A 72089-nucleotide genomic window follows, 5' to 3' on the forward strand; every position below is an offset into this window, starting at 1 on the left:
TCTGCAAGATGGGTCCAGTAAGGTTCCCAGGTTCTGATATGCTCAATCAGTGCAGCTTGGGTGGGAGGAAGGTTCTCAAGGGACCTGGTACTATTTGACCAACATCAGCCTTCCCTGACTATGGGAAAAGGAGTGCAGGTATCTCAAAGAAACTCTGGTCACCCTTACTTTGGAGCCTGAAAAGATGGATTTTCCAAAGATTGGAGTACTGTATATGGTTATCATCATCATATATTGTACGCCGGCAAGAGCCGTGGTTTCCACAGCAGAGTAGATGAATCCTGACAGTGGCTAGTGACTAGTACTGTATGATATCATACTAGTCAATGGTGTATAGAATAGTATACTATATAGTATTACACTTTATGCTGAGCATTGTTGAACATACTGTATTAGCTGTAGCTGTATGCCTATCATCATAGGAATTAGTTCTACTGTTAAATCATTCTTGTTTCAATAAAATTACATCGTAAGATACATTGGTTGTTTCATAACATAGTAGCCATATTTGTGATAATCAAATTAGTGTCCTCTAGATAGATTAAATCATAAAAATAAGCATTCAAACATGTTTCTAATTGTCAAAAAACAGGATTTAGACACCAAGTTTGCATTCATAGCTCAAAATGTGGTTCAAACGTATAGTGCACCGGTTATGGTCATTTAAAAAGAGGGCGAGGTCATTTTCGGGTATTTCATCCCGGATAGAGAATTAGTCACAGTTCCTAAGTTGTTCCCAGGGGTCATATTAGCCAAGAACAGTTGAGATATTCTCTCCTAAATTAAGTGCATACAATTAAGAATACATCACATGGATGCACCTGGGATGTATCATCAGTGTTGTAGCCTGGGGTCATAGGGTGTTTCGGGTCTCGCAACATACACCCTCGCCCAGGTGACCCAGCCGGGGTTGATCAAGCCCCAACTTACATCCCAGGTAGCTACCCACGGTCAGTCCTATAGGTAAAGACAGGGCCACTCAGTCCGCTTCTCCGGAACTACTCTGCCTGAACACGGGGAGGCTCTGGCACGTGGAGGGACTAGGCTCTGTGGGTGGCCTCCTGGCCGGGCTCCTCCTTCATCTCACCAGGTCCATGACCTGAGAGTCATAGGGGCTGAAACCTGGTCCAGTCGGGCAAATGACCATCACCAAGTCATCGAAGACAAGAACTTTAGAAGGATGAATTAGGTATGTAAATATGTACTACTGTTTTAGTACTACTGTACTCTAAAATGATAAACACTAACAAATATTATTATTGTGATATTGAAATTATAATGTCCCAATGTTATTACATGTTGAGTTATTAAGTATAAAACATGTGGAGTATACCAACTAGTGTCACTCATCTGTGTTACAGAATGACACTCTACAGTACAAGGCTCTTGCTGGACCTCTCCATGACCTTTCGGTGCTCAAGGTTGAAGAGGCATACAAGAACTTTGACCCCCCTGTCCAGGCCATTAGTCTGCACCATGGGAATGTCTGCATAAACCCTTGGTTGACTCCCGCTTTGGACCTGTCCAGGCTGGAAGTGTTCTGTCCTACCAAAAGCCCCCAGTGAAAGCACTGCACATACAGTACTGCATCACAAAGATGCTCCATCGTTCCCTCCACTCCCCCTGGATGATTACAGACTTGACTAGACCAGACCATACTTTGCCCTAAGTGAACAGGGCAAACTTCACATTAAGTCTCTTCAGGTCACATTTTCTACAGCTCAGAACATTTAAGAAGATACAACAGAGTGTCAGTTATGGTTGGAAATCGAATGTTTATTCAACATTTCAAACACCTAGCACTTTCTATTTAGCCCTCCGGATTCGAATCCTGCTGTGGAGAATTTATTTTTCTCTGATGAAACGCACATTTTTGTGAGGTTAGCTGAACACAGGGTTAGGCAACCTTAGGCACGGGTGCCAACATTGGCACAGGGGAGGCCAGGGTGATCACCGCTGGCACACTGGCATAAGTGTGACAGAGAGGTTTTTCTTTTAAAATAAAAAAGATGTTTAGTCTGTTAAATTAAGTTCCCTCACATATACAAATGACATCCTGACATCAGTCCCGACTTTAGTGACCTATTCGATCACAGCCTTCCCAAATGGAGATACCCATAGATGGAGACAACAAAAAGTCTGACATCTGATGGCAAATGATATCCTTTTAAAGCTTTAGTTATTACTAATTTGTATTATAATAAGAATATGCGATTGCTTGAATTACTATTGTTTAATTGCTGTCCTAATGAAAAAATCAAAACTGTCAGATGGGCCGGCAGTTGGAGTGATGAGAGGTCATCTGTCTGTAAATGTGTTTGCATTTGTGGTTTCTGTTCATTATGTCCTTCCCTAATCTTAGAAAGATGCAGGTTGGAGAGAAATGCTTGATTAATAAATACATTTAATTTGAACTTGTCTTGTCTTGTCTGCTCTTAATTTCACCGACACACGACAAATTATTTCATTGCACAATTTGTCTGTTGTTTAAATAACTTAGATGTCAGGGCCGCTTTGCGGCCCTCACATCTAGTTTAACAAATAAAAAATCACACCCAGTGTGAAGTGGGCGGTGTGGTCACAGTGGTCATCACAGTGATGGAAGTGATTCACTTAAAAAAAAACATAAAAGTGTTTTTTTTAAGTCCATACTGCTATTCATAGGGCTGCACATGCGTCATGTGTTTCGCTATCCAATCACAGTCCTGAATTTGCAAAGTCAGCCAAACACATTACAGCTAGTGGTGATGACACAAGATGTAATGTGATTGGCTAACTTTGCAAAAGTATTGATTTGCATTGACTGTGGAAGGGTTAGGGTTGTAGACTGCGTTGTAGACTATTGGCCAATCACGGTGCAGGATTGGTCAGTGTCCAAACCTCACTTATAGGGGGCGGTTACACCGCCCCAAAAACACATCATTACGAAACAATATAATAATAATAATAACTAGAAAAAGTGCTCCTCGGAGCACAAGTCTCCGCCAGCAGACTTGTGTTGGGAATGTTGGGAATGTTCTAATTCTTATGTTCTAATTCTTTCAAAAAAATAGAACATGTTACTGTGTCAAAGTAACATGACACAAGTGTCCTATCCGTCTGTATAACTGTCCTATCCGTCCTGTCTGTATAAGTGTCCTATCCGTCCTGTCTGTATAAGTGTCCTATCCGTCCTGTCTATGTAAGTGTTCTATCTGTCCTGTCTGTGTAAGTGTCCTATCCAATTGTTACAGTATCCGCCATTTCGTGATTATTCCTGTCTTACCTCACTTTGAAAGAGGCTAAGACTCTTTCAAAGTGACACATGTATTTATAGGCCGCTATACGTCACTAGCCAATCAGATCACACTATTTCACCGTATTGTCACGTGTCACGTGAGGCTTGACCAATGTTAGCTTGACATGTGGAAATTGAAAACAATGTCTCCTGGCGGAGACAATAATGACATGTGACGTGGCTCTGTAAGATGCTCTGTAAGAGATATTTATGAACCATGACGGCTAATTATAGCTCTGCACACACGTCATGCGAAGTCCGTCTCCCCTCGGCTCCCCGCTTTGCTTTGCTTTGCGGCCCTAACCTCTAGCCATGTCTGCACACACGTCAGACCTGGCCTATATGGCCTATGACCCCCTAGATCCGAGGTCCAAAACTCATCAGATGTCAGGGCCGCTTCAAACTCTCCAAACATTTCCTCTGTCATCCCTTCTAAATAGTCAATTTCCTCCTCATCCTTCAATGGTGTGGCTAACAGTCTGATACAATCATCATAGGCCTAATATATAGGCCAGGTCTGCACACACGTCATGCGAAGTCCGGCTTCTCTGGCCTCCCCTCTCCTCCCGGCTCCTCTCCTCCCCTCTCCTCCCTCCCCGATTTGCTTTGCGGCCATAGCCTCTAGTCACATCCTCCCAACCTCCCAACCTCGGTCATGTTATAAAGAGGTCAGACTTCCTGTATCTGGTTGCTATGGCAACCTGCCAGATCAGACTGAGGGTCTGATAGGCAAATCAGATAATCAATCAAACCGAGAGTCCAATCATAGATCGAGGTAGGGTAAGTTGCCTAAAACATAGCCATAGCTCTGATCAACAGTCTGTGGCAAATCTCGGGGCAAATGGAGTGATCCTGTGCTTGCTTACCCCGCACGAACTTTCGGAGCTTTTGTCGATTATATAGTAGAGTAAGATGAAGACAGGTTGAAAATGGGTGAACTCGTCAATCCTGATGTGAAAGAAAAATATTAGTATAGAAGAACAAAAAGATTGTTTGGTTGACAGCACCTCAGTAAAACTATGAAGGTGCTGTGAAGTTGGGAGGCACAAGGGGAAAATGAATGACCCCTGCTGGTGGAGCTTCCTCACCACAAGTATATAATTCTAAGGGGTTAACGGTTTTATGTCCCACAAAGGTTTGATAGTCTTGCAACATACTTTTGTGAGCCGTAGCTTTGATCTAAAAAAAATAAAAAGAAAAGGCATTAAAAACAACATCGTACAGTCATTACATGTGGTGTTAATGACTGTCTGTAGATCCTATTGCTTACATGTTAGACTACAACTTTTACTTTGAAGGACAAAGACCATGTGATTTAACACATAGTCACGTGACTTCTTTGTTTTGATGAAAAATGTAGATTTAAAGATGACTGACATTTTCAAAAACAAAGACAAAAAAAACATGTTTTCCTTTGTCAGTCCCAAATCAAAATACGCCAAAATACTAATCAGAATATTAGAAAAATTGAGCATTTTCCTGATTTTTGGGTAGGCGACAAATTTGGAAAAATGAAGCCATTCTTTGATTTTTGTTCTGGGATAAAAAAATGTCAAAACCCGTTTTTAAGAGCTTTTTTCAGTGTCAGTCCCAAATCAAAAGATGCCAAAAGACTAATCAGAATATCAGAAAAATGGAGCATTTTCCTGATTTTTGGGTAGGCTAGAAATTTGGAAAATTGAAGCCATTCTTTGATTTTTGTTCTGGGATGAAAAAATGGCAAAAGCCGTTTTTAAGAGATTTTTTCAGTGTCAGTCCCAAATCAAAAGAAGCCAAAATACTAAGCAGAATATCAGAAAAATGGAGCATTTTCCTGATTTTTGGGTAGGCTAGAAAATTGGAAAAATGAAGACATTCTTTGATTTTTATTCTGGGATGAAAGATTTGAAAAAAAACCTATTTTGAGCTTTTCTCAGTGTCAGTCCCAAATCAAAACAAGACAAAATACTAAGCAGAATATCAGAAAAATGGAGCATTTTCCTGATTTTTTGGTGGGATAGAAAATTGAAAAAATGAAGCAATGTTTTATCTAGGTTCTGAAACGAAAATCAGTAAAATAGACTTGAGAAGTGAATTCGAATTGAATCTCAGATTATACTAAGATTCCTTCACAGGCTTATGGGATTTTAGTATAATCTGAGCTTCAAATTGGAAGTGAATATTTGAAAAATTGAGCAATATCTAATTTGGGGTCTGAAAGGAAAATCAGTAAAATATTTTTTTTTAAAGTGAATTGGACTGAAATGTAAGATTATACTAAGATCCCCTGACCTTAGTAGCCTGTACTCGTTTCCCTTTAAATGTCCATTGCCGCATTGACAATGCATTGGGCGCTTAAAGTTAAATATCTCCCATTAACTACAGTGAACCCTGGACTTGAACACATAACTTCTGTGCTAAGAGTCTGAGCCTTACACCATCCAGGGCCCCTGACTTGCATGGTCCCCAGGTAGGTCTGAATTCTTCTAATTTGTGCTACATTTTGCCAAGGAGACTTAAAATATAAAGATGAACATTTTCAATTTAAAAAATCAAAGCAATGACAGTCATTATAGATTAATCAAAGTGTCACTTTAAATGTAGGACCACAATGGAAACAAGGCCTCATGTTATCCTTTTAGCATTATTGGTTAACTGTACAAACTATGAATTAGGTATTCAATCAAAAGGTCATCTTGGTTCTGCTGTGTGGTTGAAGATGAACAGAATGGAACTGTATAAGTGCATGCTCCATGGTTAGCAGGCAACTAATAAGCAACATATATTTGGCTTTATGTAGACAAAGCCTCTCAGCCTGGAAGCAAAAACAGGAATTATTGAGTCTCTCACTGTGTTTTTGTGTTGTAAGAGATATATCCCCCCCTCTCTCTCGCACACACACACACACACACACACACACAAAAGCTAAGAATATAGAAATTGATGGGCTGCAAAAACTGTATATTTTATTTAAATTTATTGCACAAAAAGCATTGACAAAAATGTAATTGAATGTTAATATAACAGTGGAAATAACAAAAGGTACATCCATAACATTCAGATTTCAAGTTCCCACAAAGGTTTTGACACAGGTAAAATGCATGAAACTGTGGCGATAATGCCACGAAAGGTGGCAGGTCCCAAACCACTTCCTTCACTAGAGCTTCACTGAGGCAATATCATGAATGAATCAGATGATAGACACTTGGGAAGGAATAGGAGACAAGGAATAAAAACTGCAAGCAGAGAAGGAATGTAGCCATGGCTCTTTTTGGACTCAGAAATATCTTGAATATCAAATAAATTACAGGTTTAATAACCGTCTCAAAGATTCATAACGTAGTCAACAAATGGCTTAATCAATGGTTAATCATAGAAGAATGATTTAAGTCTAGTATCAAACTGCAATGCAGTATTCTTTCCAAAAACATACACAATAGTTACATTTCTTTTTGTGCTGAAAGTTTGCGGAATAACGTCAATTAAAGGCAGAACTGAACGAATGCGTTACAACACCTTGAAAAGTAGTAACAATCTAATAGTTTTATAGAAAGTGTCGGTACACATGTAAGTAACAGTCACAAATATCAATACATTTTACAGATTTAAGGGGGTGTCACTGTTTGCATATGTTGATTTAAAAAAATACAATTTAGCTGTGCATGTATTACTAGAATGTGATGTTTGTACTTATATACAGCATGTACAAACATATATAAACCGTACGTTTGCAAGATCTGTGTATATATAGAGTAATGAATAGGTTCAGCATGGAGTCTTTGGTACAACATGAGCACCAGGATTCAGAGGCATTTGCAGACATGATCATGCTAAAGCATAGATGATCTCAACAGGATGGCTTTGTCCACTAAACTTTCTGGGAAAACCAGACCATGCAAGGTAAAAGCTTTCAGTACAAAACTAAATATACATGTATAATCTCTAGACATACTTTCACTAGTTGGACTGACTTCTTTTTGTCAAGTTTTGGAGGGGAGGAGTTTAGTACACACACGCACACCTAGAATTGTAGGTGTGCGTGTGTGTACTAAACCCCTCCCTCATGTTGAAAAATAATACACACACACCCCCTGTGGTAAGTCAGGTAAACACAAGGCAAGAGGGTACAGAGACATTATAGTTAGGGAGTGCACAGATATATAGGGAAAATAATAGCATGACACCCAAAACAAATGAGGTTCACATACAGTAGTCTCCCTGTACAACACTGGAGTGTGTAAGAGAAGGGAAAGGCAGACGCATAGCTTTAGAAAGGCACAGAGCTTTAGAGAGTGCATTCATCTACAGAACTTACTGCTAAAGTAGTGCCATACACCAAAAGAACAAATGTGATTTACAAAAAAAAATGAAACACAAAAGATAATTAAGTTGGCAAGGATCTTAAGGAACTCTTAACAGTTAAGCGCACATAATATAATCATTTTGCATCATACCCAGTGTGTGAGGCCATAACAAGCACGTTTATACACACATACAGACTTACAGTAAACATTAACGGTGTACGATCCATCAGCACCTTAAGCAACTGACCATATCACCTCAGATGGCAGACTGAAGCCATGATGCAATGGCAAAGACAAGTTTATTTTTATTGTCCTTTTTAAGAATTACACACTGACTGATTGTTAAAGCATGTTATGTGCAACATTATGTAAAAGAAAGTTGTAGGTTATGTTGGGTGAAATAACAAATGGCACCAAATGACTGTTTCATTAACAAATAAATAAAACAAAAATTATATTTATGTCCTATTAACCATTTATAAACCCGATATGCTTCATTGACTGGGGTCCCCCAGGGGTTTGTTCTTTCCCCCTCCTTTTCCCCTCTTAACCAAATCCTTTCACCAAAAATAGCCAATATACAAGGTCCCAATGAATCACATTGCAAAGCTTTGTTTATCTTGTATATCTGCCATTTTCTCAGAATGTTCTCCCCAATATAGGGATGGTAAGGTTCATGTGGTTAATTTCACATTTAGTATCGAGTTAATTCAAATGCACAAAGATTCCTGTTAGAAAAAGGTGAGACAAAGATGAAGGCGATAAGGAACCTTAGAGGAGATTCCTGTTGCCAAAGATATTGTTGGGATCCACGTATTCCTTGACGGACTTCAGCATCCCCAATCCCACATCGGAGATGGTCTCTCTCATCCACTCCTTCCGAAGTTTCCCCACTGAAAGACAGAGAAAAAATAAATAAATAAATATGCACAAGGAAGAAGACAGGAGGGGGGGGGGGGGGGGTAGAGGAATCGGCATGGCTGATTGCTCAGCAGGCTGCTGGGAGCCAATCAATCTTGTGAGAGTGAGTGAATAAACAGAGGGTGATAAATGCTTTTATTCAGAGAGGAGAAATGTTTTGCATGGCATGATTTATGGAGCTCAGCAGACTATCAAACTCATTAGGCTCTGTGTGTTCCCAGAGGAGGGGCCGGCTGGCGGCTGTAGCGGCCGTCCCTCGCTCCCTCGCTCTCTTTTCTCTCACTGAGCGGGCCACCACTCCCCTCCCATTCCCTCCCTCCAAAGCCACAAGGGTGGGAGGGTAGATGTGTGTATGTATGTGTGTTTGTGTAGAACACAGTACAAGAGAGTGTGTTCCTCTGGGGTGCCCTCCAAGGTTGTCGTGCTTGCTTGGCCCAACCACAGTTCTGTACCCCCTGACACAGGCTCGGTTTGCTGACAGCCTGCCATGGCCAAAAATGGCAGAAACACAATGGTCCTCTGTCGCCATGACTTTGGCGTTTGGCCACTCTCTGCTGTGGCTCCTGCTCTGTCCTGAGGAGCGAGCGTGGCCGTGGCACAGGGCCTCGGCGGGGTGCCCGGTGCTCTGCCAGCTGTCCAGGTTCTTAGCAGAGGGTCTGGAGCCAGGGAGAGGCCTCGAGACTGTGGTGAAATTGACAGTGGGACCAAACCGACAGAGAACTTCCACCGCAATGAAAACATACCAACAACTAGAACCATCACCCTTTCTGCCGACTGCCACCTTCGCCAATACCCACAGTATGACTGCTGCACGTAGCTTACCGAGAGGCCCCGCTGACAACGCTCAGATCTATGAGCAAATATCCCTGACAAGGGTTTGTTATCAAGGGTTGGAGGGTGGATGAAAATAATGTAATAAACATTCAAATTAAATAGTCAGTTCATACCCCCAAAAGCAGCACGGAAACTTCTGAATCTTGTGCTCTGCGAAAATGTATTGCTCTTCGAGGTCACATTGACTTCAGACAAAAAAAAACTTGACACTTCTGTACCAAGACTAAAAATAGATCTGAGAATAGAACGATCTAGAACAGGTGCCTGCTGGGTGGGTAAACACACTCGGGTTTGAAAAGCACCACCATAATCACCTGAGATTAGATACAGAGGCGAGTCTGAAAATGAAAAAGTGTGACAAGATGGAAATGTTCACACGCCTTCCCCGTCCCATTTGGATACGCTCGCACCTCTGTAGTGCGTCACCGATGAGGGATTGGGTAGGGGGGCAGCATGTTAATAGGGCATGTTGAGGGCGGGGCAGGCCTAAAGCGTTAGAGCGAGATTGGAAGAACTGTGTGTTATCAGTGACAACAAGCCCCGCCAGGGAACCCAGGTGGGGCTAGTGAGGCCCGTCTCCTGACAACAGACACAGGAGGCCACCAGGGGCCTGCTGCACCACACACACCTCCAGATGGTGACAGAGGGACCGGTCATTCACCCAATCAGCAGTTACCCAATAACTAAGAAAGTAGCCTGCTCTCCTCCTCCCACAACCACCTCCTCCTCCTACCCTCTCCTTACTCCCGTCCCTTGTACCACCTCCATCCCTCCCTCTACTCAGGGATGAGGAGAGAAAACAGAAGGTGCTGGGACTGCATCATTGCCTCCATCACAGTGATAATTTACACATCTATCTTGTCATATTCTCTCTTTTGCGCCTGCTATTGCAATCAATCTCCCCTGGCTTTGGTCTGTGCAGCTGAGACATGCAAAGAAGAGCAGGCAGTTATTTTAGTAGCGACAGAAAATATAACACACACACACACACCTTAAAGTGTCAGATTTCTCATGTGTACAAGACTAGCTGGTCTAATGAGTGGGGGAAATAAAGTCACTGAGTCAAGTCATTTTCTCCTCCGTGCAGTGACCTGAGTGCTGGTGCAGTTGGCTGAGTGTGCTAAAGTGACGCCCTGCAAAGCCACAAGGTCAGGTGGAGCTGCCAGCCGCCCCCGGGGCAGCCCTCATACAGAGGAGGCTATAGAGACCGCGAGCTGAGCCGCCACCCCTTGACACACTCCTCTCTGTCTCTCTCTGGGCTGCCTTGACAAATGGGGGTCAGAACATGAAAGACGGGCTAAGGTAGCGGCCCTGCGCTCCGCTGATACGACAGAGCCAGGGTATTGGCTGAGAGGCTGGGGCGCGGCGTGCACCATCGCAGACCACGGCCGGGACTGATGGATGGATGACTCCCCCCCCCACCACCACCACCAATGATGGATGTTCTCGCAGCTCTCCACTGCTGCAACACTAGTGACCTGGTTAAAGAGGACATTTCTTCCAATGTTCTGGATTTCAAATAACACCCGCGGAATCATCAAGCACACAGTGAAGCTTTTGCCTCTTAAATATTTGTCATCCCTTTGACCCCCACTTTGGCAAGCTTTTAGAATTAAAATCTGTGCCACTTTGGCAAGCTTTTAGAATTAAAATCTGTGCTAAGGTGCCACCCATTTTCAACTCTGCACAACGTGGTGTTTTGTCGGATGGCATGTTGAGTAGCCAAAAATAAGGGCAACGCTTTCCACGCGCCTGGCCACCCTCACCTCACTCCCACACAGCATAAGGCTGACCTGCTATAAACACAGGCTACAAAAATGTATATTTCCTGTGGTGCCCTCCCACCTCGCCTTCCTAGACTACATCTGTTTTCTTTGATACACAAAACCCAGTGAAACTAGCTCCATTTGTCAAGCGCTGATTGTGGGCAGACAAACCGGCCTGTCTGCGCCCAGATAGCAAGCCCCACTGTTATTAATCACAATTACAGAGTGGGCCTTGCACACAGGAGCTGCATCAATATCGGCCCCCCTCCCCCCCCCCCCCCCCGACACCTCCCCGCGTTGCACAGGGTGGCCAGGCCACCGTTTGGAGGTCAGCGTACACCCGGCGATAACGGCAGCATCATTTACCCTGGCCCACCGCCTCCTTTTATTAGCAATCTTTTAATTTTGAACCCTTCCCCGCCTTCAGGAAAAATTGTGATTTAATATCGCAGCTGATTCACTGCATGCTGTTTTTGACAGGCGTGATGAATAGCCTGAAGTGATGTATGAAAACAGCGAGGCGGATGGCAATATAGATAAGGCAGCCATTTCGGTTAGCCCTGATGGGGCTCGGAGAGTGGTTTCACCCCCCCTCCCCATGCCTTACTCACGTTTCATTTGGTCATTGTTGAAATGAACAAATGGCTAACTCAGAGACATTTTCTGTGCAGTGGGAACATATTTTGGACATGTGAAGGAAGTGATGAAAGATCTCCTCGCTTAAATTTATTTTTTACGAGAAGACCACATGTTAGCCCACTCGCTGACATGGCCCAAAACACACTGCCATGCTGCCTTCCATGGCAACTTTGAAGAGCCTTGTCCCGTCATGAATAGTCACAACTTTTGAGAATAAAGCCCAATGCAGCACACATCTATTTTCAACAGTTTTCAACTGTGTTTCAGTAAATATTTGGTAAATGAGACCTAGAAACTAAAAAGGAAAAATAAAATAGTTGCAATGGTGGCTACTGCAACAAAAACAATTGCTAATGAGACATAAAACACTGATATTGGGTTAGTCAGGTTGCTATCATACCTCCATGGTGATGTGACAAGCTTCCTCCATTGGCAAGGATCTCTTCTCTGGCTGCATGCTGTAAATTGAAGATACACTCATTACTCAATCAATATCATACATTCTGTTATTGGAGTGAGAGTGCAACGCCAATGTCAAATTATTATCAGGATACATTGAACTGCTAGGATACAATAGATAAGTACATCATCAGGACAGTTGTATAATGATCTAAATGATGGTGTTTACCTCCACTTGTTCATACACATGCACTGGATCGCTGAGTCCCCTGTAGTTGAAGGCAAAGTAGAAGTACACACAGGCACCAGCATCATACGTCTGAGTCACCCTGAAAAACAGCACAGGTGCAACGCACACAATTTGTTAAAAACAAGCAAAGAAGAACATTACTCCTTCACATGCCCCTCTGAAAATCAATTCTACATGAATCCAATGAATATGGGCTTAGTTGAGGCACTCCATTTTCAAACAATGAACACGATTTTCCCTTTGTAATCAGAGGGCAGAGTGAAGTGGGAGGCTGGGCTTTTCTCCTGAACCCTTTGACCCCAATTCCGTTCATGTTTTCTAGAAAGCGGCGGCAGCATGGTGGCTCTGTCACCTTCAATAACATCATATTATCAGGACATTAAATGGCCATCGCACAATTTTATTGGATCATCTGAGCCACATTTGTAGCTGCTCAGTATGCAAGGGGTTGACTTAGTGCCATGTCCCTCAAAGCAATCAATCAATGACGCCAAATTATTTATTTTTTTCACTCAAAGATATAAAGAGCAAAAAACAAGCAAACTGTTTACATTAATCCAAGATGATACCTTATCACCTACCAGCATATAACAGTTAGCATTGTATCTTCCAAGATGATACCTCATCACCTACCAGCATATAACAGTTAGCATTGTATCTTCCTAGTCCCCATCCCTTTGGAGGAATTGTGTGCAGAGCCCTTGATCATTTGACATGGCCCATCACCTAGCACACTGGCTTTTCTAGAGGTTAAATGGACAAATCAATCTTGTGACAGACTGCAGCCAGGAAATGAATGGCTGAAGCATAATCAGGCAGAGGCCTAATCTGTCCTCAGTGAGGGGGAAGAAGCCTGGTACCCCTCACCCGTTTGTCTGTCTGTCCCAATGGTTGTTTGTCGATCTACTGGCTCTAGATAGCTGACAAAGGGTCAGGGGGTCTTGTCGACAATCATTCATAATCTGACAATGGAGTCTTATTGTAATCTTTCGTGCAGTGCATAAATATATGTTCTGCAGTCTACAAACATTACCTGCATGTGGACAATGGTACAAATGGCACTCCTCTCTCTTTACACTCTCTGGTAATGCGCTCTTTCACGTTCCGGCAAATGTCCAAAACCCTATGAAGAAAAGAAAGCCACGCACACACAAAAGAAGTGGGTTTTAAAGCAGCTAGATGTAAAGAAGATAGAATGGCAGGTTAGAAGGATCTGTCAGTGCAATATGACAAGGCCGGTAGTTCAAGATTTTGAGGAAGCTGCCCTAGCTGGGAGTAGAACAACCTTCACCCAGACACCACATACAATAGAGCAACACCCGATCACACACCCTTAAGACTCTATTCTATGGATAAGAACAGCGATTTCAGTACATCTTGACAAGCATATCGCTTGATGCAGAACTTATGAATTATGTTAACTTATAAGACAAGAGAGAAAAGACCAAAAAGGATGGGGAGAGAGACAGAATAACAGGGGCCATTGTGGAGCGTGAGAGCTGTGCTGTGGTAGATGCATACTGTCTGGGAGATGTTCCCATCGGTGTGGAAATGGCCGCCAGTGCTAGGCATGTGCAGTCGAGTGTGGAGGAGGACGGGTAATGAGCCAGGCACATATGCTCGCCTCAACGCCTGATCTCTTGGTCTCCCCCATCAGGCATTTTACACAGCAAGGAGCTCATACTCTGTGTGCGTGTGTGTAAGCGTGCGGTATTCTTTGCATGGTGAAGGTGATATGGAGAAGGTGGTGCATAGTTTTGCCCATCACACAGAACGTGGATATGAACTGTACTGGTGTGGGGGCGACAGGAATGCGAGCTCCACCGAACGTGCTTGTGGAGCCATCTCCCCCATGTCGCTGTGTTTTTTGGCTGTAGGCTGAAAAGACAGGCTTCCGCCCACGCTGAGACAGTTAATGGGGGAAGGAGGCAGGCATGAAGGTGAATGTCAAAGGCAGAGGGAAGGCAGGAAAAAAAAACATAAGAGAAGGGAAAGGGGGGCGGGGGGTGGTGGCTGAATTACATTTCTTTGGTTCTCTTCACTTCTCGTGACTGCGTGGGAAGAGGGTGATAGAAAATGGCTTGTAGCCATTCAGATTCACTGATAAAGCCCACACAGTAGTGTTTTTTATATTGGTATCTTTACCTGTCCCAAGGCACAGAGGTCTCGAACGACTCCCCCATCACGTAGTAGTCCATCCCCAAGTCCTGTCCAGGAGACAATGCACAGGTTTAGAAAAGGCATATGTCAGGCCGCTCGGGGGGCGCAGTGGTAAAGTGCCTGTCCACCACCGCGGAGGTTGTGTGTTCGAATCCACTGTGGTACATCCGGTTTTGTTGAGCGTCTACACCAGCGGTTCTTAAACTATGGGTCGCGACCCAAAGCGGGGTCGCACACTGGTCGCCAAAATCCCTCATAATATGGGGTTGTGGTATAAAAAAAGTTTGAGAACCCCTGGTCTACACGAACACAATTGGCCTGTGTTCGGGGGAGGGAAGCCAGGCGGGGAGGGTGACAATAGTCACTGCATGTAATCCTATGGGCTGGGGCGGCACCTGTCAGCAGGGAGTGTTGGGCGGGAGGATTAGGACAAAGTCTCTACATCCTCCATGGGGGGCTCCTTAGTGGTATGCGAGTAGTAGGATACAACAGCAGTGACAACACAGAAATGTGTGCGGGGAGGAATCAATTGGCATAATGATTAAATTGGGGTGAAAAAGTGGGTAACAAATTATTGGATACTATAAAAAACTATTACAGGGAAAAAAATAAATGGCAAATGTCTGGCTGTGGGTTCTGCAGCATTGGAATGACTGCTAGGAGGTCTATGATGAGCCTGGTCTAAAAAAAAAAAAAAAAAGAAATGCACGGCATTGTGATTGCGGCAGCAAACGGCGGGCGCTTTTCAAGACGTTAAATACCACATTCTGAGACATTCTGACAACATCAAACTGTGAGGTCACATTCTATGGCCTCTGCGGTGTTGCATGCTATCCTTTCCGCTGTTAGAGGTCTAGTCAGAGTCCCCTACACCCCCAAACCTGCCCATCAGCCAAGGGAAAAATAGGGAGAGGAGTGACCCACCCGGAGGTAAGCGATGACGAAGGTCAGCATGTAGCCTCTCTGACCATTGTCCTCTCCAGCTGCCAGGCCCCTGGAAGCAGATAACAGGGTTAATATTTAACAGCCCTCTTTCCAGTGTCTTTTGCAGCTGCCTGGGAGCTAAGGCACTCTTGTCAATCTAACAATGTACGGATCAATGAAGCAGTGCTCCACGCATCGGCACAGGTCAGCCACACATCTATCACTGGCAGTGGGTAATCAAATTTTCATCCACTACCCAAACTAATCAGGATACGCTCATTAGGAAATCGCTATATTGATTTACTTATTCCCTCCCTTGTTTCATAACACTAAAAAAAGAAAATATTCCTCACAGAACCACCCCAATCCATCACTGGCACTCGATTTGACAAGTGATGACGATTTATTTGAAATAATGCAATAAAGCATCGGATGCTCCTGGTAGGTGACATGTTTCTGATGATTGAACTCCAAGCTATTACATGACAGCCACAATCCAGTGACCTGTAGATTTGGCAACTGAGCCAAATAGCTACACTAAGACACAATCCATAGGGTGATGTTACACAACGAGGAACATGGAGGTTTGTTCACAAGACTAATGTCCTGATTAAATACGTTCTGATTGGTTGGAGAAGCAGGAGCACAGCTTACAATGAATTGGAAACTAAAGTCAATATTCCTGAATTGCCATTTTGACAAACAGCTCTCCTGGACAATCTTTGTAAAATGCAAATGGGTCCACAATTTATCGACAACTATCTTGGAGCATAGTGATCTTAAAGCCTAAAAGCACATTTTAAAATGATCACAATTAAATGATCACATTTGTTTTTAGCTTGACAGCAATTGAACAATGTTTGGAATCCCCTAACAACCATCTCAGAAATGCTGTAGCACTGGATGGACTAATTATCTCAATACCATATATAATTCAGGTGGATTGGGACATGAAGGTTAAAATGTTTGGGACAAGGCCGTGCTGAAGGCTAAAAACAGGGTGAGGATGGAGATAGCATCCCTCTCCAGCTGATAGATAACTTATTTCCACCAAAGTCCTCATTGATCTGTTCCATGATCAATCACAGCAGAGGAGCACTCCCAGACTCCACCCTATCGCCCTGTCCTACAGGGAGCTGTGCCCTGCTATCAACCGCCCACACCCCACCCCCTTCAACACAAAAGCTGGCCTGACAAGAGGACATCCACAGGTGATCCATCACTCTGTACCACCACAGACTACTGAGTGGAGGACCAAATCCCAACAGTTAAACCAACGCGTCTCCAGTCTTTTGACGCTACCGTGAACTGGTTGGTTGAATGGAGTAACATCACAGGCCTCAGGCTGACCCCCCGCCCCCCCCCACCCATCACATTCAAAGTCGTGTCAAAAGGTGCTTTGTCATTGCTGTGCTTTGTATGGACAGTGATCTTTAAGTGATCTTTGCTCAACACATGTCATCATCCTGCCGCTGGCAGATTAATGCCACAGTGAAAGTCATGTGATCGAGCCAGATTAGGGAGAGAAGAGAGAGCGCAGCCACCTACCCAAATTTAGCCGCAATGTCATAAACTTGCTTCTCGTGCTGCAAGACCTTCTCACGATCCCCTTCAAAGAGCAGGGTGGCCACACACAAGCAGTGGGGGTCAAAGCCTTTGAACTGCGAAGAACAGAAAGAAACTCTTCACTGGGGAGGGGAAAAAAATACCTCTCTGGTTCTTTTTTTAAGGATTAGGATTACAAACATTACCTTGGTGATGTAGAATTTCTTCAAGCCATCCAAAAAGGACGTGAAAATTGAGGACACTTGAGGCTTCAGGGCATGACCTGCAGAAAACAAATCTCCATCAGAAAAGTCAACTCCCCTCTTTTCAAAACCAAGTGGCATCTGACACTTTTGAGCAACACCTTTTTTTGCACATTAGTCTCTTTCCCGCTGGTTTCCTCCAGCGTTTTAAGAGGGCAAGTGAGCCTGACTTATTTAGGTTTCAAACAAAAAGGATGAAAAATAAATGGCAACATTTGAATAACTTTGCAGCTGGCCAGTGGCTGCCAGCGACAGGGACAATAAATCAGGGGGGGGGGTTTCCGAAGGGAAGTGGGGTTGACGCGGCGATATCCGTCTTCCTCATGCACACTTTTTGATTTATTCCTGATCGGACGCACAAAAGTGCCTGTGGACAAGTGAAAATGAGGGGCCGGGGCTAGAGGGATGGTTATCAATCACAGCGGGAAAGTCACGGGTGATGTCGTGGAGACTTACCAGTTCATTTACGCCGCTCCCCTCCCCCAATCTCAAGTCTCTTCATCACTTAGTGTCCTAATTATTTCCATTCCAAAATTCATTTACGCCGCTCCCCTCCCCCAATCTCAAGTCTCTTCATCACTTAGTGTCCTAATTATTTCCATTCCAAAAATTTGATTGCAGGTTTTTAGGTCTCCAGCAGCCATCATACTCGTTAATTAAATACTCAACATCCAGAAAGAGAGAACTATGTGATTCTGCCCCTCGAGTTTTAGCTTGCTCACATTTCTGCCGTATCAATAGACACTACACAGAAAAATCTTCAGTGTTAACTCGAATGTAAGAATGGTCACAAATGGACCCTTGAGGGTTCATTTGGGTCCATGTTTACACTTTTCAAGTTGAATTAACACTGCAGATTTTTCAGTGTACCACCTACTCCACTGCACTCATTTTTCATCTTGTGTATCAAGACAGGCAGTGCTAAATTCTACTCGTTGTCCCAATCTGAAAATGAGCCATGAATACATCAACTCTCCTTACTCAACAGCCGACATGATTAAAAGTGAGGACAAGCCACTAATAAGCCCAAGAAGGTATCATAGAGCCATGAGTTTTAGTTATTAGTGAAAAATCTGGTCGCTTCATCTTGCCTACTTAATGCTAGGAAGTGCCTACTCTGTGAAAAGTGGAAATATAGGGGAGCTAATGAGATCCCTGGAGACTGGGGAACTTTACAGAGATCTCTGGCAATGCCTGATGCATTCCACTACACCTCAAGAAACAATATCATAACACTTCAATGTAACAACTACTTAATTTTTGCCAAGGTCATTTTTCATTGTGCCTGAATTCTTCACTTGTGTGTATTTTCAGTTTGTGAAATAATGATCAGTTTAACAATTCAACACTGTACAAGGTACTGTATCAGTGCCATTCACAGTTTTGCGAGGTTTTGTTTCTTCGTTTTTAATGGAACACATTCATAAAACACTGCATACACTGAACCAAATGGCTTTTTATTAACCACACCACAAACCCTGCAGTAGCATCCCTATTCTGGAAGATTTGGTAAAAAGAAATTGGCAAAAATAGCCATCTACAAGCTCAATGCATTGCAGCGGGTGAGCGTGTAGATCGGTTATTTTCAATATTTGACGTACAACAGAGTATATAGGGTTTACATGGTTAAAATAGATTAACATATGTGGCATATATGATCTAAAACGATTATGGTATATTTTCGGTTACTGGTTATGCAATGTGCGACATGCTGTAAAATCTTCTGATCAAAGATAGAGGTTACAGGAGAGGCCTAAGGGAATAGACATTCTCTGAAAATAGATAACCAGGTCAGACGCAGGCATGTTGCACAGTATAGCATGACACTGTACTCAAGGGCTTGTATGCAAGAGTGTGGTTATTTAAGGCCCAATTCTCTTCAGCTTAAACAAACATGTGTGTACAGTATATGGAAAATAATCTCTTCAAAAACTTAAGTGATTCTTTATTTTCATAGGTTATAATTTAGCACTTGGTTCCACCGTTATTATATATACACACACACACAATATTTTCTCTCTGTTAATGGCAATTAGTTTCAATGGGGAGTGATGTTCACCCCACTAGTGGTGCTCGACTTCCAAGAAGGTTCCAAACTGGATTTGGGAACTTTCAGTTTGGAACCCACTGATATACTGTACACAGCACCACATGCACACACTGCAGACCAGTTCTAACCAGAGCAAAAGGATTTGTCATTAAAAAAAAAAAAAAAAAACTTACCAAACTGAAATTGTTCATTGTCCATAAGCCGAATGGATGCTGGTGCACATCTCTAAGGGAGGAAAAAATAAAGTAGCCCCTTTTTTAATATTCATATATTAATTCAAATCAGTCATTGAAAACAAATTGTTTGATCTTATGATTCGACTTCATTGGGTTAGTAAATACTATCCTGTCCCGTTTCTTTTTATGCATTTCTTTCATCAACATTGCCAGATAGATAATATGCATCAGTGCTAATGTTAGGTGCAACTCTTGGTGGCAGTTTGTCCCATGTTATTATTATTATTATCCCACGATTTTGTAACCCACATTTTTTCACCCAGTGCCAATTGCCTATGTAATCCTGGGCACTACCTACCCTCTGCCAGCCTAGGGAGAGCCCAAGCTGAAGCTCATGCCTCCTTCAATGCATGAGGAGCAAGCAGGCCGCTTCTTATCACCCGACAGGGGGGAGTTTCCCTGGTTGGACATAGCGCGTGGAAGGAACACGTTATTCCAACCAGTTCCCTTCTCCTCCATCAGGCGCCCCGGCTGACCAGGGGGAGGCAGTATAGTGACCAGGATTACTACATGTTTTTGTGAGGGTATTAACTACCCTAGGAGACACGGGGAGAACATGCACACTCCACACAGAGTAGGCCCTTTCACCAACCCCACCTAGGGTATGTTTGTCCCATGTTAGATTAATTTCACGCAGCGGCCATTTTGCTCATACGTCATACTCGGGGGTGGGGGGGCGGGGGTATAACCTATGGAATGAACGGTCAATAGCCTTTCACAGTAGCACTGTGGGAGTGGTGGTACAGAGCAGACCCTCATGTCGCCATCAATAATAGCTGCATCAGCACACTTTTAAACAGCCATAGACAGCAGAGCTGGCGGCCTAGTCATCTTGACTGCCTGTAACATTCAGTTTTATTCCTTTTCATCATGGTTCGATATAGTAACCCTGTGCGACCAACACAACAGTATTCAGCCCTACATACTATTTTCCCTAAGCCCGATTCATACTTCACGAAATGTTGCACGAAATTGTCACGTGTAGAAGAAAAGACCTATAAGCTAACAGCGGATGCAACGCGTTGTGAGCTTAGTTGAAGGTCTTCCATTTTCAGCGCAAGACACTGTCGTGCGACAGAGTATAAATTAGGCGTCAGAGTGGTTAAGGTCTGTTAAAATGATGCCGTATTGGTTACAAGGCATTATGTGTAAGATTCTCACATTTAATTTGAATAAAATAATTGCAGTGTACATTTCATATCAAATAATAAACAGACAACATTATAAAATCCTTATTGTATAATTGGATCATTATGGGTCAATTTGTACTCTTTCAGAGTTAAATTAACACTCAAGGTTTTGCAGTGTAATAGACATTAATCTATTCAACCAAACAAAGTGATGTCAACACCAGGGGTAATGTTTATTGATAGTCTGCGTTTACTGCAAAAAGTAGCAACAAGGATACTTTTTAGGATATCATGGTTGTCGGGCAGAAACCTAGTATCTCTAGATTTCAATAACTTTTTTTGTTCATAAATGAATGCCCAGTTTTACACTTTGTCTTGTTAAAAAAAAGGGAATCTACAAGCTTGTAGATCTGCTATTTCCGAGAAATTTGTATGTAATTATAGGCAGAATCATAGGCAGCTAAATATATATAATTTTAACCAATGAAAAGTATTAACATCAAAAAATACTACATCACAGCCATTGGAACACAGGTTCTTTTTTACATTTCCTGATAAAGTAAAGTTTTTTGACATACAAGCAGGGACGTGCACAGATAGACTCTAGGTGGTGCTAGAGCACCTGCCCTTTGCCCTCTTGACCAGAAGTGCCCTTTTTCCCTTTTTTTCAGTTTACAGCACAGGTCTTCAACAGGGGGTCCGGGACCCCTAGGGGGTCCTCAGAGTTACTACAGGGGGTCCGCCAAATCTTTAAGTGCTATGATTTTTCTTTTTACCATAACCACTCGAAACCTAGCATCCCTTTTCTGAGGAGAACTTTAGCCAAAAAATAGCAGATCTACAAGCCCACAACGGCTCGCACTGCGAGGCGTTGTGGGCTTGTAGATCGGCTATTTTTGGCAAAGAGGTATAGGTGTAGAGGGAAAAAAGAGCAGACCAAGTAAACAAAAAAAAGTATAATTTACTTGAGCACCTGCCCCTCAAAATGTCTGTGCACGCCACTGCATACACGGTTACATGGGTGATATGGTACCTGTCTGGCAACCTCTCGCAAGCAGGCCACTCCCTGCTCAAAGCAGGGGAATACAACAGAGCCATACTTCTGGTACTCCGGCACGGGGCGGATCTTCATTGTAACCTCGGTAACCACGCCCAGAGTTCCTGTGGAAAATCACAATGAGAGAAAGAGACATTAAAAAAAAAAAAAGCCAGTTCCCACACAATTGATGCAAGCTACCCTGGTCTTAACTCCATTAATCTTGGCATTCATAATTTGGGCATGTCATTACAGGCAAAACAGTTTCAATGTTTTCAAAAAGAAAATAATTAACAAATTCGAAAAATAGCAGATCTATAAGCTCACTACGCGTCACACTGGCGCGTCGTGAGCATGTAGATCTGCTATTCATCATACGATGAAGTCTATAAGGCTTAAGTGGTTAAGTGTGGAGCATCAAAACCTATAACAGGTCTCTGCTACACGTCTCCCCAGGGTGCAGCTGGTGACCTTTCGTCTCATATTTCACCTTAGTAATCTGGTTTTCCACAACACACGGGCAGGACAAGTTAGATTTATCAGCTAGGAGTATGGAGAAATAAAGCAGGCCCATATCAAAGGCAGGGACGGGGCTAACAGCAGGGCTGCATATAAGGCCATACAGAGACCTTTAGCAGACCTCCTGACCCTGAACACTGTCAACGGCTAGCTTCTGCTGCTGCTGCTGAAGGGCTCATATTGCTGTTCCAACGGTTGTCACAAAGGGAGCATGTCTGTGATTAATGCTCTTAACCACTTAAGCCCGGTTTTATATTTGGACTATACGAATACAGCAAATCTACAAGCTCATAAAAAAATGAAGAAGTTGAAATCTATAATGACATGCCCGAAATAGGGACACCAGGGTTAATGTGGTTAAACATCAGTGAACATTTTTAAACCAATATAGTAAAAAATAAATAAATAAATCAGTGAGTGTTTAGTTTAATTTCAATACGAGGTCATAACACAAGGATATTATTTGAATGCCAAGCAATTTCAATATGAGGTTATAACACAAGGATATTATTTGAATGCCAAGCATTTACGCACACTGGCACATGCTTTCCACTGGTACAAATTGGACAGCTAACAAACAGTGCAGTAAACGTGCTAGCGTTAGCCATCTCACAGGACTGAGCCTCGTAGACAGCTTGGACAAAGCGCACTATTAAACCCCGGCAATTGCAAGAATTCTAATGGCACTTTTATCTTAACGAGATCACAGTAAACAATGATAACCTATGTCATAAAACGCTTTTATAATTCTGCCACCAGTTCATTATTCTGAGGGAGGGGAAAGCTAGAAGTGAGTTCCCGTTTTGCCATCCAGAGCATCCATATTTACTGCTTCCATTAAAAACACACAGATGTCTGGCTAACGGGTTTGTGAATGTTTATGAATCACGGATAACGAGAAGCAACATCAAAGATCATCAGCCAGTGTCAGGTCATAGTACAACTATTCTTCCCACAATTAATGCAATACACAAAACACCAGTAATGACATCATGCAGAGTTCCACATATTGTTGGTGGCTAAACAGAGAAAGCATAAACGCTCTTACAAAAATATGATACTCCTGACAAAGTTTATTGCTGATAGTGTGCAACTTGACCGCATGTTCCCTCTTTTTATACCTTATCTAAATACTTTCAATTGCCTTTGTGCTTGAAAAGAAAGCTTTATAAATAAACTTGCCTTGCCCTGCTTAGACAAAATTCAGCTGTAAAAACATTTAAATATGCAGTGTTTTGACACAACATGACGTTACAGTCCAGTCACGATTGGGACTTCCTGAATGGTCTCCTTCAGGGTAAATAGAATGCATTGTTTTTCTTCTTGTTATGTGTGTTATTGGAGCAAGTGTTCTCCTGCACAGGGACACATCTGAACTGAACAGAGCCAGCTCCATTAGCGCTTCGTCAGCCTGTTAATGAGCCCTCGAACGTGACACTACATGCCACATGCTGCTCTCTAGTGGTCCAACGGATAACATGTGACGCCATTAGGCCTCCTCTCGGGGGCATCATTTGACTCGTCTTTACGCTATTGGGGAGGAGCTACACAGGAGGAGGGGAAAAAGGAGGGTGAGAGAGAGTAGAGGGAGAGAGAGAGGGAAGTCACAGGATACAATGAGAGTAGGAGGAGCTAGAGCGATGAGTGCGAGGGAGCAAGAGAATAAGTGAGAGACATACGTCTGCAAGGAGGTAAGAACAGGAAGGTCAGTGAACACAACACATGAGAGGGAGCTCCTCTGTACATGTGACCTCCTGGTAGAGGAACATTATGCAGGGAAGTGGACCATTCCCCATCACACAACCGTCTTCTACCAAAAATGTCTGACTGCTTGGCCAGCAAAGGGAGCGTTTTCACATAGCATTAACTCATCACATAGCATTAACTCAGCGCAAAATTTGATTTGCACTGGTCGTCTACACCCACACACACACCTGCATTACAGTCTCCATGGCTGAGAGAACTTTCAAAGAGGGAGTGATTATTATTGATTATTCCAATCATTCCCTTTTAACAATGGTCGAAAGTCGGGTGCAGGAAAGTGTTTTGCATTCAGGCGCTTTCAAGGTTACAGATAGGCAGACCTGGCTGCTGCGTAGCGAATGAGGAGTGCCAAGAGGTCTCGCAGTCATTTCTGATTAAAAAGGATGCGTTCCACTTAACATGCACAGCGTAGTTGCGGGACTTGGGTGCTGTGCTTTGTTGTCGTGGCCTACTGTCAGAATGCAGGGTGGGGGTACTGGGGTGAAGAAGCAGATAATTCTAATGAGACCCAGCAGTGTGGTGACCTCTAGATCCACCTAGTCGGCCTCCCAGGAGCACACACCCTCTCAGAGACGTGTGGTCCTGTCCCCTCTTCTCGCTTTCCACAACCTTCAGCCCTTTCAGTATGGGCGAGACACAGCAAGACAGTCTTTATCTTTCCAAACTCCTCAGACTGTCCAGTTTCTCAGACAAAATAACCGTCACAAGCAGGGGCGTGCTGGGACCAAAATTCAGCTCTGGGATTTTCCGAATTTTTTCAATAAAAAAAAAAAAAACATGCGGCAGTTGTCTTGGGTGGCCCACCGGCCGTCTGGCGGCCCGTAAATGGCGCGGCCGTTCTGGAATTTTCCCGAATTTCCCAGTGGCCAGCACGTCCCTGGTCACAAGAGAGGGAGCATGGCTGCTAGTAACAAATTGACTCATGCAAGATACTGCCTATCATGGAACTTATTATTCAGGGGGTTTATCTGAAAATATTACTCTGACCATGGGAGTCACCAACACCTATGCATAATAGTTATTCTCAACCACACCAACAGAGGGCACCACTAATTAGTTTTTACACACACACACACACACACACACACACACACACACACACACACACACACACACACACACACACACACACACACACACACACACACACACACACACACACACACACACACACACACACACACACACACACACACACACACACACACACACACACACACACACACACACACACACACACACACACAGTAATGAAGTATGAGGAGTCACAAGTGACTGCAAACAGAAAACAGCCCCTGAAGAAGGCCGTGGGGCCGCTATGGGTGGGTTATCCCTGTCAGTTTTTAACTCAATTCAATGATGAAATGGCCCTCTCAATAAAGGCTTTATAACTTTTTCACCAGAAGAGTGCCTTGGATTTTTCCTTTGTTGCACGTATATAGAGTCCCCAACCAAAGAGGACCTTCATTATACTTTTTTGAACTTCCGAGCACTCCAGACCCAAACTTTTTTTTAAATATCAAAAATTCAAAAAGAAAGTTGCGACTTGATTTGGAGGTTGAACTAAATAATACCCTCATCACAGTTTGAAACCCAGAATTTCTGCGTGCAGTTATATTACGACACAATTAAATACATCCAGTTCTGAAATTATCGACAGATGTGCTTTTCGTATCCACCGAAATCAATTCTAATGAGTACAAATGGAGATCTCTGCAGTAATCCCAACATAGTCGGTGAGCAGATTGCTGAGCTTTGTTGGGCGAATATAGAGTTTGTATCCACAGCTGTTTAACATGGCGATGCCAAGAATGTGTGCACCTCCTCATTATGTGAGGGGGACCTGGCATATGGCAGTATTCTCTGTGGGCATTCACAAGGACAGGGCACTGCAGTGGGGAGGACACATGCTGGTTTGTACCTAACACCCCGCTGCATCGCTTTTCCACCAGTGCTGGTTAATGTTAACCAGGCCTGCAGCCTGAGAACTCTCCTGCTGTTACCCCCAATCCAAAAACTCATGAACACACACACACACACACACACACACACACACACACACACACACACACACACACACACACACACACACACACACACACACACACACACACACACACACACACACACACACACACAGTGATGTGAAAGTCACAAGGAAAATTTCAGAGTAATGAGCAAACCTTCGGAGCCCAGGATGAAGTGGTGCACGTCTGGCCCTGTCGACATGCGCGGACCCTGGCAACTCTTCTCAATCACTCCTCGAGGAGTCACCATCCTCACATGGACCACCTGAGCGGTGACAGGACAGCAACATTTTAAAATAAGAAACTCAGATGAAATAAGATGCCGCCAGTAATACACTGTGAAAGACATTTAAACCCCGATCTGGTCTCGGTTCACATCCCGACTACCTGAACGTCACAATATTAACCCTCGCATGTCACATGTGTGAATGCACCGGATTTTAGAGTTGAGCATCAGCTCCACATGTGGGTTGCTAAGAATATGCCCTCTTTCTACTATGGAATAAAACCTGTTATGTCCCCACTGTAACCTCATAAAGCCTTAGAAAACTGGACCTGAGTTGGCTCTGAACTTGGACCGCTGTTTTCCCGTCTACATCAAATATCGTCACCAAAAATAGCCGATCTACAAGCTCACGACACGTTACGTGTCGTGAGCTTGTAGATCTGCTATTTTTGGCTAATGTTCCCCCAGAATATGGATGCATGGGGTTCAAGTGGTTAAATAAGAAATGAAAAGAAGGGTTATGCACCAAGTCCTCAATGTTGCCGTAGATGTTCTTCTTCATGCCCGATGCTCTGGTGGCCACCCAGCCGCCCAGGGAGCTGAACTCCATGGAGTCAGGCTCATGGCCCGTACAGTAGCCGCTTTCATTGAGCTGTGGAGAGAAGTGCTAGAATTAGTTTATAGGTTCAAAAAGTAAGTAAAAAGATGAAAGCTGAAACATAATGACGTTGTGTGGAACCGCTGAACCCACCAAAATGTTTTTATGACGAGGGGACGGTGGACAGGGGGGGGGGGGTCCTACTCTGCTGTTGAATTTGACTATACAGTATACTCGTTATGCGTTCAACTCTGGTTTTATGGCATCATAGATTTTTACAACTGAACTAAAATAAAGCAACGTATGAGCATAACAAGAGCAGAAGTAAAACAGACCGAAAGATCGGTGCTTTAGGTGTGTCTTGTCTAAAGCTCTAGTTCCGTGCATGAGCACTTGGCCATGCACTTTATAGATGATTAACATTTGGTCTTTGCCTGTGCGTTCAACTCACGCACCACCAGGCCACACTGCAGTGTAGAGAGAGAGAAACATCTCGGCATGGCTGACTTGCAGCATGGTTTGTGCGGTGGAACTTGGCCATTTTGGGATTCCAACCAGTGACGCAGAAAATAAAAAAAGACCCCGAGAGCTCTCCAACAACACCAGTCATATGCAGTGTTGTTGGAGTACTCACTCCTGGCCAAATGTTACTCTGTGTTCTTAAGTAACACTCCTGGCCAAATGTTACTCAACTACAAGTAAAGGTTGCTCAGTCAAATTTTCACTCAAGTTTAAGTACTGGAGTACTTTTAAAAATTAGTAAAAATTAGTACAAAGTACAGAAAATATAAAGCTCACAACGCGTCACGACATTTTTTGAGTGTAGATTGGCTATTTTTTACTATATTGAAATATGGCTTAAATGGTTAGTTCAAATGTACTTTTTCCCTTACTAGAAATTCACAAGTAAAGTACAGATACTCAAAACGTTTTTTAGGTATAGCACTCCAAGTACATGTACTTCGTTACTGTCCACCACTGCCATATGCAGCAACACTTGACTGAGGAGAGGGTGCAGACCTCCGACAACATTGCTTTGTTATCAGGAGCCTGCACACTCCAGAGGTACCCCAGAAGAAGGGCTACATCTCAAGGCGCCATATTAAGGAATAAAAAATAAAATAAGACCTCGGAGTATCTGAGCACCCCCCGCCAGGGGCATTGATCACGAGATGAGGGTAAAGTCAGCCGTTGTTTTATTGCACCACTCCCCTGGAAGGCAGTTTTTAATGCAGACCCATCTGCTCTATCAAAAAGGCCCCGACATAACGCAAAAGGTAGACTCTGTTTGAGATGCAGCTCACACGTTCCTCTACATCAAACGCCTTCTCAATTTTTCTGAATTAGCTTGATGGTGCCATCTGCTCATAGCCGCTGCCTCAATCTCTAATCTCTACCCTTCAGTGCTCTGCTCCTCGGCGGAACTCGGCACATAACGCTGTCGGGTCCACTGAGCACAGAGCTGATTTGAGCGTGGCAACCATAGAATAGTTAACCACTTAAACCCTATATACACTTAGTTGACCGGAGTCCCACAGGGGTCTATACTAGGCCCCCACCTTTTTCCCCTCTACACCATATCTCTTCACCAAATATGGCAGATCTACAAGTTTACAATGTCAGAAGCTTGTAGATCTGCCATTTTGGAAGAATGTGCGCCTAATACAACTTGCCCAAAATAGGGATGCTACGGTTCAAGTGGTTAAAACGGAGCATAATCATTGGCGCACAATTGCAGTGTAGCAGACTTTTATAATGGATGATATGAAATGGCTCAACAATTTGGATGGTGATGGATGCATAGTACTTACTAATCTCTCCAAATCCTGACCAACGATGCCAGCCTCAACATGGGCAGTTAAATTCTTCTCGTCAATCCACAATATGCGGTTCTGCAGATAAACAACAAAAAAAAGAGAGAAAAAAATAGACATGACTGATGAGGTCATAAACTTTCATTACTCAGGCCTCAGCCAACATAGTTTATGCAGAGGAACATAAAAGAAAATCCCTTGAGAATGCCTTTTGAGTTTATCCAAAATGAAAAGCAGCCATTGAGGCCAACCATCTGATGCAGGTTAGAAGAACGAGCGGATCTTAATGAAAACATAGTTGTGTTGACAGTATATTCCCAATGCTGTCCTCTGCAATCTAAAAATGCCTTCACCTATTAGGTTACCGTCCTAAATTGCTCTGTTACCGAGGCCTTATCTATACAGCAAAAAATAAACAGTATACACACTGTAATTTGTCCATTTTTAACTACGATTGTACAAATCTGAGGTTACATTTACGTTGCGAGTTAATTAACACAGTTGTATAGGGAGAATCTGTCAAGTGATTATTCTTTTGTTAAAATAACTGTTTAATATTTATATAATTGCTATAGTGTTTGTTCAATAACTGGGGTCTTCCAGTCTCTCCAGCTCTTTAGCAAATACATTTTCAGGTCAAGATACCGATTTCCTCCAATCAGGAGAGAGAACTCATACAGGATATGAAATAAACAAATGAAATTGCAAGTGATGAAACAAATAAATGAGCAGCCAAAATTGGAATTAGACCACAAGCTGATAAATGATCCTTGTGAGGTTATCTTTCTTGATTGGAAGAAACTGGCGTCCCACCTGTAAATGTTTTTTATTTCTACTCGAGAGCTGGAGAGACTCATTACTGAACAAACACTCCAATGATTAGCGTAATTTTAACCTTTTACCAAATTGTTTTTGTTTTAACCACAAAATGGCTTTCAAAGCACCTTTAAGCAAATTAGATGGGGGGAGGGGACACAAGTTAGGCTCCTCAAGGTTAACCTCCATTTAACATTCAATCCAACAGAAACCACGCTTATATTAGACGTTAGGCACGAGGCCTACACCTACACAGCTTGAGCTTGCTTCACACCTGCAATCAATTATTCTCCAGAGGTAGTAAAGACTGTGTTCCTGCCATGTTCCTGCTTTCATGTGCTTTCCTTGGAACCATCTCACCTCTGACCCTTGACACAGCACTCTGGTCACCGGTGTCAATGTCAGCTACTTCCTAACTGGTAGACTGCCAGTGTCCGGGCAGCGTATATATCATGTCCCTGCATGTCAGATCAAAGGGCTATACTGTACTAGTACAATGTTTTTACCATGTCTGACTACATTGTGTTAAACAGTGCTGTTGGGACAGCAAAAAAGATTTCTGGCCAATGACAGGAGCATGATAACCGTCACATTCGCAATGGTACAATGGCAAACAATGGTTCAACAACTATTGTACAGCAAAATGTAGGACCTCAGATACTGAGATTTTGAAAAATTATTAATGAAGCAACCTTTCTATGGCTTTTGACTGTAACCTACTATAAAGCAATTCCAGAGCAATTTCAACATTAATAATGATAATATCTAGCATTTTTGAGTCATAACAGTTTAATTCTACAACTTTTAGTCATTTTGGGGAGTCGGTTCATCCACCTCCCCTTCAACAATACACATCACTGTCCCTGTCGCCGTTAACCCCCACTACGAGTCTGGGGGGGCTTAGACAACCACATCTCCTCCAATACACATGGAGTCACCGTACACTTCTTTTCAACTGACAGTGAGGAGTTTACCGGTAGAGCGTAAAACGTGGGGAGTAACGCGCTAGTTCTCACAGTTCCACTCCCTGCAGGAAGAAAACCACCCCAACCGTCTCCATGGTGGTGGGGTGAGTACACCCTCACGCCCCACAACTGGTGCATTTTATACATACAGTCCAACAATTACCTACCATCTGTGAGGTATCCAGAGAGACAATGGAGCGGGTCTCCTCTTGGGGGCACTCTAGGGCACTAGAGACACTGGTCCCTCCTGGTTAAAAGAACAATGTGTGAGAATAAAACATTCATCATTGGACTAGCTGCATTTTTCAACGGGGCTTCATAATTTGACATCTGTTGGTGCATTTGTAAAATGGCACCGCAAGCAACAGAAGAGCCGTTAGCTGATAAATTCATTCATTCATCATTCATAATTTCTGTGACTTCAGAAAGCACTAAGGAGGAGACGCAGATGAAAGCTCAAATATTTACATTCAGTGATGTCGAGATGACTAGATTAGCTTGTGTACAGTGAAAAACTCTGCTCTATCTGCATCATTAAAGAACATGTAAAAGCACATTTAATAAATCACAAACACGCATTATATTGCTTAGAACTTTTTGGAACCACAACAGACAAACTCACCTCCATAGGGAATCAAACAAACATTGTGTTTGCACGCCAGATCCACAATTTTCACCACATCATTGTGGCAGTCTGTGAAAGTATGCATTACAGTAGTCGTGAAGCACAGCAATAACAAGACTGTTGCATATATTTGCCATCACATGACACGAATCATGAAAGTGGCATTGACTTGGACATGGACCATATTGACACGTCAGCCATTTTGCGCCAACATCACACCTACATACAAGCCAAATCAATCAAAAGTGACCCACAGCATTAAGACTATAGAAGACAATAAACATGCATAGAGCCATTAAAGTAGGAAGACAAGCAGATAGGCAGAGAAGCTTCAAGGCAACGATGGCTCAGACTTGCCCGGGGGCATTCATTCTTGAGATGGAATCAGAAGGCATGAAGCTAAGGTCTCTGGGGTGAGATGTGCTGGATCAATATGAAGGTACTCTGACCAATCACAGCCCCCACATCCATTCACACTGGACTGGTGAGTGTGGGGGGGGGGCAATATCCACCTACATGGATGTGCTTGAGTGGCCTCAAGCGCTTTGTGAGCCAGTGAGAAATGCCTCCACTCTAACACATTCTGCCGTCCAATTAAACACAAGGCTGTGTAGCCTGTGGATTACAGTTCAACAGAGTAACCCCCCTTTCTTAAATTACACAGCCAGCTACTACTCTGGAATGCAAATTACAGATCTCAAAAACTACAGGCTACTCTGGAGGTGAAATTGTGTGTGTGTGTGTGTGTGTGTGTGTGTGTGTGTGTGTGTGTGTGTGTGTGTGTGTGTGTGTGTGTGTGTGTGTGTGTGTGTGTGTGTGTGTGTGTGTGTGTGTGTGGGGGGGGGCTAAAAAAAAAACAAAATAAAATGAAAACAATTGGGACCTTCTCCAGTTGGAAAGACAGTTCTGCGATTTCCTGCCCAATTGGGAGCCTGCTAATCAAGTTTCAGCTATTAGTCAACTCTCATTTGCATGATAAAATAGTGGCAGCCATAACGACAGCAAACCAATCTCAGGATCATAATTCATGGGTGCAACTGTGCTGGGCCAGAATGTGTAGTATTGGGTGTCAACCGTCCTCCCCCTGACGCTTCTTATTAAGCATCCACTCATACATATTAATATCCCCTCGCCTCTGCAGAGATTAACCCTTTAAATCACCGGAGCCAACAGGGAGCTCAACTGCGTAGTGGCAAAAGAGATGAAAATGCGTAGTGGCAAAAGAGATGAAAAAATGGGTCCAATAAGACAAAAACAAATTGAAAACAGCAATGACACGGATTCTGAACTCACTTGGCCATACTACGACATCTGGAACACGGCCAAATCTCCCCTCACGTAGAGCGAAGATCTCATGTACACAGTGGCCTGTAGGACAATCCATAATAAATGATCACAGAATAAAATAAAATCACTGAAAGCTGAAAATAATGATTTATAGTAGCATTAAGATTTGTGGAGTAAAAAGTCTCAACATGTGACGCCACTCTTAAAACGAACTTCTACTTTGTCGTACAACAGTGTCGCTCACCAAAAATAACTGGTTTTGAATTCGTTATTTTTGATGAGTGACGGCATCATTTGACTTTAGGTGGACCAGCCCCGTCCCAGTATGCCTCACCGTGGGCCCGGAACACCCGGTCCTCTGCATCTTGGGAGCAGGGAATACCCGTGGAATTTAGATCTTCCACAAAGGCCTCGTTAAGGTTGGGAGGCGATACAGCACTAGCATTCAGAACCGGCTGAAACAAAAGAAAGGTATTGAAGCTTAGCAAACTAACTAGTGCTGTGATTTATTGATTACAGAGGATTCAGGGAATAGGCCTGATTTACACTCACTGTTGCTGGAGACTTATGCTGTATATTGGCTCCAAAGGTGCCTTCAAACCAGTCTTTTAGACTAGGCAGGATCATACCACTCACCCTATACCTAGAACACATGGAAAACAAAACGAAAATGTTGCTACAAGAAAGGGCTGGACAATATATCAATAATATATTGATCTCTGAAATAATTGTTGTCTATTCCTGATTGTAATCACTTTAGCCAGGTATTTTATACTTTCAAAGATTTCCAAAACAGCAAAAATGTGCGATCTACAAGTTCACATAACTGCTAATTTTGATATCACAATATCAATATGGATGTGTTGGTCAAAAATATTGTGATATTAGAATTGTTGTCCATATCACCCAGCCCTACTATAACATTCAAAAAAGATCACCAAAAATCAAGTGTAGTGTTATATGCTGGTTATTGCTTGCACGAAGATGAAGCCATATGTTCTAATTCCTCTACTAAACGTGTTTCAGTGTGTGACTGGTCGAAGCCCTGTGTCTAATAAGAATAGAGTGTGTGGTTATTGGGTAAGCAGAGCATCAGTGGCGGTGCTGTCCGTGCGATAGCTCGGAGCAGCCCTTGCATAATTGAGCTGCTGGCACAGCCTGGGCCACCCCATCAGGGGGACTGTTGTCTGCTTTTGTCCAAGCGAGCATGCAGCACACCCTTTAATGAAAACAGCCTCTGTCACAGCGAGCTGAGGGGGAGAGGCAGGAGGAGGAGGAGAATATTCACTTCCATTCAGCCTCGGCTACTGTAATGTGGCCCAAGTTGCTTTTTAGTTGAGATGGCCTGAGCATAAAAACCCAACGCTGTTTTAAGTCAATAGCTCAAAAAATAAAAAATAAAAAAGAGGGGGGGGGGGGGGGGGCATTTGCTTTGCAACATCCTGTTCTATTTGATGTATTACTCAAAATGCAGCTCTGCAGGCACACAGTGTATCAGATCCCTGTGTTTGCAGCCTGACAGGCAGGCCTGTCTGTTTAAAAAAAAAACATACATCATGATTACAAAAACAAGACCCATCCCTGCTGGTGCCTCTGCTGCTGACAGAGATAAAGGTGTAGAACAGAAGAGGCCAAATAAAAAGAGCGATCCATTCTGGAACTATTGTTAACTGAAGCCAATTCTGCACAGTAAAAGCCTTGGTGTTAGTTTAACTAGGAGTGTAAAATTGACTCAAATGGACCTTCTTTACGGGTCAACAGATGTTATTAGGCAATCAAAATCTATTTGGTACACTCTGATATCTAAGATCACACAGAGGATTTTACTGTGTGTCACTAAAGATAGGAGGAAATATCTTTCGCCTTTGCACACCCACATAAGACAAACTGAAAACGTCTTCTTGGCCCTGCAGTGGATGTTTAATAACAGCTCCAAGAGATACATAAATAATTAGTAACATAACAGGTTCCATCTATTTTAAAATATATAGTAATGGGCTAAGGGACAGACCCTCCTTCTATTAGCAACAGAGTATAAGACAGGCTAACAATCACAGCCAGTGACCTTCTCAGTTGACAATGATCAATTCAAATGCCAACCACTAGATGGCAGTAGCACCACATTCTTGTGAGTGTAGGAGAATAGCAGTGGTTTCAGCAGCATCATGGCTTGAGTGTGGCTTGTGAAAATGTACATTTCATACCTGCTGGTACTTTAGTATGGAAATGCAGTAAATGTGTGTCTGGGATAAGGTCACACTCAAACAAAAAGAGTACACTGAAACCAGTATGCATTTTCCACACCAAAATAAGATTAACAAAGTTAGTCAATGATCTGGTATTTATGTCTTCCTAAATCATTAGTTGTCAAAACATGTCAAAAAATAAATGTAAAAGCATGATAGCATACTACTACTACCTTTTGCCAGTGAATTCTGCTTGACCTTTCTTGTTGAAGAGAAATTTAGAATCGCTGTAACCCCAGCCATTCCATTTCATAACCTCATGCCTGTGGGAAACAAAGATTGGCAATTTTAAGATGGTGACTCATGCAGTTGAAAGTTGCTGAAATCAAGGGGGGACATGGAATGATAATGTCAAAATGATATGAAATGGTAATTTGTGGAGGCCAATAATGTCAGGAGAATAATCAGTAGGCATGCTGGAAGCTACGGTACGATGTTGTCATAACAGTCCTTTTTAACCACTTGAACCATAGCGTCCCTATTCTGGCAATGTTATAAGAACATTCTGCAAAAATAGGCAAACATTCGAATCACAATACGTCGCAACATGAAGTGAGCTTGTAGATCGGCTAGTTTCTGCAAATATATTTGGTGTAGAGGAGAGGGGAAAACCCCTGGGGGACCCCGGTCAACAAAGTATATCAAGTTTAAGTGGTTAGTACTCATTTTTACGCAACGTGCATGACCTTTACTACCATTAAACAGTTTTCAAAATACATCAGGCAACCAACATGCTAAAAAATAATACTTTCTTCCAGAGATTTTTAGTCAGCTGTAGACCAAGCCTATTTGACAAGTACTGTATGCCAGTTCCTTCATCTTGCAGTGAGTCATTCCATTCACTTGTGGCTGAGATGGCTATCAGTTGGCAAATACACAGTCTGGGAGGTTGCAGATAGTTACACGCCTGTGTAACAGCTACTACTAGCACCCAGGGAATATGGTGCTAGCTACTACACAGAGCTCCACATGCTGGTAACCACAGCCTGTTGTCATGGTAACGTTAGCTGGAGGAGCGGGAGCAACACATTAAAAACAACTGAGCCAACAACATAGCTAGGCTGGCTAGCCTAATCCACCAGAATCCACACTTCAACACCACCACCCACTAGCCCTGCAGTGGGGGGAAATAATAATGGATCATAAGGCCATTGCCAAATCTGGAGTGTCAATTTAACAAGTAAAAATGGACCCGTGAGAGTCATTTTCACACTCCAATGTAAGGTAAAGAAAAAAAACAAGTACGCTAGAGCTGATTGGTTCATGGATTAATGAATTGTTGCATAATATTAACGTTAAGCGGACAATGGCGTTGCTTGCCGAAAGCAACCGATCTTCAGTGAGTGACACTGTTGTACGACAAAGTGAGCCCTAGTCTATAATTAAAAAGGCACTGTATTATCAACCCTGCTTTCATGTACAAAGGGGAAAGCTAAATATAGCCTATAAACACTAGATTTCACATGCACAAATAAGAAACACTACTCTACCAGCACGCACAGAGAGACCATAAGTCATGACTCACTTAGGATGGGATGTCAACATAGTGGCATAAAAGCAATGATAAAGATTAATCCCCGTCAATGTGGAGTTCACTATAAATTAGTGGCTGGAGCAGAAACAGAGACACGCTGAATTATACTTTTCATGAATCCTTCCTTCCAATGATGTCCTGTCAGAGATGGCACAGGTACTGACAGGAAATTTATACGCAAAAAGGGCAGCAAATGCACGGAGGGCGCAGTGAATGTATGGTCAGCTTTTATCTATGGACAGGGATAGTGGTGTAGGCCTAATTACCAATCCGTCACATGCTGCTGGTCCTGCCCTGATCTAAGGCTCTCTGACAGTGTGCCTTATTGTCACCAACATAAATACAGTCAGAGTACACATTATGTGTGTGTAACTTAAGGTGTCGTCACTCCATTTGTGGACGCACGGTTGATATTTGATTTCACATTTTCGCTATACTTCCCATTAACCCCGGCACCCCTATTTTGGGCAATTTTCTAATAATTAAAATGCCCCCCCCCCCCCCCCCCCTAGCATATCTACAAGCTCACAACTCATCGCAAACAAACTGAACTTGTAGATCAGCTAACTGTAAGTCATACAAGTATATAGGCCTTAAAGTGGTGGTTAATTAGACATTTCAACAATGAACCATGGTTATGGGGAAGCAACACAGAGATAAGTTTGAATGAGTTTCCCATAAGGCCAGTCCACACCAATGATTCGCGACGCAACATGTAACTACTTGCAACCATTATCCCCAATGGCAGATGCAAAGAGTTGCATTGGTGTGGACTGGCCTTAAAACGGTTTAGTAGCAAGGAGTTGCGACAAAACTGGCCTTTAAGCCCAGTCCACACACCAATGAGTCGCAACACAACTAGTTGCAACTTGCAAACACTTGCAAGTTGCATTATCCCAAAACTGTGACGACCTGCAACATTGTTTGCTTTAAACAGTTTCAAAGCACTGCATCAAAATCACAGGCTTATGATCATAGGAAGCAATACAGTGAAAAGTGTGGCATATTGTAACATGTAACCATTGGCTCATCACAACAAAACGGTGACTGAAACAACCAGAGGCCACTGAATATATGCGCATATTTTATACTCAAAGTATACCCATCAAAGAAAGAAAGAAAAAAACAGGGGGAAAGTATATTAAGTAAATATTTCAAAATATTATCTGGTAGTTTTGTTTTATTGGTGTACAATAAGACCTTGGTCTAGCCTCCTCCATGTGATAAAAAGGGCCACCTCCCACCCCCAATCATTTTGGTGGAATAGACTGTATTCTAAGACAAAACATTTGACTTTATTATCAGAATGTCATGTCGACCAGAACAAGGTGTGTTAATTCTCAAGGGGAATTCCTTCTACAGCTGTAGATAGGTTATTTTGGAAATAACAGTTTGTTACTTATCTGAGGCTGACACTAGATGTCAGTGCAGAGTGGTCACTTCCTCAAAAGGAGTTGAGCGCCTCATAGGTTGAAAGTCAGACCACAATCTTAACCAATCAGATCAGTTTTTAAAGATGGAAAAGTTTTAGGCCTACTACTAAACTTTTGGTGAATGTCAAAAAATTGCACAGTGTGCAATGAGTTAACGTGAGACAACTAAAAGCAAGAGTAAATGTAAGTGAGGGAATGTACTGATTTAATTAAACACGATGTAAATAATTAATAGAATATCACATAACCCTCACTTCCTCATTAGTTAATAACACGTCAGTTTGGCAGGCAGAATTAACGCTACACTGGTTAAATTGCCACTTGACCTAGAAACGATCGAGCAGTCCGTGTATTATTGAATTTCAACTTGGAATTGCAAAGATGAAGCAAAGTCACTTGAATCCTACACCCGCTACTCTGTATCTGCCACAGAGAGTGTAAAAAGATGACATAAGTAACTGTCTAAGCAATGCAGCACCATTCAGACTGCAAAATAATAGTTTGACCAGTACCTCAAAGTCTATATATGTATGTATATACACACACGTCACACACAGTAACAAAGGGTGAGTAAACGTTAGATATTCATCGGTAAACGATCAAATCTGGACACTGACTGAGCGTTAGCAAGGAGTCCAGCAGCCGCACCCACTTCATAGTGAATGAATGGCCACTTTTGTTTGAGCTAACGGGCTAACTCAGGCTAACCGATTTGTGCACTGATTTGTCCCAACACAGCTTGAAAGAAGAGGCAGAATCAATACATGACATCACACTGGCGATGAAGAATCGCTAGAGCTAATTGACGAGGATGTGCTAAAGACTCCACACAACAACATCACCATCATCATCCACCGTCTCATCCCCAGCCTTTACCTCCTCCTTGGCACCGACGTCCTCGTACTGCTGGCGACATCTGGCTTGTTACCCTCTTCTGCCTTGCACTCAACGGCCACGACACTAGCCGAGCCTCCGTCCACAGGTCTCTGTTGTTGTAGATGTCCAGCGATGATCCTCAGTCTCTGCTGTGCTTTGATCCGCTGGCTGTCGGAGCTGCTGCTGCCGTTTGACGCCATGCTGCTTCCGTGTTTGTGAAGGGAGGGGAGCGCCTGTCTGTCAGAGGTCAGCGATACTTATACAGTAGGATATGAGGTACGATCATCACACTGTGTCCCGTCATGCATTGCAATGCATACAGGGTTGTTGCATATCTGCTCTACTGGTCTCTGACTGACTGGGACGTGCGAGTGTGAATGATAGTAAAGCTGTTCTACTGTGATTAAAAGACCCGAAACAAGGCAATTTCGCACTCATACAAAAAGCAAACTGAACATTTCAAAGTGAATCCACAATGAAAGTGCCCGTGTGGCTGTTTAAAATGTTGATACACTTGATTTATTGATTAATTGATCCAATACTTTATTAACAGTTTACAAATAAAGGACAGACAGTATACTACAAATACAATGCAAAAAGGGTCATTGAACCCAAGAAAGCACTATGGCACTATAATGGTTTCCATTAGGGTCCTGTGTATTCAATTCATAGAAATTCACACAAATGATAGTTCACCAGATCTAAGTTTTCGTCAAATCCTAAAACGATTATGCTTGCTCAACTTTCTGAGACGACTGAAATGAACTATATATGCAGCATATTGAACCATAACCAAAGATGTGTCTGTCTGTCTGCAATTACCCATGTAAAATTGTGCAATGATCTAGCCTCCTTGCATCGTGGCAGTGCTATAATTAAACTGTAGTCTATGTATGAAGCTGTCTATTTAAACATCAGCATGTATAGGTCTATGCCTATTTTATGTATGGTGTAATATCCCAAGAAGAACCATATTTACACAATTAGTTTAGTATTGAGATACATTGATAGATAGATAGATAGATAGATAGATAGATAGATAGATAGATAGATAGATAGATAGATAGATAGATAGATAAACAACCCTCAGACATAAGCGTATTACTAAGACCATCCATTAAGGTTTATTTTATGTTATGTTGTATTTGTGGAATGGTCTGAAACTGATAAAATCCTTAACCCCTTTCACTTTTCTGTTTACCTTTCTGCCTCACCTCCACAGAGTCACATGACCAGTACGACTTCTGTTTCCATATGGCACACAGTAATGATGCAATACAGAGGTTTATATCAATCAAATGCAGCAAGTTTGCCCCTTGACATCGTCATAATACCAGAGTCATAGAACCTGCAAGAAACACTTGTTAAAAAAATCAATCTTTATTTCACAAAAAAATCAAACTTGACAAAAATCATACATGTCAATGTTGTGAAATGATGATAGTCCACGTGTAGATTTGTTTCCCACAGGCCAAGGTATTAACTCACAAAACAAAGTTCTGTAATGCACTGACTGCAAACAATTAGAGTCTAAGTGTATCACAGAACTTTATTTGGAAAGTCAGTGCCACCTCATTGGTTTGTCCTTTGTGCAGGCCATTGCCACCTCACAACTCAGTGCTCCTTTAACCTGTAATAATGCACACAAAACAAAACAGAACACTCCTCATTTTATTGAACCCCATAGACAACTTCTATCTTTATGTAAGCAATATGCTTTCAACTCAACCTTGTCACAATTCAACCTTCACATTGGGTAATACTTGATTGAGTACCACAAGTAGACAAAACTTGAATGCTTTGACTTTAATGACTGAATGTGAGACAAGTCTTTACTTGACCCATATACACAGGTTACGGTACTGTACATAGTGATTCTTGCACATTATCCCCAATTACTATTGATTAGATAACAAAATGGTTTAGTAGTTGACCAGAGAGCATGTCATGTCTTTGCCTATACTAATTCAACCATGACCACCTTCAATGCTATAAAGTTAACATATAGGTCAGTGTCTCTAATCGGAGGACCTCTTAAAAGCACATTTGGAAATACGTTTTACTTTGTAGGAATGATCCTACTTAAAGAGCTTTGCCCTTCTGTATGATGATCCTACCTGTTGAACTTTAACAACTTTCTGAATTGAGTAATGGGGAATGGACTCTCCCCTAACTACTAAACGTTATAACGTAATAAATATGCACTGCCAAATGAGATCCAGATATTGAGTTATGTAGGCTATATTTAAAGGTAGTGAGGAGACTTGCTAATTCAGCAGCAGTTAATTGGCAGCAACTTTTAAAAGTGCAAATAAGGCAGTGAAACAAACAGTGCTATGTTTAAGTCATTGTTGTGACAATGTATTTCTTGACATTGTATATGTTAAAGTTGGTTATTTAAGCCATACTGTACCTGATACAGAGGTAGACGCAAGTGACCAGCTGCAATCCAAGCACGAGGGAAAATAGTGTGTGGATCATAAAATGCAAAAAGAAAAAGCTATCTGAAAACATTGTCGTCCGTTATAAGCTAACAGTCACTTAAGGCTGTTTTCACAGCGGTTGATGTTCGTCTGTAGACGTGCAGTATACTAACTGTAAGGTGCCTTATGCCGCTTTTACCTTTCTTCTTTCAGTACTGTGCAGTTCACTATCTGCAGCTGGAAGAATGTCGACGTGGAGCTGCCAAACGTGAACGCGTGTTCGTGAACGCGCTTGAGGGGGAGAGAGAAAAAAAAAAGTCTTTTTTAGTGTAATTTCACGCAGTGGCAGTGGTGGAAAGTAACCAAGTACATTTACTCAAGTACTGTACTTAAGTACAACTTTGAGGTATCTTTTACTTTACTGGAGTATTTCCAATTGTCAGTAGCCTACTTTTACTTCTACTCCACTACATCTCAGAGGCAAATGTTGTACTTTTACTCCACTACAATTATTTGAAAACTTTTACTAGTTACTTTGTAGATTTATAGTATCATTACAAAACATACATTAACCACTTCAGCCGTGAAGTTTCGGTCATTTGAAGATAACCGATCTACAAGCTCACAATGCATGGCAATGTGAGGCATGTGAGCTTGTAGATGTGCTATTTTCAAAAGATGACTTTTTCCAAAAGAAAACTTGTGAAACGGGACATTTTGCATAATGAGTACTTTCTACTTTTGGTACTTTAAGTACATTTTGATACCAATACTTTTGTACTTTTACTCAAGTACATTTTGAATTCCGGACTTACTTGTAAGAGAGTATTTCTACATTACATTATTGATACTTGTACTTGAGTTAAAAATGTGAGTACTTTTTCCACCACTGCGCAGTGGCACAGTGGGCTGCACCAGTGTGAGGATCTTTACACATAGGTGCAAGAGCAAGTACTTAAGTGCTCCTTATTACCTCGACATCTTTCAAATGCTACTTCATTATAACGCAATTCAACTTCTTGTTTACGCCGAGGCGCGAGAATGCTTGGCATTAATAGAACTTTGCAAGTAGGCCTATGACATATCGACACGTACGAGAGGCCATTGTGAATTCGGAACAGACTAATCGAAGAGAACGCTGTTTTAAGGCAATATAAAGAGGGGGGGAAGTATCTATTTTTAGTCATAAACATTTTAAAACGGGGAATGTGGTCTATTTAAAAGAGCCTACTGTGTCTAACTCTAACCAAAGTCTCTATTTACCTTTTTAGCATATAATGTCTGTGACAGACGGACGCAATGATGCGTCTCCCATACGTAGGCTAAACATGTCTGTACGGCAGTGGTTCTCAACCTGTGGGTAGGGATCCCCAGGGGGGCCCCCAGTGAAGTGACAATTTAAGGACTTTTAAGACAATTTTAATACCTAAAAAAAGAAAAGAAAAAAACAATTACTGCATCAAAACTAATCAACAAACTACAATATAAAACTGGTCAAACATTTGCCAAATTGTCAAATAATATAAGAAAAAGGCTAAAAATATATATCTAGATCTGCTATTTTCACAATATGTATCTGTGGAACCGAGACAAACAAAATTGAATGCCTCAACTCCTACATTCCAAGTGCTAATCAGGGGTCCCCAGTTCAAATATGATTATTTTTGGGGGGGCTCATGGCCAATTTTGGCCTGAAAAGGTTGAGAACCTGCTGTACGGGACATTGGGGCCCCAGGGCCCCAGCCTGTCTCCATGTCAAGTAATGGCAACCAGAGGGAGTCGCTATACACCAGACAAAACTGTGTAGCGCAGACCTATCTCGACATTTTTGCAGCACCTACAGATAGGCAGCCTACGTAGCTAGCTAAGCATATGGGACATCATGGACCAATCAACCCAACTAGCTGTATTAAAAGAAAGAAAGAAAAAGGGTTTCAATTTAGGTCTCTCAATACCTGCTAGGCATTTTCAGCGTGTGGCGTAAATAGGCTATTCCTGTGTGGGCCTATCAAATGTATGCACATTGTTAAAACTTAAAACTATTTAACTATAAATTAACTTTACATTTCACTGACACAATTGTGGTGTACATTTCTTGTTTAGCAACTATTTGTGATCTGATAAGAGTCAGTCACATCCAGCGTTGCCATATCTTGTGAGAGAAATAAGCAACCAGGTCTAGGAAAACAAGTCCAAAAGAAGCAACATAAGCACTTTAAACCCAGGCCTGCATACAAGCTGATGAGTTGTGAGCTTGTAGATCAGCTATTTAAAAAAAAACTCTTGCAATAAAATGTGGAATATATATAATATTTTCTGAAACATTCACACAAATGCTCCCTGTGCCACAAAACATTTTCATGAAAATATTTGAGAGAACCCCTGGTTGAAATAATATATTTTTTTTGGAAGCAAGCCTAAATAAATAAGCAAGTACACTTTAGAAACAAGACCCCGAAAAAAAACGCAACTAACCAATATTTACACGCAACTTTACATAAAAACAAGCCCAAAGTCGCTTATAGTAAGCGGACATGGCAACCCTGCCATGGGGCGGGGCGGGGGGGGCGTCGTTGAAGGGGAACTTTTACTTTTTTTACCAAAAGTAAAGCACTAAAATATTTGTTCTACAAGTTCACAACGCGTCGCGATGCAACCTGTTGTGAGCTTGTAGATTAGCTATTTTCAAATAGCCTATGTATAAAATAGGGCTATAGTGGTTAATGTATGTTTTATAATGTAATCATTTATATCTGCAAAGTAACTAGTAACCAAAGTTTGCAAATAATTGTAGTGGAGTAAAAGTACAATATTTGCCTCTGAGATGTACTAGTGGAGTAGAAGTAAAAGTACTGAACATTGGAAATACTCCAGTAAAGTAAAAAAAAAAACTCAAAATTGTACTTAAGTACAGTACTTGAGTAAATGTACTTAGTTACTTTACACCACTGTTATCGCCTCATAGGACGTTGGAGGGGACGATCCCAGCGAAGCGCTTGACTGGCTGCCGCAGCTTGTGGGCGGGGCCGTCGTGCTGCTTGGGGTTTTCCGTCATTTTTCAATAGATTAGAAGGATTATTTCTCTCATCGCCAAACGTTGTTGTTCCGCTGGACTTTTCTTGCTTTATTCGGACTGATCGCACAATTCTAAAGTGGAACTGTGGGGAATACAAATACATTTTGATCATAGAGCGTTTCTCCCGGTGAGAACAGATCTCCTATAATGATGGAAATTACAATACATCAACAGGTAAACATTTATTATAATCCCCTTATTTGATGTGAATAACATTTCAAACATGTCGGCTGTTTTTTACATTGGCTGTTGATAATAAATAATCGAATTAGAGAGATTTCTATGTGGGACATGGGATAGCCCAGATAAACTTTTTGTTACATTTGGGCCATAATCGATACGACATAGCCTGGTAGTCCAGACGCTGCGTAGTTACGCTATTATAAAACATACTTAGGCCCAATAGTCTGACGTTTGTCATCATATGATATAAATGATTTTCAAAAGAACTGTTCATGTCCACTATCTTACGTCCAATTCTGCAAGTCATTGAAGACTGGACTGTCGGGTTTAGCTACTCGGCAGCTAGGGGGAGAAAAAAAAACTTCGTTACTGTCAGTGTGATTTCTGGATTATGTACTGATACAAAAATATCTGATATAAAAAAATAATGAAATGGATCAATTTAATATAGCGTAGTTAGTAAACATCTTGTGCTTTCAGCTTTCACTTGTCTGGGCATGTTGTCCATCAACCCCCCCCCCCCCCCCCATGTGACCGTGTCTGTTCAGGCCACCTTTGATCCATTCTGAATGATTTTTGTTAAGATAGCCTGCTCCAGAGGGCCCACTATAAGCTGTACCCCCCACCCCAGGCATCTTATTAGATACAGAAAAAAACATACCATAGTGTATTTGTGAAAACTATTTTCTCTTTAATCACGTGATTCCAGAAAGGATGTGATGTAGATTTTTTTTAAAGGCTATAATCTCAAATGCTGCTTTAAATATATAGGCTATATCTAGTGTGTTTTCATGCTTTGGTACATTTTCAACAGAAAATGTATTTTGGTGTACCTAGTTGTGATAGAAGTTGACTTAGGTTGGTTTATAGAATTGCTTTCGAACATGTGATGTATTTCATCATCCTTGGTTAAGGGTGGATGTCCTCTGAATTCTGATGAATGGATGTATAATAAACTACTCCCTGAACCCTTTCAGATGCCCTTGTGTTTTTCTGAAGGGTCAGGTAAATGAACAACCCAGTCTACAAATCCAGATTTGAATCTCTCAGAGAAGTAATGTTTGGCCTGTTTCATGACAAGTCTCGAGTCTTTACTATTTTTTATTTCTATAGGAAAATAAATAGTGAGACTTTTTGATGTGCCAACAATTGTTTTAAAACAATTATGTTTCTTCATCCTGTATGTGTACTCCTTGTTTACTTTGCCTAAAAGTGAAGTCCAGGAAACTGGAAGGTATTTGTCACAAGACTGTTTCCTTGTTCTCTTACCAGTTGAACTTGTAACTGACACACCTGCTTTCATAGTTTGTTCAGCGTCTGAAAACAATACGTACCTTGACTACATTAATATCAGCAATACATCTGTAGAGTTTTGCACAAACTATAATTCTACAGTTTAAACAATGTTATAAACATAGCACCATGATTACACACTCCCTCTCAAAACAGACCCCTAACAAGTAAAGTTTACAACAACAAGGGGCTCAATGAAACTTTCCTTACGTAACTGACAAGGTTTCTTTGGGAATGCATTGTTTTCAAGGTCCCTCGTATGACTTGTGTGAGATGAGCTTGTGAGCTGTGACCAATGGACACAATGTGGTTTTTCAATGTAGAAAACAGGGCTGACCTCAAGAGGTGCATTTATCCAGCTCCTTAAGACATTATAGACCACTTCCTCATACCTTTGGCAGCCATAATGTCTGGTTGTAGTCTTACCTCTTGCCCGGTGAGTATGATTTACAGTAGACAGCGGTAGTGACGTCTAATCCTTTAGTGGTCCTGGGACTGATACAGCCTCTGATGCAATACTGAGGTAAAGAGGGTCAGTGGCTTCTTATTTTGCTGTGCCGCTGTTGCAGTAACAACTTCTCTGTCAACCATGCCTTTAAATAAGTATGGCTGTGAATGTTTACTAAAATTAGTTGCTTTTTCAAATCATGATTCATCACACTTTAGCTTCATCTTGGTTTTTAATCAAAGGTGAGAGGTGAAAACTAGTATTGGGTTTTCCGAGTCTTATATCCAGTATATATTTTTTACTCCACTTTAATGTTGGTAACAGAGTACTTCACAGTATATCACCCCGATTTCACATCCTGGTCCTGTAATTTGTTCTGCTTTTGTATTTTCTTTTGTCCTACTTCCTCCACTCTGCTCATGTGACTTGGCAGCTTATTATACAGTAGTACTTAGCCCATATTGCTTTTCTTTCTCTTACTTAACCAAATCTAAGTAATAACCCTGGGTTGCACCACAATGGCTAAAATAATCCTCATTCTTTACTTGTAATTATGATTGGTAATGAGGATCATTGGTGGAAAAATAGGTCTGTTTTAAAATATTTGTCTTAATGCAATGTTGCTCATTGTGCTTATTGCCTACTGGGCATCTGTGTGAGCCACATGGATGGGAAGATGGGTGTACAATGTTCTGGTTACTATTGTGTAATGATAAGGAGACAAGGTCAAGGTGCAACAGCTGACCAAATAACGTATGAATTAATTGCCATGTTTCAAGATTACATAATTCTTTATTATACATGATTAATTGTGCTGCCCTACAATAAACTGTCACATGGTCAGAGGTTTTCTTGTGACCTAATATGTAGGGTTTATGCAATCTCCAAGCCCGTGTGGAAGGTTTCCTCCATACGGTTTGTGTCATGAACGTTAAGAGGCCCAAGGGAGAGAGTATAGTACTGTTTATCTCTGGACATTCCTGTCTTAAAAGACACCGCACAGCTTTCAGTGACCAAGTGTTATGACAGGGAATTATATTAACATATTCCCACTGCAGTTATGCTTTGTTGTAAGTCATCATATCACATAAATAGTATGAGTGGGAGTAGTAACGTGACCTAATTTGAAGCGTTTGATCCTAGTATTAACTCATTTGTTTTTATTAACTCTTGTAGATATTTCAGATGTGTTTGTAGTCGTAGGAAAGATAAATTGAGTAATAAAATGCAGTATTACATTACAAAACATTAATCATTTGAGTTTCAAAGTAGGCTATATGTGGGACCTATCTGGCAATACACATTTGAAACTATAGACTACACCCTGAAAACTCACCAACTTCAGAAACTTGTTCAGATGCAGATCATATGAGGAATTAGCTGCCTTCAGCAGCTTCCTACACACTTGAGTAAGGATTTGACAAATACATTCCATTGGAGGTTTTAAATATGACAAATAAATTAACTGGTTAGTGTCACTCCTCTCCTGCGCGTGGATGAAGAATAATCAATTCCCTTTGGTCTTGTTCACGGGAAGATTCACAAGTGTGTGAGAGGGCACGTCTCTTCCTGGTGTGTGACGGTGAGATAGGAAACAGAGAAGTACATCTATTATTCACGTGGCTTCTTCCTCATGACATTAATGCCCAGCATTGTCGTCAAAGAATAGATACCAAGGGATAGGGTGTGGCAGGTGCAGTAGCCAAGCTTCACAGCAGGGACACTCTTGTTCCAGGAGCGATCGCATTCTCACTGCAGGATAGTGTGGCTGCAGCGGCATGTGATGCTCCAAACCCCTTCTCATTTTTTGTGTCTTTTCCAGGGCATGGAGCTGATTGACATCCTGTGGAGGCAGGACGTTGACCTGGGAGCCAGGCGAGAGGTGTTTGACTACAGCTACCGGCAGAAGGAGCACGAGTTGCAGAGACAGCGTGAGCTGGAGGAGGAGAAGAGACAGCAGCTGCTCAGGGAGCAAGAGAAGGCCCTGATGGCACAGCTACAGCTGGACGAAGAGACAGGCGAATATATACGGCGCCCTCCATCCAGTGGCCCGCCACAGTCAACCACACCTCTAGAGGTGGCACAGGTACCTGCACTTGGCCATCATTAGTCATGTCGGCACTGGGCCACTCCCCCCCCTCACTTGATTGGGTGTAGCTGTGTGGTAGCTAGGTAATCGCCTCATCCTGTGTAATTATGGAAACAGGTGGGTCTGTAGTTTTGCATTGGTGTATTCAGCTCTTTAGAAACTGCTCCACGATCTTTATGGAAGATAGGTAGGTAGGTAGAAAGATAATTTATTTTTATGCATAGGGTTACCTATACAGTTACTAACTCAAATGTCCTCCTTTGCAGAATGTCAGCTTCCCAGAAGAGGATGGCGAAGCCATGTCCTTTGATGAATGTATGCAATTGCTGGCAGAGACATTTCCCCTGGTAGAAGAAACAGAGGTAAGGACATAGACTAATACTGTACATGTAACATTACACCTTAAGTATAATTCTGCTATGCCCCGTGTCTAAAAGTGTACTCCTGTGTGTTTGCAGAACACCTCTCCTTGCCTGGACCCCACCGTTGCTCCAATCCCCAACAGCAGCCAGATCATGATGTCCCCCGAGCAGCCGCCGTTGCAGCAGGCCCCCCTCTCCCCAGCCCCCCTCCTGTCACAGAGGACCCCCCCAGATTTGGAGCAGGCCTGGATGGAGCTTTTGTCCCTACCTGAGCTGCAGGTATAATACCAGCCTCAATAGCGCAATGCTTTTTAACAACCTCAATGGCAGGGGCCAGACATTACAGGACAAACTCAACTGTTGTTTGCCCCCCCCTCCCATGTGTGAATGAGGTCTCTCATATACAGACACAGGTGCACCCAGTGATTAGGTTTCATGTCTGGGATTAGCCAGCACAGTAGGGGTGGGGTGGGTGCTTCCAAGGTGTGTTCAGTTCATTGCCTTGGTAGCAGGTAGCATTGTCTGACACAACTAGCTCAAGACTGGTTTTCACAACCTCAATCAATCTTGTTCTGACGTCATCAGAGTAGGAGTAGATAAACAGTCAAAAATGTGTTTTAGGGGTTGAGGAGAAACCAAAGTGTAAATTTAACTCTAAATTAACATGCAGGGTTTTGCTGTGTACATTGCATTATTGGCATGTACCAGCGAATGTCAAAAACATGTTTCTGTTTCATAAAGTCTTCACAAACTTCAGAGGATGACTCCATCGGTTACTACTACATGTAGGCTAATTGCTGGGCCATTGTGCCCAATTCTGCCCTCTCTCTTGAGGGTTGTCTGACATCCCCGGGGTCCTGCTGCAAAAGAGAAGGGGCACATTATGTGCCAGATCTACTGGTTTTGAGCGTTCATCCTTATACATTTGTGATCCGATACTCATTATCCTTCGTTTCTGAGTTCATGTCCACATAAGAGTAAAAGCGTGCTGATGCCTGCACAGGCTGTTTTATTTGAAGGCAGCTGATAGAGGGGCATTGCAAACCTGTGTTTAGTTGGAATAGTGTGTCATTTGTCACTTCAACCTTTCAATGTCTAAGACATAAAAGCAAAATGGCCACTGTGTGAATATGGCCAATAGTGGTCATTCTTGAGCTGCTTCAGCATCTGGGTTATTTTTTATTTGTCTTGGCGGTCATGATGCATGTGAACTTCTAAAGTGCACATCTTTGTTTTTTTTTGTCTTAAATTGTAACGGTTTTGACGGTTTAGACTCTAGAAACTGCTTTCATTACTTACAAAAGCTTAGAAGAACATAGAGTGGAGCATGTAGTATCATAATGTGGCACAGTTTACAACCAAATCATGCCATTGGGACCTGGGTCTCTCTCAGTACATACCAATCATGTCAACAAACCCACACTTTCAATTGTAATGTTTTTATTTAATCAGTGTGATTTTCACACCTCTGTGTACTTGGAAGAGACTAAGCAAAATAACCTGTACGTGACCCGATGTATCATTGTGGTTAGATTAGATTCTAGAAACTGCTTGCATTACTTACATAAGCTTAGAAGAACATACAGAGTGGAGTATGTACACATTAACCCACTTTTGACCTTTTGTTTCTTCCATTGATAATCTATGTCACGACAAGTTTGGTTATACTGTAGATGTGCGTCTTCAGTAAATCAGAACAGGATGGTAGGCATGGTTAATGCAACCACAGAGTACCTTACACAGGTTGGCATCAGAACTGTTATAGCTACATTGTCTGATGTACTTTGTTTTAATAATGAATCTCTTTTCTTTCTAGCATTGCATTAACATGCAAATGGAGGATGCTCTGGAGACGACAACATATCTTCCTACAAGCAGCCCTGAAGAGCAGGATCCAAACTACAATTTTTACCCACCGTCTAATCTCACAAATGTGGGGCCAAGCACAATAGATGTTTGCCCCCCTGAATATATCAATGTATTTGAAGGGACCTTCCCTACTGTTGCCCCACCCAATCACCTCAGTCAGATGACCACGAAAGCCCCTCAATTAAATGCTAACTTGAGTGGAGAAGCTTTCTGCGACATACTACTTCACCCCAACCCTACTCTAAATACAGAGGAAAGCAGTGGCCTTGAGGGGAATGGAGGCAAAGCTTTGGCTGCTATACCAAACAAGCCTCCTTTTAAACCGGACATACACAACCTCTCACCTGGAGATACATTTAACGGTTGCAAACAGGAAAGGATGTCAGAATTGCCTGATTCAGATTCTGGAATCTCGCTGAATACAAGCCCTATTGCGAGCTCCCCGGAGAAATCTGTATATGATGATGGTTCCTATGGCTACAATGACTCAGATATGGACGAAATAGACTTCAGCCCAGGGAGTGCTGAATCTGACTATTCAGAGATGTTCTCCTTGAATTTCCAACCTGATGGATACCAGCCCACTGGTTCAACACAAACAGGAGGACCAGACGAGGGGCAGGACAAGAAACACAAACAGTACAAGACGGAGCTGGTAGAGGAGACTGACCACAGCCAAGCTCCATTCACCAAAGACAAGCAGAGGAAACGCTTCGAGGTACGTCTCTCCAGAGACGAGCAGAGGGCCAAGACCCTCCAAATACCGTTCACTGTGGACATGATTATCAACCTGCCTGTGGACGACTTTAATGAGATGATGTCTAAGCACCAACTCAATGAGGCCCAGCTGGCGCTGGTCCGAGACATCCGCCGCCGCGGGAAGAACAAAGTAGCCGCCCAGAACTGCCGTAAACGCAAGATGGAAAACATTGTGGGGCTCGAGTACGACCTAGACTCGCTGAAGGAGGAGAAGGAGCGCCTTCTGAAGGAAAAGACCCAGAATGACAGTAGCCTGCGAGAGATGAAACAGCAGCTCAACAGTCTGTACCTGGAGGTGTTCAGCATGCTGACAGATGAGGAGGGGAAACCCTACTCGCCGTCTGACTACTCCCTCCAACAGACCCGAGACGGCAGTGTCTTCCTAGTCCCTCGCATAAAAAAGACACTCATCAAGACGAAAGACAAGCACTTATCTACTTTATAATATGGTACTGCATTATCATCATAGTAACAATACTATGCAATAACTTTGTAGTAGCTCGGCTTTAAGCGTAATAGATCAGCAGAACTATTATATAGTTTTTGCTTACTCCTCTTTAATCTTGTAATATTTTTGATATTTTACTTTTGTACTGCTTTCTAATATGCCCAGAGATTCTTTTACCAATATTGTTTGTAAATAAACATTATTTGCTATTGAGATTGAGAAAATATATTGTACAGTATATATATATATATGTTTTAGTATGCTAATGATTTTGTTTCAATCACTGTTACTTATCGTTTTATAAACTTTATATTTTGATTTGCTCCCCTGTCTTTTTTAAATCCTGACTTATGTGCTTTTCAATAAACTATTCATATAGCCATTTTGTCTCCTTTTCTCTGTGTACTGTACATTGTGTGATTTAGTGTAGCCAGCCACAGCTTGTAGATTGATGCCAGATGGACATAAGGTTTGAGGAATGATTACATAACTTACCATGTGCTTGTTTTTTTTGTTTTTTTTCCAGCCACTATACCATGTGGCTGGTAAAATAGACACATAAAATGCAATCTGTACAGAATCTGAGACAAAAATAGCAACATTCCAGGCTTTAGCCCATTTCTCAATCACCACCATTTATCCGTTTATAATCTCAAGAAAACTTTCCAATTTAACTGACTGAGTCGAGCTTATACAGAGCACTAAACCTAACCTAACCTGTCCCATAAGTTGTAATACTATAAAACCCCAGTAAGCCCTATAACATTTATTCCGTCCAAGGAAATCACACCCACTCCATTCATTATGTTGCACAACAGCAAACACAATTGTTCAGCTATGTGCAATACACTCCATGTGAATCATGCATGACAACGTCACAATAGCTTCATGGACAAACCCATTCAAAAGCAAAGCCCTGCACAATCACTATTTGCTCTTCGTGCACTTTCACACACAAATGCTACCTTTGAACACCAAGCCCATCTGCTGTTCTCAAACCGAAATGTCTGAAATTGAGGTAAACAGCAAACCATGAGGACTTGTATGTGAATTGGACTTGTGTGAGTTCCAAGTAATTCAAACAATGAAACTTAGTTTCTTTTAGTCGTAAGAAAACTGTAATGTGCAGTACTTTAAATATAATCCTAATCCAATAACATTTTGCATACAGTTGATAAACCTACAAAATGCCATTTTAAAAACACGTCTACAAGTAGCTTTCCATAAGAAATAAACCACTCACTTTGTGGGAGAAGTTTTATTTAAGAACACCAGCAATTTATACGTAATCATTTTCTGTTAAAAAGTAGTTCACGCAAACAAGTCTGGTGCCAAAGCCCCATTTTTCCTATAGAAATACTATCCTACAGCGAATTCAACAGCACCATTATTTAAGAATTGGTAGCATGAACTACGTACAATAAAAGGGTATTGTGGGTGTGAGCTTATGTACAGACTTACCCATGTGTTAGTAATTGATTTCATTAAGAGTTATTTTATATGGAAGCGAATAGATGCTATAATTTAAATGAAATGGCAAATTTGAAAATTCAATTGAAATAAGAGAAATGATTTTTAATCTTCAGGAAACAAAGAAATCCCTTGACATCCTGAAGATTAAAAAGCATTTCTCTTATTTCAATTGCATTTTCAAATTTTACATTTTATTTGACTTATGGCATCTATTCGCTTCCATAATTTTACTGTTCTCATATGTTGTTCTTCATTGAGTGTGGCATGTAGCAATGTCCTCTATTGTCCTGGGATGTCTCAACAAAATATACAAATCTGGTCAAATTTATATAAAACATGGCAGAAATACATATTTACACTACTGCACATATTTAATAAAGAGCTCATTTAAAAATAGATATCACTATTAACTACCTTAGATTATTTAGCAATAGTGCAGGTTTCCCACTCTCAGGAAAACGTTTTTGTAAACTAGTCTTTAGTAATACAATGATACATTTTATTCCAAATTCAACATGATACTGTAGATGAGAAACATAAATGTTCTAGGACAGGTCCTTGCTGATCACATTGGGATTGTTGCCCACCCCCAATAACAATTAAAATAAATAATATATACACGTTGTTTCCCATCCTGGGGACTTTTGTCTAAGTTTTCCATGAGACATGGGAGGCCTGTAGTTGTTTCCCCAAGCCACTTTTATTTCAGATACCCACCAAAGAACAATGCAGCAAATCCTTCTGCTCTGTCTAGCTTTAAAGAACATCCCTACTTGAAAATATCACATCTCCTCCATGCACAGTGGATGGCTAAAATATGAGCAGCCTGTAAAGTATGTTGAAAAACAAAGTCTTACCCATCCAGAAACTTCCATGTTATCAGGTCTTAACAGATTTTCAGCAAGAAGAGAATGCCTCTTTCCCAATCTGCAAATCAAGCAAAGTGGTTACTCTTACCTGCTCCATCTTCTTAAGAATCTTTTGTGAAAATACTCACTCCCTTCTCCTCTCCTGTTACGTCTGACATCTAGTATTTGCGGGTTAACTGAAGTATCTCTGACTCAACAGGATCTCCAATGTGTCCAGGAACTAGTCTTTCTTCGCTAGCAGCGAAGGTTTAGCTAGCCTTGAAAAAAAATGTTTGATGCTCACTACCAGGTATGACACTGCAAGCTTTCTTCCATGGCCGATGTGCTTGGTGCTCCCTCCTCTGTTCTCTCTCAATATGCTGACTGGTCCACTGTGCTGGGGCTGAAGAGGTCCTGTCTGACAGTCATCTGCAATCTTCCACACTATCGACGCTGAGGGCACAACTGCTGGAGCTTGTAGCTGTCATAATCCTACTCGCTCAACACTGGCATAGGTGGTGTGTGGGCCCTTGCCCTAGGTCTACCCAAAACTCCCTTGTTTTGAGCCAGGTAAAAAACAAATCTTTAAAATGTAATCCAAAAAGGAAATTGTTCTGGAGAAGCTGATTTGCTAATCTTCATCGTAACAACGAGCAGGCAACAAAACAATTAGCATGTTTAGCTTTTTCTGTTTTGTTTTTCTGAACCAATGATGCACTGAACCTCATGGCACTTTACTATACAACTTTATTCGGACTTTTTCTACTTCTCAAAATGCTTTAACAATCTAGAATTCTGTTTGCTGTGTACACGTGGATTGAAACATTCCCTTAATTCTAGTTCAGACTGCTTATATTTGTTAACACTAACACTATTAAAGAAATACATACTATGCTTCAAATACAAAATCAAAATACACTTGACACTTGCAATTCAGCAATCATATTATCTTGAAATAAAAATTGATAATTTGATGGATAATGGATCATTCTAGCTCAACTAATGTAGGGGCTATGCCATTATTGTTATAATTTTTTTTAACGATGTTAATCGCAGACACAAAAAAAGACCATAAGTTTAATCAGCAAATAGGTTAAGATTTTGAAAACTTAAAGTTTCTTTTTTTTTTTAAATGTACGTTTCTCTTTTACCTGATACCATAGGCACAATACACACACTTCAGAAGCACAAAAGGAAGAGATATTTAAGTAGCAAAACATCTACCACAAATAAGGAAGGGCATCATCTACACTCATAATATCTTGTGTACAGTCCTTTTTTTCATTAACATCTCCCATTTAGCTGCAGTTACATGTCTGACTTGTTCCTCTAATGCTTTCAGACGACTGCCTCAAAGTAACCTGCAGCTTTCCTGACAACTCCTCTGCTCACCTCCTCGCCTCTCCTAAGAACTGAAGCCTGTTGAATGGATACAGGATAGAACAAATAGTTATTCTACACTTTTATGTGCTCACACTGTACTGTGCCACTAAGATTAATGTGAAGGAGAACTGAACTTACCAAAAACATCACACAATTAATATCGCCGTGAGCCATAACCACCACCACCACCTCCTCCTCCTCCACCTCCGCTACCAGAGCCATAGCCGCCTGTAATGAACAATGTTTTACAGACAGAAAATGACACTCATCACTCACGACAATCATTCACACAGTAGCAGACCTGTGATTTTCTAGCATTCATCATTACATCCAGAGTTGCAAAACCCACCTCCGTAAGGTCCACCCGAGTTTCTGCCACCAAAGTTGCTTCCCTTCATGGGGCCATAATTGGACTGCTGACTGCCGTAGTTCCCAAAATCGTTGTAATTTCCGCCCCCTCCTCCACCACTGAAGTTCCCTGTAAAGTCACACGTATTAGATTTCCTGGCAGTGTACCATTTCACGTGTCAAACATTGTGCTTCTGCTAGGGATAGAAATCTGAGCCTAGACATCAGATTCAACTGGTTTAATACAGCAAAACACATCAATTAATCAAGCAGTACCACGACCTCCATCGTTGTAGTCATTGTAGCCACCGCCTCCGCCACCACCAAATCCTCCACCCTGGTTCCCATATCCCGGACCACCACCGCCACCTCCGTAGCCCCCACGACCTCCTCCGTAACCTGGCCCTCCACTGTAGTTCCCGCCTGGACATACCAACACCAACACCGTTTAAGCATTAAATTAAATATAGTTCACCCACAATTATTATTTTTTTTTTTGTCACATTCCTAATCCAATATATTTGAAGTAAATAGGAGGCCAAGGCAAAACTATATAACAAATCACGTGTAAACTACAAAACAACTCTCAGTATAATCCAGTATGGACTACTAGTGTCCAGGTTATAACCAATGTTTAAAATGTAGTACTGCTCTTCTTAAGCTTGGCCGCCTATTTACTTCAATTCATCAAATATTGGAAAATTGGATCAGGAATGCCACAAAAACAAAAAAAATAATTCAAGGCATGGGGTGAGTAATTGAAAGACAAAATTTTCCCACTATCCCATGAAACGGAAACTAAACGTTCATGGGATAAACGATGCAGGACTAGATTATAAAATGCAAAATTGTACAAGCTACCAAAATAACGCAAAGTGGCAAATTATTTAGTCCATGATGTTTTAAAATAAAGTGTTCAGATTTGTATTTGATGGCTGATCAAGCCTATGAGTATAAAAGTGGCAAAACAACTCACCGTTACCACCGTAGCCATCGTAACCATCACCATCATAACCACCTCGCCCACCACCATACCCACCTGGAAAACAAAGGGTTGTGGTTCATCATGTGGACTGCAGCTTGATGTGTTCATCAAGCTGCAGTCCATAGGATTTATGCCCTTCCAGGGATTCACAAAATGTCTACCAGTGAGCTAAGATGGAATGCCCACTTGATCACGGGTAGACTGGGATCAAGTCACTTTGTAGGTTGCTGATCTGGTCTGGGTCTAAAGCATGTACAGTATGTGTGTGCGAATTACCGAATAAGCTGGCTCTAGACCGGATCACACTGGTCGGAGCGAGAACCAGGCTTTCCGCCGTGTGGAAAGTGAAACTGGAAAGCATGGTGACGCAAGTTTAGGACAGTGATGTGTGTTTTCAATGAGTCATTAACATGGAGGGTGAAGTTGAAAGGACTTATTTAGGAGGGGGTGTGTCTGATTAAATGAATTTCAAACATCTAAATATTGAATCAAGCCTTGGGTGCACACAAAAGGCAGATAAGTGTTTTAAAGTGAAAAACCCTTTTAAGCTTAAATGGTACTCACCTCGGCCAAAGTTGCCACCTCCATAATTGCCACCTCTGCCCATGAAATTTCCACCTCCTCCACCTCTGTCTGAAGTATGGAGAAAAAGTACATTTAAAAGTGGAATTTTGAGAGGCACTGATTTAGAAAAAACATCTAAATAGCTATACTAAAGTTCACTTAAGATTGACTGCTTACTCCTCTGGTTGGAAACGGCCATCATTTCCTGTTTCGAGAGTGCTTTCCTCACCTCGCAGTTGTGGGAGTTGATTGTGTGGTATTTCTGGGCTAGTAACAAAAAACATTAACAATTTAGATTTACAATGTTTAATCATCAACAGCATGACTATGAACTTAAAATGGAAACTTTGAAGATTTTCAACCTAAACCCCATTGTTGTAATGTTAGGAGATCAATAATATTGGGCGGAAAAAAGTACCCTATGTCTTTTGTGCATTTCTCCAAGGAATGTTGATGTTGCGAAATGATGACAAACGTGTCGTTTCACGTCATCAGGCGTACATTCAATTTGCCCGATGATCAGCGAAGTTTCCCTTTAATAAAGAATCACATACCAACAATTTTGTCCACTGTGTCGTGGTCGTCAAATGTGACGAAGCAAAACCCTCTCTTTTTTCCGGTTGAGCGTTCCTCCATGATATCAATGCAGTCGATCCTTCCATACGGCTCAAAGTAGTCTCTTATGTGATACTCCTCTGTGTCTTCCTTTATACCACCCACAAAAATTTTCTTCACTGTCAGATGGGCGCCTGGCTTCGAGGAGTCCTGAGACAAAACAGGCAGCACAGATAATAAATAGCTGTTTATTTTGCCATAAAAGGTAAACAGCCGTGTTTCAACCTAAATTCCTTTGTTCCGAAAAAAAAAATTCCTAGTGTGACAAAAAATACCCTATTGTCTTGAGTCTTCTGTGTATTTCTCTACGAATGCTGACATCAAGTGTCATCGAGTGTATGCCATGTATGCCCCCTGATGACCCAAAATACGCTTGGCATCATCATTTCGCAAAGTCAACATTTTGCAAGAAGAGAAATACACAGAAGCCATGGTATGTCTTCTTGACACACCATATTATTGATCTCCTCACATCAGAACAATGGGAATTAGGTTTAAAATCTGTGACGTTTCCCTAATAATATGAATTTCATCATGTTCACCTCTCTGGATACAGCCCTCTTGGGTTCAACTACACGGCCATCCACCTTATGAGGCCTTGCAAGCATGGCCTCGTCAACTTCCGGTACAGCGGAGTATGTCACAAAGCCAAACCCTCTTGAACGCTTGTTGTTGGGGTCTCGCATCACCTGAAAACACCAGAATGTTTGGTTATAGGAGTAGGCGGGCTTGTCACAATATTACGCAATTATTATGATTTTTCAGTATCGTTTAGATTCATCTGTTGAGAAATGTTCATACATTTTCAAAACAGTTGAACACAACACGATGCAATGAGTTGTGAGCTTGAAGATCGGCTATTTTAGAAAAATAACCAATTCCAACAATTTGGGTTATTGATACCTGTCATTGTCAGTCATTTCTTCGTATATTTTAGGTTATTTGTCAAATGTGCATTGTGCAGGTTTCGTTTACCAGACAAAAAGGCAAACAAATGTGTTTTGATCAAAGCCAAAAACACAATAAAATCATTAATCACAATAATTTCTATGACAAGTGATTGTCAACATAAAAATTCATGATCGTGACAGCCTTATACAGGAGTAAGACTCGATACCTACAGGTTAGTCGAAAATAGGCGATCTACAAGCTCACGTGTAGATCTCCTAGTTTTGGCACACGACAGCGTCTTACAACAAAGTGTTTTTTCATCTAGAAAAACAAACAAAAAACGTACCACACAATCTGTGAGTGTCCCCCATTGTTCAAAGTGGGCCCTTAAACTCTCCTCAGTCGTTTCAAAACTCAGGCCACCGATAAACAGCTTTCTCAGCTGTTCAGGTTCTTTGCATTCACGGCCCTATAGAAAGAAAACGAGAAAAACATTTTTATGACAGTGAGTTAGGGCTACTTAAAAAAAAAAAATCCTTCATACTTTGCCTCAAGCACATTAAATAAATACGTGCGTTACATATACATTTTTTATCCAAACAGTCTTTAAAGATTGGCCATTAATGTTGTCGCTAAACAGGGATTAAGTGGTTAAGCACTTGGCCTAGAGTTTAATTTATAGTAGACCACTGCACGACAGATGAGTGATGCTTAATTTTTATCCATCATATGTTGATGTTGTTTGCTGGAAATAGCCGATCTACAAGCTCACAACACATTGAGCTTTTAGAGCGGCTATTTTTGGCAAGCAACACAGTAGTAGGACAGAGTACAAATCAGGAGAGAGGGCAATGCTGACCACTATTGACAAAGCTACAGTGAACACATGGTGCCTGTACCAAACGATTGGACATTTTGCATTTTGCTTTTTTTATACAGCAAAAATAGCAGCTTTACAAGTTTACGTGGTGCATGCAACACGTTGTGAGCTTGTAGAAGTGACATAATTTAGTTTTTGTTAGGTTAAAGCGCTGGGTTAGAGATAGCCATATAACCACGCCCACCTGGGCAGAACAATCGACAGGTGTCTGTCATTCCCTGGTGTCATTAATTGCTACCACCCTCACACACAACCAAATGGACCTGTCGATTGTGTGCCCCCTACTGTACGTGCTCACTAATGTGGTCCGTGTGAAACTCTTGGGGAAGTGGAGATATTTTACTAATTACACGTTTTCTGAGAGAACCTTCAAATGATTATTATGACACTTGAGGACAATTATAGCTGGACCCAAGTCGCAGCAATTCATTATGAGTCTGCTACCTGGGAGGGCATGGATAATGGGAGTGTTAATATGGCTGTGTATATGAAATGTATGTAATATCACAGCCATTCCAAGGCTAGGGTGAGGCCCAGCCGGTTAGCCTAGCTAGCATTGACTGAATGGTTGACAGGTCTGACAGAAAACCCACAGCTGGACCTGCATGATGCTGCATCATGCCAACACAAGCTTAATTAAAGTACTTTCATGCATTTAATTCAAATTCAACCAAAACCACGATGATGCGGCTGTTAGTTGTTAGCCAATGTTGGCTAGCTTTACTCGTAGAGTTATAATATATCGGCTTTACTAGGCCGTGGAAATAATAATTTAGAGTGAGCTTCCTGCGACTCATGCACTTAGCATTCTGCAAATGAATAACAGACATTGTCTTGTTTATTTCTGTGCATATTTCAGGTCACAGTTACTCGGTATTTAACGGTAATTACTACATTAATTACTAGGTTGCAAATATAAACATTCACATTGCAATATACGTGACAACATCACCTCCATTTCGCAGAATCTCCACCACAGGCGCAGATGAGCAGAATCGATCACGTGACACTACAACTCTGGATTTTTTTTATCCCCACAAATCTTTATTGACATATTACATGCGGTACAAACCAGAGGTGGAAAGTAACCAAGTACATGTACTCAAGTACTTAAGTCCAATTTTGAGCTATTTTTTACTTTACTGAAGTATTTCCAATTTTCTGTACTTCTCCACTACATCTCAGAGGCAAATATTGTATTTTTACTCCACTACAATTATTTGAAAACTTTAGTTTCAAGCTACTTTGTAGATTTTGATTATTACAAAACATACATCAACCACTTCAGCCCTATTTAAACTTTGGCAATTTGAGCGTTGTGAGCTTGTAGATCTGCTATTTTCAAAATATTTTTATACATTTGAAAACCTGTGAAATGGGACATTCTGCATGTATAATGGGTACTTTTACTTTTGATACTTAAGTATATTTTGATGTCAATACTTTTGTACTTTTACTCATGAAGTACATTTTTTAACTTAATTTTACTTGTAACAGAGTATTTCTACATTGCAGTATTGACACTTTTACTTAAGTAAAAAATGTGAGTACTTCCACCACTGAACAGTTCTTGCAGCTACTCTCTACTAAGCCGATATCTGTGAATATAACGGTGTTGGCCAATCACAGCGCGACCGTACCTCGGGCTTATGGGCTGTAGTCTTCTACCATTGGTTCTCAAAGTGGGGTCCGAGGACCCCCAGGGGTACTTAAGGGGGTTACAGGGGGTCCTCAGATAAATGATGGACGGGGACCTAATGAACCCTTATGGGTCTGTAACTCTGAGTGTACAAATGGAACCAAATGCACCCGTTAGGGTCCATTTGTACACTCTCAGAGTTAAATTAACATTGATTTGACAATATAAATTGAGGTCCCAGAGACATACATGCCATTAAATGGGGGTCCGTAGCCCTAATGCATGTCAAACTGGGGGTCCTTGAAATTAAAATGGTTGAAAATCACTGCTAGAGAGCCGTACAAATCTTCTATTATGAGGGTCCCTGGCTTATCTTTTCAAATGGGGGTCCGCGGGCTAATAAGTGTCTATTTGGGGGTCCTAACTACGAAAGGAAACCTCTCGTTCTTCTGCACTGTCTGGTTCTTCAGCAAAACACCGAAGGGCTACTACAACCAGTGCGATTTTTTTCTGATATTTGGGAGTAAAATAAACACACACACGTACGCACGCACGCACGCACGCACGCACGCACGCACGCACGCACGCACGCACGCACGCACGCACACACACACACACACACACACACACACACACACACACACACACACACACACACACACACACACACACACACACACACACACACACACACACACACACACACACACACACACACACAGAGTTTTGTGTTATGGGATAATTTGCGCCATCTACTGGTTGAAAATAATATCAACGTGTCTGAACTGCACTTTACATTTTCATCTCCATTGACAGCTGCCAGCCAGTCAAATTCTAAGTAAGCAATAATATTATCATGTGATGTACCGATGCGATGTATAGGCCTACAACTAGCCTAATCCATTAACAATGAATGGAAGAATATACTGTACACAACCTCTACGTAAATTATATTTTATGGTAGCATCATTTCTTAATATTCCCATGGATAACTCTTTACTTGTATCTCTAATGGATAATTTTCCATTCCAAGGGGATGCTGAGTGGCTGGTGTAACTATCAAACTTCCTGGACATTAGAACATTTACTATAACATGTATTATAACATTACAACATTTTATTCATTGCTTTGTCATCTTTTAGGATGGTGTTATGATTTGGAGCAAAAACAAAATCAATGAGCAACAATATTTAACGTTCTTTGGACCATTGTGCCTGTATGCGTTCAAATATGAGGGTCACTATTACAGTATACTTCACTTATGATCTGCCATACATTCCTTGTTGAAGCTGACCAGCGTCTTAAACATTTATGACTGGTTTATGGTTTATAGACAATGTCTGCCATTACCTTTATAGTAGTATGTGAGAAAAATATAACCCTAATAAAAATGTTAAATGTTTTTCTGACACCATTAACGATGGATATTTATTATCAATCTATAGTTCAGATTCAAGGGACTGTCGGTGACTGTTTTGTGATCTTTTTTTTATTTAGGATGAATGAAACACTTTGTTTTCTTACTGGATTGGTAAATAAATATAGTAGATGAGTAAATGTTACACTGATTTAAGCAGTTATATTTCCAGCACATTTATTTCAAAATGTAACTATTAATGAGAATGAGGACTTTGTAACATTATCTCTGCTTCAGAACATACTCTTACCTGGGGAATACTATAGCAAACTGTCTCACTATAAGAACCAGTTTTCTTGTTTTACAAGTGGATATTCTGGCATGCAACAGTGACATTTTATGTAAATAGGCTATTAGGCTACTCTTGGAGATAGTATAACGTTTTAATGGCAGTTTAACAACATCTGTGACACTGAATGGACAAATGAAAACCTCAGTTGCTATAATTGGCCCAATTGTGTCTGGCAGCAATGGCATGCATGAGGATACATGTAGTATTTGCCAATAGAAGGGTATGTGTCTTGCATTTTTCATTGGAAAGCCCAAAGCTTCATTTCATTTGTCCCTACAAAAGCCTGCATACTGCTGTTTGAAGGGAGCAGATGGTATGGACCTTGTCCAAATGTCATGTTTTTAAAAAAAAGTTTGCCTCGGGAATAAACACGAGAAAGGACAAAACAAGCACTGCAACACATAATGTGGTCATGTAACAATAATTCAAGCCTTCTAGAATCTGGCTTTCATTCAAACGTGCATATTTCTGAGTTTGATTGGTCTGCAATTGCCACAACAAGCTTGGTTGTTTAAATTACATCTTGTGTTTTCACTGTTTTGTGATCTTTCACACCAATCATTAGCACTGACATAAGTCAGCTGTCTGATGTTTTCTTAACATATCAGTGTTGCCCATTAAGATGCTTTGCAAGCTGCCATCAAAAGTAGTTTCTGCTCATTAAAACAACCGTATTTGTTAGGTGAAACATGTGTTGGCTAAAATACAGTGAATGTCATTATGATGACGTGCAGTGTTATTTATGGTCTCAGGACCCAATATTATGGTCACCTTCCTGGGCAAGATTCAGGTCCTGAAATGTTTGACTGTAGGCCTACTTGTTGACCTTGAATGACCGTTTGGCCAAATTAGTGTACAGACAACTTTCATAGTTAAATGAACACTCTAGATTTGTAGAGGCACATAGGTGAGTGCTACACTGTAGAATCCTCAGTGTAATATACCGTAACTCTGAGAGAAACAACTGAACACTTTCGGGGTCCATTCGTACACTCTCAGAGTAAAAAGGAACACACAGGATTTTATTGTGTACAGTATCAGCTTTGCGCAGATGTAGCTTGATGGATGCTCTGTGTACATCTCCTTGCCCCAACCTTTGGACAACATGTTTGTTTGGTTGTTGATCACACCCTGAAGTCTTTGAACGTAACTGCCCCCTGACACAACAATATATCACATCCCCCACATGCTACGCTCTATAGGACATTTCTGTGTGCTTGCACGGGCTACTTTTGTAAGATAGTTTGGGAAATCTGCGTTCAATCTAAAATATAGTTTTTCCACATCACAGTCGAGTTTCAGCTTGTTCCATCACATCAGTGTAGGATAAATTATCACAGTTTTGGAAGGAAGCCTAAAAAGCTTGCTTCAGTGGTGGGACAGTGCTGCAATTTAAATATAAACTCAGTTGCAACATTGTCACAAAAAGCAGTTTATGTTAAAGAGTCGAAACGTATATTTAAGTTATGAACTAATGTTCCTCATTAATCAGTCTAATTAATTAGTCTTTCCTCTGCCCTGATGTACTTTGCAACGAACGATCCAATATCACAATTCACTGTAATTTTGGCAATGGCAAATGAATGATGTAACCATCCCCTGAGACAGACGAGGATGACATCCTTGTATGGACTAAAAGGCAGCACTTAGAGGTATAATTAAATAATTAATACAAGTTTTATACCCATTCTAAACCTCCAAATTATGGTTTACCATATATCTGAGAGCAAACCATTGAGGATCACCCTGTCAGCAAAACCTTCATGTACCGTAAATCCTTGGGAGGGAGAAGCTGCTGGTTCTAAATTGTCTCTGAAGTGAAAGATGGTACAGGCCAACATATAATCAGTCTTCCCTTTAAAAAAAACAAAAAACAGGCGATAATTGAAAAGAATGCACTATTGAAAATGGGGGAAAACATAATGTAAAGGTGAACACATTTCAAACATTTTAGGTTCATGGATGACATTAGTTTCCTGGAGATTTAGCCAGTGCTTCAGGGTTGATGTTTCACACTGATGGGACAGTAGGTGGCGCCATATAACCCAATCAATGTGTCTACTGCAGGGATTTTGCATGAAACTGACCTTTTAGTTTAGCTACTGTGCAAATCTGGCTACAAACTAAGTATGCAGTGACTAACTTATCTATGGCTGCTGTATAACTATTTGGCATAATTCTTGGCAATGAGAAGATGTGAACCTGCAAGGGCCTAAACCGTTGAAACCTTTGGAAACTTGCAATCTGCATGAATCACATCAACATTAAGAGATATCTTAATGCATGATGAACATGATGCAAATGTATAGGAAACTTAATACCACCTTCCCTCCTACACACAAAAAAAAGATGTGCATCACATTTACATTTTGTTGATGACACTGATGCCTAGCCATTCTTCACTTGATATTCAAAAGGGCTGGTATCTCCTCTAGATGGCACTATTGTCCATGAAAATCTGGGCCTTTTATTTTCAAATCCATATCACCTTGTAAATGTCAAATAATTTTCCTACATGCTAAATCATCATTTCTCCTTGTATCACACATTGTCCACCAAGACCACACAAGAAGCATCTCAAATCCCTAATTATGTATTTATTTCCAAAAATGTTGGGAGGTACTTCTGTATTCTTGAACTTGTTAGTCTTATAATTCATGGAAAAATATGTTTTCTTTCCTTCAGTGGTACTTAATATTGCTGTATTATTGCTAAGTATTGCAATATTGTATAAAGTATATTGGATGCTTTCATTCTTTACATTTTTGGAAAACAGCCCATGACCATGTGTTTAGCCAAGGTTATCATGCGTCCCTGAATTATTTCGATGAACTTTATCTCTCTCAGAAGCTTCACACATGTTGCCTGTGTAGTAGGCGTTAAAGTTGACCGTGTCCTGAGAAAACGTAGAGGTAGTTCCATGAGGGACGCCTGCTTGACATAACCTGGGCTTGGACAGACGGACGTACGCAAGTGGAAACTGTGAGGAAATGGAGACTCAGAGCTGGGAAACCAGGGAGTCAATTTAGACACAGTCTACCACCTTTCCACATGCAAGTACAAAGCCAATCTTGCACATCAGTGTTGACCAGGATCTCTCTCAAAGGAATTTGGGGAAAGAACAATTCCCACCATCTGTTTCCTGCTCAATTGCATAGAGGAAACTGGGTGTAAATCACACAAAATATAAATAGATTCCACATTCAATTTACAGGAGCTAAAGTTGGTGAGTGTGGCCTTGTTATTTTGACTTCTCTTTTCTCTCTTTCTCTTCCTCTCTCCCCCTCCACCCTCTCTTTCTGTGTGTGTGTGTGTGTGTGTGTGTGTGTGTGTGTGTGTGTGTGTGTGTGTGTGTGTGTGTGTGTGTGTGTGTGTGTGTGTGTGTGTGTGTGTGTCAGCCAGATACTCTCTGACAGCACAACCAAATAGCTACAAAAAAGGCATCTCTCTCTCTCTCTCTCTCTCTCTCTCTCTCTCTCTCTCTCTCTCTCTCTCTCTCTCTTTTTTTTGTAGTATGACAACAAGTATGACATGTGGATGAAAGCCTTTCTAAAACATACCATTGAACTGGTTGCATCACAAGACACACATGTGCTTTTCAGTGTATAATCATAACTGCATCACAAGGCATGAATGATGTGCTTTCCTCCCAGTCAAAGGCAATGCAATGTGTCTCACTCTCAAATATGTTGGAAATGTATTGAAAGCATAGCAGCTCAAAATACTATTGGCAATAGATAAATAGATAGACCTATTCTACTTCCGAAACACAAACTTGCACAGCAGCTAAATTTGTCAAGTCCAAAAGACCAATTGTCATCAAGATCAGTTGCGTGTCTCCTCTATAATTAAGTACAAGAGAACTATGAAGCAATTAAAAATCAATCTCAAATCAATCTTAGAACCATGCTGAATCAATTATAGTTCTTAATATTATAATTACAGAGTCTAATAGGAACGCATAATTCATGCATGGCCTCCCAACAGGCCTACACTACAGCCAGTGTATTACATATGGGAAATATGGATGCATAAATATTTGCTCTCTAAGTAAAGGAAATGAATTATTGATAAAAAATGCGTTTGAACATTCAGTCAAGAAACTCATATCTCTGTGCACGCTTTGTTCACAAGCCTCATAAACATCTCAGCATGTTCTTCCCTCCAAGGCTAAACACCAAAGAGATGGACTCAATTACTCTAGCAGAGCTATGGCGTTTCACATGAACACACTGCGTTTACTGCCTCGCAGGAAATATTCCACAAGAACTGTCTCTGTCACTCACTCTCCTGCATGTGAAGAATTGCTGATATGATTGTATGCTGTAAAATACAAGCTGTTTTACATGGTATATTTATTCTAATATTGAAAATAAAAATCCAAGTTAGTGATTTAGGTTCATTTTACGTCCTGTTTACGTTACTGTTGCCTGTTAAACAAATGATACATTTCTTTACTTTAGTCTTTCTGTTGTTTATATGAAATAGCCATGAAAATAACTTGTGTGGCAGACTTTTTGGAAAATCTTGGTCTGTCTCTCCAATAATTCACCCTGGCCTTGGTCATATATCTTTTGCTCTGCTATGTAGCTGTGTGAAGCGGTTCACCTACGCGACAAACTCTGGATTGTCAATTTAACTCTGAGAGAGTTCATTTAACTCCTAACAGTGTAAAAATAGATCCAAGGGTCCATGTTAGAGTAAAATTAACACTCCTGAGTTTGCCGTGTAGTGTGCCCATAAAGCAAAGGTCTCATCTGTGGGGAGACAGAAGCGTAGAGCACTAAATGGCAAGGAGTTCTGTGAACAGGGAATCAATGCACTCTATGTGATTTTTTTGTATTGACTGATCCTACAGGCTGATACATGCTGGTCTCCATGCTGTGTATTGATATGGTCAAGCAGTCCGCAGCAAAGCCGTTTTAATGAGCTCCTGGTCGACAATGGGCTTTGGAAAGCTGTTTTTCTCCTTTGTCTAAATATGAACGGATAACAGCAACCTCCTCAAAAAGCTCTTTGGGATTAATAAGCCGCCTTATGTCATTTGCTTTAGTTTGCGTGATCATTTTCCTGTGTTATGCAGAATTATGCTATTATTCATGGCAAGTGTACTGTATGATATATAAGAAGAAAAATGCTATTTGTGAAAATGAACTAAAGAGGGAGGTACATTATTTAGCTTTCAAACCAGCAAATGTGACCCTTGCTTCTAGTGAAATATAGGAGGAGGAGGGGTGACTACTACACAGTCCAATGGATTGGTCTATTGATGTCCAGAGAGGAGAACCAGATAGTGCAGTGTAATAAAAACCTTTATTTACAGCTCCTCAGTGTACACAAACAGAGGAGTGCTGTGTTTCCCTGTGGCACTAATTGACTGCCTGCAGCAGGAGAAACATTGACTCTCACCCCCTCACTTGGCCCACTGCACTCAAATGTAATAATAACCATTGTGCTGCATCTTCTCCATGTACTTCCAAAGCCATCTTGCGCTGTAGCTATAAAGAGCATTCATTTACCAGGTACAGTGATTTGGGGACAGTTGTACTGTGGTAATGCGTATGTCACTGGTCCATTTATATGGTCTGAGCCTGTGGTTATAGCCAAGGAGCTTTGTGGCACTTGTGTGAGGTCCATTCAGTGCGTTCCCTTTCATCCTGGGCGAGAAGAGAGGGAGGGGCGGAGGGGGACGGTGGAGGTGCTTGGCGAGTGGGGTGGGGGGGGGGGGGGGGGGGGGGCAGGTGTGGGAGACGAGGGAGGACCATCGCTCCTTTCCCCTAATTTTTGTGTACAGACAACAAACGACCACAAAAGTGCTGCTTTCACAGTTTTTTCCGGCGGCCCGACGTTGAGCTCCCAGCAGAACCAGACAAAGGAACGGCGGGATGATGAAGTCCCGAGCAGCGGAGGGCAGGTGTTCCCTCCGTCTCCAGGGAGCGGGGGACTACACCTGCCCACTACCGGCCCACCGTGATGGATCGATGAAACAGTAACTGACTCAGCGTTTCAACAGCTCTACCTGGGATTACGGCACGGAGGACCTGATTGAAACCCGCTGTCATCCCACAAACAATAACACACATCCATCTTGGAGGGCCGGCCTCTTCACGCCCTCCCCTGTGCTTTACTATCACTGAGAATGATTGCACTGTTGATGATGAGGGGAGCAATCTATTGGACGAGAGGCCACAGCCAAATTTCAGCAGACATGATGTCTAATGGCACCACTTTGATACAGTAAACACTATCTGCATCACTATGAGGCAGCTGAATAATGACCTTCACACCTGGTGATCCAATATTTGTTCACACACAGCACACCTACAGTACACATGGACACACCTACTGTACGCACGCACGCACACACACACACACACACACACACACACACACACACACACACACACACACACACACACACACACACACACACACACACACACACACACACACACACACACACACACACACACACACACACACACACACACACACACACCTCTGCAAGGGCATACATGAGTAACACACTATTACACTCCCATACACAGATGTACTGTACGCTAACACAGAGACACACAAAAACATGTGTAAACACACGTGTGTGCACACACAAGTGATGAAATAACCACATTTCGGTAATATGTTGAATTAGGTGATACTCCACTTAGAGAAGAAAAACGATAAGAGGTGCATTGTCCCAGGAGTCAGTGACTAATGTAGTATAATAGCCAATGGTGGCATGGGTCATTTTGCAATTCGCCCCAACCACATCCTCAACGCTCCTTTATCCAGTTAGAGCAATGATGACTATCAGCGTGTTTTAATCTACCTGTAGACTTTATTGTTATCTATTTTCCCCTCACAAGACCCACAGTAGACAGTGGACCAAAACTTTTATTATTAAGGTAAATGGATGGATGCATTTGTCTTTCAATCATCCATGAAGAGCAGTGAATATGTCTTAAGTAATTCATTAAAACAAATTCCTTAATGAATGAATTTAGTATGTGGATTACCTGATGAGCAAAATAGCCATTCTTGTTCTTTTGGTCACATTTGTGTTACTGAGGAGGACAGCGCTATTCTCAATTTAAAGTTAAAACTGCTAATATAAATTGCTACAGAGACTGGAAATAGAATTTATACTGGATTAGTTCAGTCTTCTTCTAAAGCTAATTTCAGCTTTTTCCCACAATATGTATTTTTAACTGTTTTCAAAATGCTGTTACTTGATCTTATTGTTGTACTGACTGAATTAATAAAATGTTCACTTCTATCCCTTATTCACAGCATGGAGATGCTATATTTGAGTGTTGATTTCTAACTGTCATCAATAATGCTGTGTAGGAATGCTTGTAGTAAAAGGATGTGTCTGAAATGCAGAGCAACTGAAGTGCATGCAATGCTCAGACACAACTTAGGAGGGAGCTTTAAGCATTAAGGTGAAGAAGACCGTCCGAAAGCTCATATTGTCACTGTTGGGCAGAAATCTCCATATTTCATCTATTTAGGTTTTTAGATGGATGTCCAACTTTATATTACATTTGTCTTACAAAAATAAACAATACATGCATAAAATAATTGCTAAATAAATAATGACATTTATTTTGGAAATGTTTTTCTGTGAATACATGCCCACAATAGGGATGCCAAGTTGAAATGGTCAAGTCTGTCTGTGGGGTTTATACAATGTTTATCAGTTAAAAGTATTAACAATAGCTTGTGACTAAATAATAACTACATTTGATTCATTGGAAAGCAAGCTTGTTTTTCCATTTCCTGGAAAGCATCAGCTGTGAACATACACGCTTTCACTCACCTTACAAAAGGTTTAGTTAAAATATTCATTGTACCAAGACTTGGTTTGAGCAGCACATTACTGTATATTGGGCACAAATGTATCCCTGTATTGTAATGTTTGAATTTGCTATATATAAAGCAAATCAAGGTTCAAGGTAAGAGTGGATACTTACTGATCCACTGTCAGAGTTAAATTTACACTGAGGATTTCATTGTGCATGGTATATGTGATGTTATATCATTAAGTGGTAACATCAAATGTGGGACAATGAAACATTGTGTGCAATGTAGTTGTATTTGAAAGGAAACTGGCACTGCTGATGATTCTCACGTATGTAGTTTAATTAATAAAGACCAATATTTCATTCCACCACAACACTGTTATTTCTGAAAAAAGGAAGAGAGGGGGGGAAAAGGCTGTATTCTAAAATAAGCAATCAAGCATACTGGAGAAGTTTACAAAAAAACTGTTCAGATAGATTCAGATCACGCCACTGACTAAATTTAGAGAGAAAGTCTTGCTTATTGAGCAATTGTTGGATAGAGAGAGAGAGAGAGAGAGAGAGAGAGAGAGAGAGAGAGAGAGAGAGAGAGAGAGAGAGAGAGAGAGAGAGAGATGCCTTTTTTGTAGCTATTTGGTTGTGCTGTCAGAGAGTATCTGGCTGCACTTTGCTGTAGCCAACAATGTTCCCTTATCTTGTCCTGGTCTGCTTATCTGTCCTGTATACAGCATGGGGTCCATAATGAGCATTGTGCCTACATCTCACCCCATGTGGATGGACGACTAGCCACCTACACCTCACCCCATGTGGATGGACCAGCCACTGTCCCCCTCATCCGTCCTCACAAAAAGAGGCTAGAGGGTTTAACCCAAGCCCCCAGAACCGAGAGGGAGCAGTGAAGCACATTGAACCTGTTGGCCGTTCATAGGTACTGCAGCTTATTACGGCTGGGGCCAGACACATGAACAAGCGGTTCCGACCAATGGGCTCGACTCAAGAGCTTGCGCACAGGGTTGCGCACAGAGGTGACGCAAAACCCACGACCCAAAATGCGCCACATAGGCCCCAAATAGGCCCCGCCCGTCACATTTCCCAACCCGGAAGAAGGGTGAAAAGGGAGTATGCGCTGGGTGAGCAACTCCATATAAGTGGATGGGCGGGCACTTCCGGTGCCCTCTCTATTATTTTTAACTCTATGGTTTAACCACTTAAAGGGATAGTTCATCCAAAACCGATTAGTTACCCCATTGAGACTTGAATTCATGGATATTTTTTTGTTTTTGTCGCATTCCTAAGCGAATAATTTGATGACCAGTGGACCGATAGGTAGCGGTTCCGATAGGAGACACAAAGGAGACTCTTTGTGTCTCCTACCGGAACCGCTGCCGGTCATCAAATTATTGGCTTAGGAATGCGACAAAAACCAAATATATTCAAGTCTCCATGGGGTGACTAATCGATAGAAGAAAAGTCATTTTTGGGGTGAACTATCCCTTTAAGCTCTATTTTATACAGTGTTGCACTAAAATAGCCAAGCCAAGCCATCTACAAGCTTGTA

General features: G+C 41.6%; 3 protein-coding genes across 7 annotated transcripts; 1 reads left to right on the forward strand and 2 right to left on the reverse strand.

Annotated features, from left to right (window-relative positions):
* Positions 1-6200: 6200 nt before the first annotated feature.
* agps (alkylglycerone phosphate synthase) lies at positions 6201-38677 on the reverse strand. Its single transcript, XM_084083709.1, has 20 exons — positions 38444-38677; positions 34774-34863; positions 32907-32997; positions 32689-32809; positions 32361-32435; positions 31065-31136; positions 30610-30689; positions 28659-28739; positions 26776-26901; positions 26180-26288; positions 21711-21838; positions 19485-19536; positions 17205-17281; positions 17002-17114; positions 15454-15523; positions 14515-14576; positions 13403-13492; positions 12349-12448; positions 12121-12178; positions 6201-8453 (listed from the first exon to the last, which is right to left on the reverse strand). The coding sequence occupies exons 1-20, from the start codon at positions 38641-38643 to the stop codon at positions 8332-8334; spliced, it is 1917 nt and encodes a 638-aa protein (XP_083939835.1). The 5' UTR covers positions 38644-38677; the 3' UTR covers positions 6201-8331.
* A 5248-nt stretch (positions 38678-43925) lies between these two features.
* On the forward strand, positions 43926-51775 carry nfe2l2a (nfe2 like bZIP transcription factor 2a). Its single transcript, XM_084083770.1, has 5 exons — positions 43926-44116; positions 47689-47952; positions 48222-48317; positions 48414-48596; positions 50134-51775. The coding sequence occupies exons 1-5, from the start codon at positions 44090-44092 to the stop codon at positions 51388-51390; spliced, it is 1827 nt and encodes a 608-aa protein (XP_083939896.1). The 5' UTR covers positions 43926-44089; the 3' UTR covers positions 51391-51775.
* An 879-nt stretch (positions 51776-52654) lies between these two features.
* hnrnpa3 (heterogeneous nuclear ribonucleoprotein A3) lies at positions 52655-60367 on the reverse strand. 5 transcript variants are annotated; one of them, XM_084085120.1, is made up of 11 exons: positions 60333-60367; positions 58847-58969; positions 58152-58298; positions 57549-57759; positions 57172-57261; positions 56995-57063; positions 56422-56484; positions 55722-55868; positions 55447-55575; positions 55236-55325; positions 52655-53793 (listed from the first exon to the last, which is right to left on the reverse strand). In XM_084085120.1, the coding sequence occupies exons 1-10, from the start codon at positions 60336-60338 to the stop codon at positions 55252-55254; spliced, it is 1059 nt and encodes a 352-aa protein (XP_083941246.1). In that variant the 5' UTR covers positions 60339-60367; the 3' UTR covers positions 52655-53793; positions 55236-55251. The 5 variants fall into 5 exon arrangements, with proteins under 5 accessions (XP_083941246.1, XP_083941247.1, XP_083941245.1 ...); XM_084085121.1 differs by lacking the exon at positions 52655-53793 and adding an exon at positions 54444-55133 and having other exon boundaries at positions 55728-55868; XM_084085119.1 differs by lacking the exon at positions 52655-53793 and adding an exon at positions 54444-55133.
* Between the last annotated feature and the right edge of the window lie 11722 nt (positions 60368-72089).

Source organism: Gymnoscopelus microlampas (genome assembly GCF_963454915.1).
Source record: "Gymnoscopelus microlampas genome assembly, chromosome: 17".
In the NCBI taxonomy this organism is placed as follows: domain Eukaryota; kingdom Metazoa; phylum Chordata; class Actinopteri; order Myctophiformes; family Myctophidae; genus Gymnoscopelus; species Gymnoscopelus microlampas.

Coding starts and splice junctions, on each gene's coding strand:
- agps (XM_084083709.1), bottom strand. CDS start 38,643: ATGGCGTCAAACGGCAGCAGCAGCTCCGACAGCCAGCGGATCAAAGCA. Junction 26,902..28,658: donor GTCAGGATTTGGAGAGATTA/GTAAGTACTATG, acceptor TTCTCTCCACAG/CTCAATGAAAGCGGCTACTG. Junction 19,537..21,710: donor TGCGAGAGGTTGCCAGACAG/GTACCATATCAC, acceptor TTCCTCCCTTAG/AGATGTGCACCAGCATCCAT.
- nfe2l2a (XM_084083770.1), top strand. CDS start 44,090: ATGATGGAAATTACAATACATCAACAG. Junction 44,117..47,688: donor AAATTACAATACATCAACAG/GTAAACATTTAT, acceptor TGTCTTTTCCAG/GGCATGGAGCTGATTGACAT. Junction 48,597..50,133: donor TGTCCCTACCTGAGCTGCAG/GTATAATACCAG, acceptor TTTTCTTTCTAG/CATTGCATTAACATGCAAAT.
- hnrnpa3 (XM_084085120.1), bottom strand. Junction 58,299..58,846: donor GGACACTCACAGATTGTGTG/GTACGTTTTTTG, acceptor TGGTGTTTTCAG/GTGATGCGAGACCCCAACAA. Junction 57,760..58,151: donor AGAGGGCTGTATCCAGAGAG/GTGAACATGATG, acceptor GTTTTGTCTCAG/GACTCCTCGAAGCCAGGCGC.